Source organism: Pinus tabuliformis, chromosome 4_1 (assembly GCF_031772625.1).
Source record: "Pinus tabuliformis cultivar Carrire ecotype Pingquan chromosome 4_1, CPIR1, whole genome shotgun sequence".
Lineage (NCBI taxonomy): Eukaryota > Viridiplantae > Streptophyta > Pinopsida > Pinales > Pinaceae > Pinus > Pinus tabuliformis.
Window position 1 is genome coordinate 187,870,047 of NC_142303.1, and position 72,089 is coordinate 187,942,135.

Genomic DNA, 72,089 nt, shown 5'->3' on the forward strand with positions numbered 1-72,089 from the left:
TGAGATCAAACACCAAGGATGAACTCTTGGATCTTTGGGGTTTACTTTTGTTTGCAAATAGGATCCACATACATAACATAGCCATTTACGATGATTCAAAGACCGTTGTTGAGGATGTTAATGGTAGATATAATCTTTCTATACCCTCTCTATCCAATTTGCTGGATTAGATTTCAATCTTGAAATAATAATTTTTGGACATCTCATTCTCTCATGTCTACAAACACTAGAATCAAGTTGCAGACTTCTTATTGAAGAAAGGATTGTGTGTTGCCCCTGGAAACATCCATTATATGCAGACAGATGGGCGTGAGATCATTGAGGAAGGGGAGTTATTCGTCGATTGATTCTATACGTTGCATTTGATTTGCATACTTTGACATTTTGACAACACTTTTGTGTTTTTATTTCTGTTGAATTTTTGAAATATGGAGGAATGTTGTTTTCACTTTTGCATATTACCTTTATAGGTTGATGGTATGAAGCATTAATATATGGACAACATATCAGACAATTTCGATTTGATTTGGGGACTCACGTACTGGTTTTAGTTTCATAATAGAATCCCAACACTTTTTTCTTCTGAATGAAATATATATATATATATATATATATATATATATATATATATATAGATATATATATATACATATATACATATATGTATACATATATATATATATATATATACATATATACATATATACATATATACATATATATATATATATATATATATATATATATATATATATATATATATATATATATTGTTGTGTGTGGAGCATGATTGTTCTGAGGTCTTTTGTTTCAGCCGGATGTATACCCCAGGAAGTTTGTACACCCCTCCATGCGGGGAGGTGTAGGGGGGACTTGTCCCCCCCGCGGGGATCCGGGGGGGCCGATCCCCCCGGCTAGGGGGTCCGGGGCCAGCGGTCCCCCGGCAAGGGTTCGGGGGCAGCACCCCCGAAGCCAAAAATAGATGTAAAATTGCCTTGTAAAAGTATAGTAATTTCTAGTCAATCTGGGCTGTTCATTAGGCGAACGATCTTATGGTAGAACTTATGTTTAGTTTAGGGTTTTTTTCCCTAGAAGGCAACCCCTCTCTTTGTATGAGGGTATTGTATTTGAGGCTGAGATATATATGTGTATTCTCTGAGTGAGAAACAGAGAGGTGAGACTGTGAGAGAAATCAGAGGATATTACAGCGGATTTGCTGTAGGTTGTGTCTCTTCATTTTTCTGGATAATAGAAAGGAAGGACTGGCTGTTTGGGGTGGACGTAGCCCAAACTAGGTGAACGACGTATATCTATGTCTCTCTTGTTTTATGCGTTTTCTGTGTTTATATTTCTGCAATATTTTATGTGTTCCATTGCTTCGTAATATATAATTTTCTAACAACTGGTATCAGAGCCGAAGGTCTTTTTGGCTGATAAACATGCAGGAAAGAAGGGTTCCTCGTTCGAGTGGGAGCAATGGCGGAAGATGGTAAGTTTAGGGTCAAGAAATTTAATGGCGAAAACTTCTTGCTATGGAAGATGCAGATGGAAGATTATTTGTATTAGAAAGATCTGTACCTACCATTTAGCAGAAAAACAAAGAAGCTGATGGCTATGACAGATGAAGAATAGAACCTTCTCGATAGAAAGGCACTCGGAACAATACGGTTGTGCCTCGCTGCGTCAGTCGCCTTCAACATTCTGAAGGAAACAACGACAGAGGGTTTGATTCAGGCGTTGTCGAAACTATATGAAAAACCCTCGGCCTCAAACAATGTATTTCTTACGAAACGATTATTTAATATGAAGATGCCGGAAGGTGGATCTGTTGCAGATCATTTAAATGATTTTAATACAGTTACAAGTCAGTTAAGTTTTGTAGGGGTAAAATTTGAAGATGAAGTTAGAGCTCTGTTATTCTTGTGCTCATTCCCAGAAAGTTGGAATGGTTTAGTAATGGCCATTAGTAACTCGTCTCTAGATCTAGTACTTTAAAGTTTGATGATGTTGTCGGTGCTATCCTTAGCGAGGAAATGTGACGGAAAAGCTCTGTTGAGACATCGGGTAATGCTTTGAGTGCAGAGTCTAGGGGAAGAAAAATGGAAAGATGAAAGAGCTCAGGATATCGTAGTAAATCAAGGAAAGGCAGATCTAAGTCCAGATCAGGGATAGTGTGCTGGGAATGTGGAAAGAAAGGACACCTAAAGAAAGACTGTAGATCTTGAAAGGGAAAAGAAGTAGATGCACATCAAGAAAACAATCATGAAGCAAATGTGACAGGTGAGGTGTTACAAGATGCTTTGATTCTTTCTTTCGAAAATATTACTGATTCCTGGGTGGTAGATTTAGGGGCCTCATTCCATGCCACACCTAATAAGAAATACTTTTATGACTATGTTCAAGGAGATTTTGGACAAGTTCGTTTGGGTGATGACAAACCCTATAAAATTGTTGGAATGGGTAAGGTTCTTGTAAAACAGCAGAATGGAAACCAATGGCTAGTAAAGGAGGTAAGGCATGTTCCAGATCTAAAGAAAAATCTGATTTCAATAGGGCAGTTAGGAGGTGAAGGTTGTGTGTCAACTTTCACAGATAAAGCTTGGAAGGTCACCAAAGGAGCCCTGGTAATAGCAAAAGGCGAAAAGGTTGGTACATTTTATTTATGCAATGGTATTTATAACTCTGTTAATGCTTTAACTTCCAAAGGAGTAGATGTAGCATTATGGCATCATAGGCTTGGACACATGAATGAAAAGGGGATGAAGATTCTTCACTCAAAGAATTTGTTGCTGGGTTTGAAGAATGTTGATTTGGACTTTTGTGAGAATTGCATTTATGGAAAACAGAAGAGAGTCAGATTTCTCAGAGTTGGGAAAGAAAAGAAGAGCGAAAAATTAGAGGTTGTGCATACAGATGTATGGGGACCTGCTCAGGTATCATCTCTCAGTGGCTCTCATTATTATGTTACCTTTATTGATGATGCAACTAGAAAAAATTGGATTTATTGTATAAAGAATAAATCTGATGTATTTGATACTTTCAAGAAATGGAAAGATTTGGTTGAGATTGAGACAGGAAAGAAATTGAAGTGTCATATATCAGACAATGGAGGTGAATATTGCAACAAAGAGTTTGATAGGTATTGTTCAGAGCATGGAATTTGTAGAGAGAAGACAGTTCCAAGAACACCACAAGAAAATGGTGTGTCAGAAATGATGAACAGAACAATCATGGAGCGTGCAAGGTGCATGAGATTGCATGCAGGATTGCCTTTACAGTTTTGGGCAGATGCTGTAGATACTGCTGTTTATCTAATAAATAGAGGGCCTTCAAGTTCCTTGGATGGTGGTGTTCCAAAGGAAGCATGGATAGGTAAAAAGGTAAACTACTCCTTTTTAAAGCCTTTTGGTTGTGAGGCCTTTGTCCATATTGATAAAGAAAATAGAACAAAGCTTGAGCCAAAGTCAAAGAAATGTACCTTTATTAGCTATGGTGTTAATGATTTTGGTTATCGCTTATATGATTACGAAAATCACAAAATCATTAGGAGTAGAGATGTAATATTCAATGAAAAGGTCTTGTATAAGAATCAGTTGCAAGAAAAGAAGCAAGAAAAAGAAAACAAGGAATATGCAGTTCTTGACGAAATCACTGAAAAAGTAAAGGTGCCTGAAAATAATAATAATCAACAACCACAACAACAACAACCACCACAACAGCAACAGGCACCCCAAACACTTGAAAGTGTTGTTAGAAGATCTACCAGGATAAGTAGACCCCCTGAACGATACTCTCCTTGTTGACTGATTCTGGTGAACCTGAATGTTATGAAGAAGCAATGCAGGTTGAAAGCAGGAAGAAGTGGGAGGTAGCCATGGAAGAAGAGATGGAATCCTTAATGCATAACCAGACTTGGGACTTAGTCAGGTTTCCTGTAGGAAAAACTACATTGAAGAATAAATGGGTTTGCAGGCTGAAGGAAGAAGATGGAGGAAAACAGAGGTACAAAGCTAGACTTGTGGTGAAGGGGTTTGCACAGAAGAAAGGTATTGATTTTGATGAAATATTTTCTCCTGTTGTTAAAATGACTTCAATCAGAACTATTTTAAGTCTAGTAGCAGCTGAAGATTTGCATCTTGAGTAGTTATATGTAAATACAACCTTTCTCCATGGGGATTTGGAGGAAGAGATATATGTAGTAGCCACAAGGATATGAGGTGAAAGGGAAGGAGAAACTAGTGTGCAGGTTGAAGAAGAGCTTGTATGGCTTAAAACAGGCTCCAAGGCAGTGGTATCTAAAATTTGACAAGTTTATGTCTGAACAAGGTTATACTAGATGTCACTCTGATCATTGTGTTTATCTGAAGAAGCAAAATGATGGCAGCTATATTATATTTTTATTATATGTAGATGACATGCTTGTTGCAGGGTCTAACATGCAAGAAATAAATGTGCTCAAAAGAAAATTGGCAAATTCATTTGCAATGAAGGATTTGGGAGCTGCAAAACAAATCCTTGGTATGAGAATCACTATAGACAGGAAAAATCGCAAATTAACATTGTCTCAAAATGAGTACATACAAAAGGTGTTGAAAAGATTTAATATGCACAATACAAAACCAGTTAGTACACCTTTTGCTAGCCATTTCAAACTTAGTAAGGAAATGTGCCCAAAGACCCAAGAAGACATGGATTATATGTCTAAAGTTCCATACGCATCAGCAGTTGGAAGCTTAATGTATGCAATGGTCTGCACAAGGCCTGATATTGCACATGCAGTGGGAGTTGTAAGCAGGTACATGAACAATCCAGGAAAGGAACATTGGATGGCAGTGAAATTGATTCTCAGATATTTGAAAGGTACCACAAATCAAACATTATGCTTTGGTGGTACAAACATTTCTCTACAGGGATATGTTGATGCAGATATGGCAGGTGACAGAGATAACAGGAGGAGCACTACAGGATATGTATTTACCATTGGTGGAATAGCTGTTAGTTGGGTTTCAAAAATCCAAAGAGTTGTTGCGCTTTCAACAACAGAAGCAGCGTATGTTGCTGCTATAGAGGCTAGTAAAGAAATGATTTGGTTACAAAGGTTTATGGGTGAATTGGGTAAGTAGCATGATATGGGCACGTTATACAGTGATAGCCAAAGTGCCATTCATCTTGCAAAGAACTCAACATTTCATTCTAGGACTAAACACATGCAACTCAAGTTCCATTTCATACGATCAGTGTTGGAAGATGGAGAGTTGAAGCTAGAAAAGATACACACTAGCCAGAATCCTGCAGACATGCTAACAAAAGTTGTAACCAGGGAGAAAATGAGAACATGCTCAGTTTCAATTGGTCTTCAAGGATGACAATGAAGATGAGAAATAGCCAGGTCCAAAGAGGAGTCATTGTCCAGAAAATGAAGTAGCGGTGGAGTTGCTACAATCATTCTCCAAGTGGGAGATTGTTGTGTGTGGAGCATGATTGTTCTGAGGTCTTTTGCTTCAGTTGGATGTATACCCATGGAAGTTTGTACACCCCTCCACGTGGGGGGGTGCGGGGGGGACTTGTCCCCCCCGCGGGGATCCGGGGGGGCCGATCCCCCCTGGCTGGGGGGTCCGAGGGCCAGCGGTCCCAGCCAAAAATAGATGTAAAATTGCCTTGTAAAAGTATAGTAATTTCTAGTCAATCTGGACCGTTCATTAGGCGGATGATCTGACGATAGAACTTATGTTTAGTTTAGCGTCTTTTTCCCTAGAAGGCAACCCCTCTGTATGAGGGTATTGTATTTGAGACTGAGATATATATGTGTATTCTCTGAGCGAGAAACAAAGAGGTGAGACTGTGAGAGAAATCAGAGGATATTACAACGGATTTGCTGTAGGTTGTGTCTCTTCATTTTGCTGGATAATAGAAAGGAAGGACTGGCTGTTCGGGGTGGACGTAGCCCAAACTGGGTGAACCACGTATATATGTGTCTCTCTTGTTCTATGCGTTTTCTTTCTTTATATTTCTGCAATATTTTATGTGTTCCATTGCTCCGTAATATATAATTTTCTAACATATATATACATATAGATATATATATATATATATATATATATATAGATATAGATATATATATAGATATATATTAAATTTAACATGGTGTAAGCAACTTAATAAAATAATACTAATATTTTTCAAGATTAAAAATAAATATATTGATAAATTAAAAATGTGTGTTTGACAAATAACAAATTAAATTAAGAAATTAAATTTAATTTTTTAACAGGGTTGGTGATGATCTTACTCACAATGGTTTGTATAAGTTAACTGTTTTAGATTATTACATGTAAGATACGTTAAAAGAATTATTTATTTTTTTTAGTTTATCTATTTTACAAATTTATTTATTTTAAAAACTTTTTGGTTAAGTATAGTGTGTTTTTGAACCCCTTTTCTTGTTGATAAAGAACGATGAAGGTAAATGCAATAATCTTATATCTAGTGGTACGTTTTCTTGTACATGTAGTGATGATGATTTACTTGAGTTTGATGGTTTAGAATATGATGATCAATCAATTCAGTTTGATGTTTTGGAGAGAGGTGGAAATAACCTTTTTGCAGAGAAATCAGATTCAAAAGGTGAAGAGCCTTGCAATATTGCAACTCTAGAAGTGGAAATAAGAAGGCTCAAGGCTAAAAACAAAATCCAACAAAAGTTATTGCTAATACTTGATGAGAAGGAGTGCATTTACAGAGAATTAATCATCAAATTAAAAACCCAATTGGACAAAGCAAGGAAAATTGATGAAGGAATGAGAATGAAATATGAAGAAAAAGAAGATCAATGTGAAAGATTGAAAGCATAAGTGGTTGCATTGAGAAGTGATTTAACAGAGAAATCCACTCAACCTAATATTAGCCTGAAGTTTCCATATCCTAGCCTACACAAGGGAAAAATGACTTCCAAAATAAAATTTAAACAACCAGTATCAAAAGATGATGCTAGCAGTAGTAGAACACATCAACAAAACCAACAGTTGAAGCAGGCAAAATTTATGCCAGATAGATCATCCACTTCCTCAAGATCGCTAAGATGCTTTAGTTGTCATAGGCATGGGCATATTTCTACAAACTATAGAAACATGTATCAAAAGAAGCAGTTAGACAAAAGTACATACCAAGCAAGCTCATCCATGGTCAGGTATAATAGTTCATTTTATGGCTATTGTTTTTCATGTTATAATTTTGGGCATAGGGCTTTTGATTGCAGGAACTATGTGAAGAAGAAGAGTTTTTATGCTTTTCCTTTGTTTCTTTGATATATAAGCTGTTACTTTTGTGACAACATTAGCCATGAGGCCAAATACTACAAGATGCCCACATGTTACAAGGGATTCATTCAAAAGGCAAAGATTGCTCAAAACACATGAGACAAGAGGTCAAATAATTGAGTGCATGTCAACGATCAATATAATAGAGACTGGAAGAAAAAGGAGAAGTAAATGACTTCCACCAAAAACTGAGGCCTACATGGTCTCAAGGGGATTATATGGCCGCATTCTATTTTTGCAAGAAGATTTATTAAAATGCATCCATAGCAGGAGAATAGTACATTAATAAATCTACATGTGGGAGGTACTTGAACTCAGGGGAGTTTTATGAGGTTTGAAATCTTATTTGTTTATTATTTCTACTTGGATAAACTATATATGATTGAATGTAGTACTTGAAGCAAGGGATTGTTGAAATCATAATGATGACATGGAAGCTTAAGATGTGTATTCAAGGGTTAGATATTATGCAAGTTGGTGTTACCTTTGCATGTTTTCACTAATGCAGTTATTGTCATTGATGAGAAGTTGCGCAGTGGATATTTCCTTCGTGACAGTTGACAAAGAGATTGTGCACTATATTATTTTCCCAAACTAATAGTGGCATGACCTATCTACTAATTTTCTATTTTATATGGTCTATATGGATTTGTCTTTTTTTATTAAAATTCTACATGACTATTTCCTTATGCTTTCGTTGGCTCATTAATAGTTGTTAATGATTTTGCAAGAAATTATGTTGTTGTTATCTAGTGTTTAGATCAAATTTCTATTGGTCCTTCCATGATTCTTGGAAAGGATGATTGTTGTTGATCAACATATGGTTGCATGGACCCAGGGTTTCAGTTTTGTTGAAGAAGTTGTTGATGTAGTGAACCATTTGCCATTGATTTATTCGTTGTTTGAGGGATCCATATATCATGTTGCTACTAAAGATTGATCTCTTATTTCATTATGGAGACATGTACTTGTTGATGCTACATATAGTTACAACCATGGTGGTTGTTATGTTGTTTCTCATTGATGCAATGTCACCACTCTATCTCCATACTAGTTCACATGTTTTTGTTAGCTACTATTGATCATGAGTTACATTTGCTACTATTATTAACATTGTCGTTGCTAGAATGAGGTTATATTCTTTCTTATTGACTTATCTAACAATGAGTTGTCTTATTTGCTGCTAAAATTTTCCTTCATAGCCAAGGTGTTGAGGGTCATTTGAGTGATTCTTACCTTTCTATTGTTGCTTTATCTTGGATTGGTTGAGCATGAGGCTTGTGAAGATGTTGCTTTGATATATGCTAGTTGTTGTTTCCAAAAGGTTTAACAAATGGAAAAGAACTTCCATGACATATTATTCATTTGTTGCTACTATTTTGGGCTCTCGTTGAAATGTTGAAGAGTTTCAGGTTTATTGGTGTCATTTTTGCATTCATGACAGGCATATGTTTTTATTTCTCTCCATTAGAAGTTTTGGGGAAAGGTTGAAATGAAGATACGTATATGTGAAATTAGTATTATTGATACAACCTTATATCTCACAGTATACAATGGTGGTCTTGGTGCCTAGAAGGCATTGATGGGAGTGGGGTTTGTTCATAATGTCTCATAATAGCTATGTACTCTCAATGCTATAGTCATGCATTTTTCCTATAAATCCATGTAACCATTCTTATTCATATGGAATTTTATTTAGGTTAGGCATATATTGGAACAAGAGTCAATAGAGAGAGTCATGGGTCATGTCAAGAGTGTATTGATGTGCATGCGATGAGAGATAAGAATTGTTATATCCAGTTTGGGCTACTTGGTGTCATGTATTTCAATCTTGTATGATCTCTTGGAGTCCTTGAGTAGCCATGTACTATCACATCCTTCTTATGAGTGATGGTTGTGTCATGTGTGTGTCGTTCATACATGATAAACGAGTCATAGTTCAGTTAGTTATAGGAGTTATAAAGAATTGTATTATCATTCATATAGGCATGCATTATTCCCTATATCTTATTGTTTATCATTGGACCAAAGTTGGTCAAAGCATTGATATACGAGGAGAAACATTTTTTGAATATGAAAAAGAGGAACTAGTAGCAACAGAGGAAGCATGTTTGACAGTCCAAGATATTTTTTTGTAGCCGCTTTATATGTTAAGGGGGAGCTTGTTCATCCTAGCAGTAGTTCATTGGGTTGTATCAGCTTTGTATTGACATGATGTTGAGATTGATAGGGGGAGTGCTTCTTTCATTCCTCACATGTTGGCATTGTTGATTTGTCCCTCTGCCATTCAGGTCAAAGGGGAATAAAATGAGGAGTTCAGATCTTCAAGAAGGTGTTTGGATGGTTCAGATGGGGTTTTCCATCAATGCCAAAGGAGGAGATTGTTAGAATTGACGTTGTGATGAGGTGATGTTGGCATTGATGTAAACCTAGTAGTGTGTGAAGATTGATGAGTGTTGCAGTGATTAATGGTTGGCATTGATGTCAACCTGGGCTTGTGTTGTAGATGGTATGCATATGCTTGATTTCTTGATGGTATTGGCTTGTGCATGTTTGATATGGAATATACTTGTGTTGCAAGTGATTTAATGTTGCTTTGATGGCTTTGATGGTTGGTTGGCCAACTAGGTCTCCATATATATGATGCTTGAGGTATTTATTGAGATGTCCTTGATGCTCCTGATGAGGTATAAAAGAGTTGTCATGATGTTACAGAGTAAAGGGCAAGGTTGTCTCAGTGTATCAAGTATCCTCCTAAAGCAGGACTGCAAAACTTTTTGGAAATCATAGTTTTGAGAATTATGCATTGGTTTTGTGAAGGAAACTAGGGTACATAAGCCGGTCTTATGAAGGAAACCCATGTATACATCCTGAAATCTTTTTTCTCCAGATTCCTCACACATTTCATGTATTCTATTCGTTTTACTGGTTGTCTTTGTTTGGGATTTTCTATGTAAAGGTTAGAAAAGTTCAAGGAACCTCTAGAATTTGATCAAAGTTTAAAATATCAAAAGGCTAGTGGAGTAAGTGGCTTAATTTGGTCAAGAAGCCTATATAACTCAAATCTGAAGCATGTGAAAGGGTTTTGGGGCAAGCTCCATCATCTAGATAATTTATTGGTTTAATCATGTCCATAAATTACAAATATGAGAAGAAAGGTTTCTCATTTAGTTTGTTCTCAAGCAACGTGAGTGAGTGAGTGGAGAGAAAGTGCACAAGTTAGTGGTTGTAGAATACCATTCAAAAATTGCAGAAAGATAGAGTATGCAGAGCAGATATGTAGTGGACCATTTTTGTATGCAGGGTTCAATGGCTAACAACTTGTGATTGTAAGATTAATGGTGTATTGCATGGAAGATCTATATGTGGACGATATTTGTGATCATTGAAGGAAATTTTGTGTGTGCATGGCTACAGTATTACATGGTTTGAATTTTGTATTCAAAATTGATGTGTTGTTAATGGAATTGCATTGAGAGTATGCTTGCAGGAGATTGGAGGTTAATATTGCTACATAATTTTTGCATGTGCTAATAGTTACATCATGATGAGAGTTGCATGAGAGAAAGGACTTGTATGTTGAGATGACTAACTATTGTTGGTTGTATGAGAGTTCTTTGAGCATGTCATCAATGATGTATATCCTTGTGTAGCTGAGTGAGTGAGCCATAGATTATGTATGTTGTTAGTAGAATTCTTGAGATTTTATATGATGTTGATGTATTGGGGCTTTCTTATTGAGTTGGTGTTGATGTATTAAGATTTTATTAGAGAGAGATTTTTTTTGTTGTTTTGTGCAAGGGTTCAGCGTGAAACATTCTTAAATGTGGCCTTATATCATCAACATATCAAGATATCTTGGTGAAGAAGGAATGGGTGTTCCTTGCCAATGGTGGTCGGTAGCTTTAGTAGAGGAAGTAACATTCTCATAGTCCAATGGGTGTTGGGTGAGGCTTGTTGGGGGTAGAGGCTTCCAGTGGATGGGTGTTCAAAAAGTTGATTTTGTGAAAAAATTCCTTGATGGACATAGTCAGTTATGATGATGTAAAATGATTTGTTTGATTAATAAAATTTGAAGCAAAGAAACAACAACAAAAAAGGGTGGTTTTTGACTCGGAGGGGGTTTTCCACTAGATATCCTTGTGTCCATTGTGCATGAATGTGTGATTGTCTTGATTTTCTTTTGTTGAAGATAAATGTTTATTTACTGATGAATTAATGTGTTCTTGCATAAAGAATTGATATATGATTTCATTAATTAAATTTGTGAAAAAATATTGAAGAAGACATCACTACTGATTCCCCCCCCATCTCAGTAGTGATCTAATATCCAACACCAACCTATGCAAAATTAATCCCCTGTCCTGGTCAAAATCACCATGTAATCCCAAATGTTATAGTGGAGAAGGTGCTTCCTTCAAGCTTTGTGTGCATATATAAGACCAAGCCTTGTGCCCCTTAGCTACCAATTTTCTTTGGCCGAACTAAATGTTAGTTGGGGATTGGGGTCATCCTACCAATTTTCACACCAAAATGACCAAGAACTTGATCAGACAATTGGGCCCCACTTCTAGTTAAGGGTTGGGCATTCATCCCCTTTTTTTATTTATTTTTATTCAAATACGATTCAAAATGACCCCCAACCTTGTTTGAAGTTCAGACCTCAACCTCGGGCAGGCCCCATATAGTCTGACCCATATTGTGGATCAAATGATGGATAATAATAGTGGAGTACCCAAGAATGAACATATTTTTAATATTCTCTAGTTTTCAAAGATAAGCCTTGTAGAAGGCCATACTAGGCATTTGCTTGATTATTAGTTGTTTTGTCCAAATCCCCCCAAAAAATGGATTTCTAGTTGACCAACAGGGTGAAAAATCAACCCCTTTGGTTATTTGAATTACTAATTAATGAAATGAAATTAATTGATTGATTAGTTAGATATTTCATAATAATTTATTAATTTATAATTTTCTTAATAATAATTAGTAAATTATTAATATCTAAGAATTATTATTATTAACCATAATACTTATTAGAAATTACAAATATTACTAATTGGTTAATAAAGGAATAATAAACCCACGGAGGGCAACTCAATTGGCAATGATTGTGTTATGAAGTATTATGTAAATGATGAAATTCAAGGTTGAAATCCCCTGAAGTATTAAGACATGAATACTTGAAATATTTTCTTCTACAAATTTATATAAATTTGTGTTACATAGTTTATTATGATAATTTTATCAGAAAAGTAGTGAATATTATATAAATTTGTGTTACATAGTTTATCATAATAAATTTATCACAAAAATAGTGAATATATCCATTCAAAGTAGTGAATTAAGTGATTTTCAAGTTCCTTTTTGTTATAACCCTATTTTCCACTCCATTATAGTGAGAGAAACCGAATATCAACTTACCTCTATTTTTTTGGCTAAAATGCATCCCTTTTCATCTTTTCTTTTACTTATGTGAGATTTATCCCATGATAAAAGGGTGAAATTACATAATTGAGCAATTTCTCATAATTAATTTGCCAAAATATTATAATTATGAGATAATAATAATTTCATAATTGATATAATTGAGAAAAAGCTCATAATTGTGAAAAAGGTTTCTAGAGTTTTCCATTCCCAAGGAGATCAACTTGAGCCACTCGTGTATGAGTTGGTTAGGGGTCCATTATTGTATAATTTTCCTAACTTCTAAAGCCCCTAGGTGTTTGAATACATTCTCTTGAAGTATAGAATGAACCTATATAATCTCACCAAGAGGAAAGGGGAAACAAGAGGGGAGAGTATCCAAAGTATAGCATGAGAGATCTGTAGTATTGGGAGAGGAGACCATACTACAAGCTGGAGGAGAGGATCTTATTTTATGAAGATATATTGATGTAATTTCACTTATATGGTTAATAAAAATCTATGTTCCTTCCCCTTATATCAGTTTTGCAGTAATTTGTGTGTGTGATTTCTAGATGTTTTGAGTTGACGATCTTCAATGGAAGATCACTTTTCATCTCTATTTGGTTGTGTTTGTGTGTATGCTTTGGATTGTGAGTGGTTGAAATATATCACTTGATTGGAGTGCAAATATTTTGTATCAAACCCAAAACCCTTCACTAGCCTGCGAGGAGGCAAGGTACTTGCTCATACATTGTAGCATTAGAAATTGCATCTAAGTTGCATGCATGGCCATTTGGATTGGGGATCCATTCTCTTTTGTTGTTTGGTGATCTTAATTGAGTATGAGATCGTGAAGCAATAACTCCTTTCATAATTAAATGCAACAGAATTGGTGCTTTCAATGACAGGGTTTTTATTTTTCCCTCTTTGTTTTTGATCTCCTCCTCTTCTTTATGTTTTTTGGTTTTCTCTTGTTCCCATTGAGTTCTTTGTAGCTTTTTGGATTCATTTTTATCTCCATTGATTTTACTTGCTTCAGATCTAAGCTGATCTTAGATATGGAGTTTATTTTTGTTTTTCTATAGGAGAAGAACAAATCATGTGTTTAAAATAAAATTCTAGAATTTTATGTACATAATTTCATTGAATTGACCACATATCGGAATTCCTCTTACAATTTCATCTAAAAACAAAAACAAAATCATTGAAAACAGACTCTGTATGATGATTTTATGGTCGATTGAAGTTAGCTAGTCGAATTTTTTCCCTAGATGCTCCTAGAGGGAGTCATCCTTGCGTCCGGGAGACCCCAGATGCACTCTTATAGTTATTGTGTGGGCATCCTTGGATGTAGTGATCTAGGTGTTGTGCGAGCATCCAGACTTTTAGTCCTTTAAAAGCCACTGTTCATTTCTGAACTTTTTACCTATGTTCTTGCTCAGTCTAGGCCTCCTGATCATCTGTTAGATCTAGTCTAGATCTGTTGTTGTTTGCTTAATTTCCTTATATTGGTCACTTTTCATTTTTTGTCTTTGATTGGGCATAGACCCTCTCATCTTTCGTTGATCTATTGGAGATCTGTGTGCTTCATAGTTTGTTTTTTCTAATCAGTTGTTGTGTGTGTCTAATCTGATCTATTTTGATCAGTTTATCCAAGGTCTTCCATTGATTTTAATATTCAAATTGTTCATGAATTTTTGTTGGATGCTTTGGGTTGAGGTTTTATTTTTGCCTCTAGATATCATTTTCAGATTTGATTGGTTGTTTTTAGTGACTTTTTAGACCTAATCTACACCTTCTTTTCAGACTTCTTTCACTCTCACTCACTATTGTTGTCTCTTATTGAGTGATTTCTTTCCTCTTTGGGTCATTTTTGTCACATTTGGTGGTGATGTGACTCATTGTGTAGTTGTCATCTAGAGAATTTCTTTTGAGTGTGTTTGATTGTGTTGTATCACCCTCCTTTGATCTGGTTTAAGCCTTTCTACCTCTAAGGTCTGGTTGTGACCTTTGTAGAACATTGGCCTTTGTTGATACATTGTCGTACAACTCTAGCTTGTTGATATTGCCTTCCTTCTTTCACTTTTGGCTTTCGATTTGATCTCTTTGAGTGTGTTTCTTTGATTGGGATTTGTTTTCCTAGTTATGATGCTTTTGGAGTGATTTGTGTTCTTGCTTGGGAATTTTTGCTTTGGATTATTTTCTGTTGCTTCGGTTTTCCTGCTTGGTTTGTTTTGGTTCATTAATTCATAAAATATTGGGATAATTCAAATTTAAAAAGATTTAGTGAAAAGGTGCATCATAATAGGCATTTGTGTGTTAGAAGAATCTTACCCTCCTGTAGTTAGCATTCATCGAAATGAAAATAAAAAATTGCATATAGATGCATTAGGGTGACTAAATAAGTGTCATTCACACCATCTCAGTTTCACATTGTATCCCACTTATGTAAACAACAACCACTAAAATCAATGCGATAACAAAATTAACTAGATTCGCATCTTCATGGTTTTTGAAGTTATCATGGTTTCTTCTAGTAATATGTGGGGGAATTACAATTTGTTCCTTGTTAGCCCAGGGGAAACACTTCTTATAGTATGTCACGAACCTAGTACAATTCATTCTTTGGAGGGGTGCCACCTACCAGTACTTTTACTGGAGGGGCTAGTTTACCTGAGGGAAACCCCGCTGCCAGTATTGTTTCTCATATGGGTTTTTCTCCCTATTTTAATCCTACTACGCAGTGTGGTCCTTCTTCTATCCCTGGGTACAACCCCATCAAAAACCATGCTTTTGGAGGTCCTTTTCTCTTTCGCGGTACTTATCCCAAGGGGAAACATTCATTTACCAGTCATTCTGGCCTGCAACAGTCTTATGTCGGGGTGAACACTTTTCCTCACTAGCAGGTACATCATTCTACTAATTATATGGGGGAACCACACAGTTGGTTAGGGTTTTCTCCTGCCTTTGATCCATTTAGTCAACTCCATAATCCATTCCTATCCTCTCTTGATCTATCAGACTTGGCGAAATTGACTAATGACCCTATATGTCATGATCCCTAGTGGCCTCCTACACCCACCAAATTTCCATTTGATATTCCCAAGTTCAAAGGAAAGCGTGGGGAAAATTCATCCACTCACATTACGACCTATCACTTATGGTACTCATCTAATTATTTGGTGGATGATTCCATTAAACTTTTCTTATTCCAATGTACATTGACTAGGGATGCTGCAAAGTGGTACATCAAGTTAGATAATGCATCCTACGGTGACTTTGCCTCCCTAGCTCAAACATTTTTTACACACTTCTAGTTACCTAATTGGTATGACATCAACTCTAACCTCTTGTTTAATTTCAAGAAATATGATGCCACGTTAATTTATGATCATATTGGTGTCATCATAAGAGGTTAGTGAGAACCAAGTTACCTGATGAGATATTACGTAAGTGGTTCAACTGATCTCTTCAACCTAAGATTGCCAAGGATGTGTCTATGTTTCAATTTGTTACCAACGAACAAGCCATTTTTTCATCCCAACATTTGGATCTCATCTATTCACAGTCAGGTATGCTCTAAGAAGTGTTTCCTAATGTTCCTAGGCATTCTATTGACCCTCCCAAACTTGTTCTTGACCAACATGTCGATGGCGTGATCGGGTTTGTTTTCAATTCTATGAGCCAACTTACTGCCCAACCTGGGAAATTGATTGTTACATATCAAGCCCCAATAAGTGCGTCTGGCTCTGCTAAAGCACCTCCTCTTTATCATTCCACCAATTTTCTAATGGTGAAGTCCACTCAACCAAAGAACAACCAAGAATTTGGTGGTAAAAATAATAATAAGATAAAGAAACAAAAAAATCATAATGCTCAGGAGTACCAATCCAACCCTTAAAGTCACGGAGGGGGCACTAGCGAACATCGTCGTAAAGTCAAGTTCCCCTGTAAAATTTGTCAAGGTGACCACCTTACTCACGAATTCCCTTGAATGGATGAAGTCCATAGGCTTCTTTTACCACCATCTACTCACCAGCCTACCATTTTGACTCATCTGTTCCCTCCACAACCCTAGCAAAAAATGGTTTCTCAACCTCCTCGACCTTCGCAAGGGAGAAATGAGGGGTTATATTCTTCCCATCCTCCTCATAGTTCATCCGTATTCATGTGCAAGGAACATGTCAATGTGACTACACAAGCCAAATTTTATGATGTTCTTGAGTCGATTTCTCCCTTTAAGGACTCATGTCTTCACTACCTTCCACTGGACCTCTCACTTTGGATAAGCATGTGGAGCCTATTTATCTCCCTCCCAAGGGTGTTCTTTGGAAGATGACATGCAATCCTTCTGCTAGGGTTGCTGAACATCACTATATTGTTGAAGATCTTGCGCAGGCTCCTTGTGCCATGTCTGTCTTGGAGGTTTTACAAAGTTGTCCTTAGCAACACAAGGCCTTGTTGTTTTCCATTAGTGGAGTCGATCTCTTTGACTCTAGTCTCATTTCCTTTAACGTTGACAAATTTTCTCCTTGCCTTTCCCATCAAAATTCTTTTCAAATCATTGCGCAGATTTTCCACAATAATATTCATCGACACACTTTGGTGGATGAAGTCTCTTCCACGTGTGTCATGTCAGCATCATGCCGGAAGGCTATTGGATTTTCGATGCTCACCACGTTCAACATGACTCTCCAAGCCTTCGACGGTCATAAATTTTTACCAAAATAGGTTCTTCCAAATTTGTCCATTCAGTTACAAGAAAAAATTGTTTATGTAGTTGTTGAAGTTGTTGATGCTCCTTTGGACTATAACCTACCCCTTGGTTGTAGTTGATTCTATGCCATGATAGAAGTTGTCTCGTCTACGTTCCATGTACTTTTCTTTCCCCATGAAGGCAAGATTATAACCATTGACCAATTGGACTATTCTGTGCCATCCACCCAAATTTACACTACGGGGAACTCAATCCCACTTTTTAGAAATAACCCTGGTCAATATGAGAGTGTTGGCATAGACTTGTTTAAAATTTCATCTCTTATTGGGGTATTTCCATAATTACCACCACACGAAATTTCTTCCTCCTCTTATAAAGCTCTTATTCATATGATCTCTTCTAGCACTTGTGGACCCCATAGACCTCTTGATCCTTTGATGATGTCATCTAATTCTGTGGAAGTTTATCAAGCTAGTGAACATCCTTCGCCACCTGTAATTGATGATATTTCCTCTCTAGCGGTCCCGTTAGTGCCTCGTGACGTTGGTCAAAAACTCCATTATGATATGGAATATGACTAAGATCCTTTTCCCACATGGACCACCCCTCCGCTTGTTCCACATGACTCCCTTGATGACGAGACTCCTCGGTTAGTCATCTTGGAGTTTATGGATTCTCATATTGATCATCTTAGGGAGGTTACACCTCTTCATTCCCCTAGTCTCCCCAATGTGGAACAAGGAGAGCCTAGCACTTTAAATCTTGAATTGATTCAGGGGGCACCTTCCTAGTGTTACTTCGAATTGCCACCCATTGACTGAGTCAAGTCTTGGGATTCTAATGCTGAACTTGCCAATGAACCGTTAAACTCTTTACCACCTGTATAAGCATGTGGAACCTGTTTATCTCCCTCGCAAGGATGTTCTTTGGAAGGCGACATGCAATCCTTCTTTCGGGGCTTCTCAACATCACCATATTGTTGAAGATCTTGCACAGGCTCCTTGTGCCATGTTTGCCTTGGAGGTCTTTCAAAGTTTTCCTCATCAACGCAAGGCCTTATTGTCTACCATTGGTGGAGTTGATATTTCTGAATCTAGTCTCATTTCCTTTAACGCTGAAAAAGTTGCACCTTGCCTTTCCCATCAAATTTCTTTTCAAATCATTGTGCGGATTTTCCACAATAATATTCATTGCACTTTGGTGGATGAAGTCTCTTCCACGTGTGTCATGTCAGTATCACGCTAGAAGGCTATTGGCTCTTCGATGCAAACCATGTCCAACACGACTCTCCAAGCCTTTGACGATCATAAATTTGTACCAAAAGGGGCTCTTCCAAATTTTGCCATTCAATTAGGAGAAAAAAGTGTTTACGTCATTGTTGAAGTTGCTGACGCTCCTTTGGACTATAACCTACCCTTTGGTTGTAGTTGATTATATGCCATGACAGAAGTTGTCTCGTCTGTGTTCCATGTACTTTTCTTTCCTCATGAATGAAATATTATAACCATTGACCAATTGGACTATTGTGTGCCATCGACCCAATTTTCCACTACAGGGAACTCAGTCCCACTTGTTAGAAACAACCCTGGTCAATATGAGAGTGTTGGCATAGACTTGTTTAAAATCTCATCTCTTATTGGGGTATTTCCCTAATTACCACCGCCTAACATTTATTCCTCCTCTTCTAAAGCTCCTATGCATATGATGTCTTCTAGCACTTGTGGACCCCATATACCTCTTGATCCTTGGGTGATGTCATGTAATTATATGAAAGTTTATCAAGCTAGTGAACTTCCTCTGCCACCTGTAATGCAAGATATTTCCTCTCTAGTGGTCCTGTTAGTACCTCGTGACGTTGGTCAAAAACTCCATTACAATATGGAATATGACTAAGATCCTTTTCCCACATGGACCGTCCCTCCACTTTGTCAAGCTATAAAAAGGGTCTCTTTCACCTCTAATTACCTCACATTAGTTTGTCAATCCAGGAACATTTTGTTATTTCAAAGAGTGTCTCAGTCTGAGGCTATTATTTGCCAGAGTAATGCTAGTAGTACAGTGCTTAAAAATACAAGAGTAAACAGATTCTTGTTTACAGCAAACTACTTCAAAAGATTAAACCACACATTCAGAAAACTAAGCAATTTATTAGTCAAGGGTTCAGTAGCAGTAAATCATCCCTTTGTAAACTGATGGAACTAAAGTAAATCAGAGGACAAATCGTGGATCTGGGAGCCAGACAGTAAATATCAGTGCTCACTATAGCCTTCGATCGTTCTTCACACCAAAATAACAAATGACAGGAAATGGAACGACAGATAAGAAATGGGACATCAATTAAGGAATAGAACAGCAAATCTGAAATGGAACAGCAAACAGGAAACTGTAACAGCAACTAAGTCTAACAAGCAGTAACACCTTAGTCTACAAGATCAAATGCATGAATTGTGACCTACAGGAATCAAATGGCAATCCTTCACTCTTAAGGACGAATTGAACAACACACCAAAATGGAACAGCACTGATTAATGATTAATTATAGAACAGCACTTTGAAAACCATATATGTACATGGCACACCTTAATAGTAACCTGACCTTGGTAGACTAGTTATCAATCTCAGTTATAAAAGATTACGACCATGTTTCAGAATGGAACAACAATGTCTATAGATCAAACAATCGCAAAGAACATAATCGCTAAGATGAATTCCGTAATATCAATGAATAAGTGCATAGCACAGAGGCTCTGTAATTGAACAGAAACAATATTATGTTAAGACCGACAGTATTATATCAACACGTAAAAGAACAGTGATATGTTTCCAAGTTAATGCAATAGTTCTATCTTTAGAAACTTTAACAAATCAAACATAATAGAGCATGTGATGTAAACTAACAAAACATATCAGATTACCAAATAACGTTGATAAGAAAACCACGCATAAACCAAACGTAATAGTATAGGAGCAAGTGTCCTCCAGGGCTAGGCCCTTAGCCTCCAGGGGTACACCGCTTGAAGTTATTCCAGACTCAGAGATGAAATAGCAACCGAGTTTGTATTAATTCATAAGACGGAATTACAGTAGATCAGCTCTCAACGAGACTCGATGATCAAAGTTTCAATCTTAAGAGAAATTACATAAAACATAAGGACTCGACAGACCCCTTGAGCTAACAATGCTACCCCTTTTATAATGGTGAAGGCGGAGATGTCTAGGTGCAAAAAATAGTTAAAGCAGCGATCCCTCAGGATCCCTTGATCCTGAGGGATTTGCCGAACCGTTAGTCCTTAGTTATCTCTTTTCTTTCTTGCGCCGAGCCGATATCTCCACTTCCTTTCCAGGGCTGATTCACTTTGATTTTTTTTTCCTTGTTTGCATACGGTTCCCCGTCAAAGGGACAATGGTTAACCCATCCTTGTCCTCTCCTTTTGAATGACAACTTTTTGTTTTTCCTTCTTCCTGCATAAGAAAATGACAATTGTCAGTATTTTCATTTTGCACATTAATCTCACAAGTTTTATTACAATCCCTTATCATTTTCCTAGTTCATGATGCAAAAGGTTTGTAAGCTCTAATGAAAAGATGCTGAAATAATTACCAAAAACATGCCTTCTTTAGTACTCCACACACCCCCCTGCTTACCCTTTTTCATGCCCTCATGAAAACATTGTAGTTGACATGTAAGGCAGTGAGAGAGTAGGCTAGAGATGGAATCTCATGTGGAGGTCTATAGCCATGATGCATAACTAAGTGTTCAAAGAAATGGCCTGTCTGACCCTCAGGCATCTCATACAGGACTTGGTACCCAGGCGTAGGGTGCGAAATAATTGGACTCCAGAATCTATATCCTAACCAGGATGGCCCTGCCCTCAAAATGACTTCGCCATACAGGTGCAAGCGGTTGGAGGCTAACTTAAAATTTTCATACTTAAATGGCTCTCTGAGTTGGATATTTGGATTAGAGATCTGATATCGAAATTTAGCCGCATCAATGGCAAGGTCTTTAATAGTGAAAAAGTATTATATTCCTTGCTGATTGATTGCTGTGTGAATGGGTCCTAATGCTTCAATTACACCTGGAGTCTTCATGAGGTTCCTATGTTCTCTCCACAACTGTACTGGATTCCTAGGCTCAGCTCTTACCCACAAATATAATCCATTTTCTTGCCTTTGGAAAGCATTATAGGCTTTAAGCCATTTAATTTGATTAACCCCAAATGAAATAAATGCTTGTAATTGGATATCCCCAACAAAAGGGCCAAGGTTCAGCTCGGTCTCCTGGTCTAATAGAAGGTTATGTAAATAAAACTCACACAGTAGTCTTTGAACTTTTACCCCGTAGTGCTTATAGCAGTTTATAAAATCATCGATGGTATTAATTTGTATGCGAGCACCTTCTTTAACAGCCTTTATTTTCAATTGCAAATATCGTTCCATTAAAAACAAGGCATAATTCTTAGTAGGGGCTCTACATGCTAGGACGTCATTGTACAAAGAACATAAGGTATCCATCTGCTTGATAACTATATCTAACCTACGAGTTACCTTCGCGACCTTTTCTTCTTCCCTTCGCCACCCTTCAAAGGCTTGGCTTTCGGATAGATTGATGTTCCTAAGCTGTTGCTGTGGCTCTTCATACCTTTCTCAAGGGACCGTTTGCTCTATGATATTTTCTGCTGCTTGCTGAGCTTGCGTCAAGTCCTCTCGTAGGGTTACCGTTCTTGGATCTCTTTCCCATGCGGAGGTGGAGATAGGGAGTTTTACCTGAATTTTCCTATTGCGTTGTCTTGCGTTCATGGCCCTTATCACTCCCGAGGGTGGTGCCTCTATCTGAATTTCCTTATCGCAGATCAATATATCATGCTGTTCCTTTTTAATTTGAACAACAGTCTGCTTCTCAACAACATTTGGAATAGTAGCCCGCTTTTCGACAGGGTTTTGAACAGCAGGGTGGACTCCGGTCCTCTGATCCTTTGTCTTGAGGGTTTTTACTGGAGTGATTGCATATTTCCTTCCCGAAGTCCTTTTTACCCTTTTCCTTTCTTTCAAAATCCTGATTTGCTGTCGAAGCTGAACTATTACATTCAGTAGTCTTTGCAGTTCTTTCTATAATTTATTAATTTCCTCATTTTCCTTAGAGGGAACAGCAGACTGTTCGCTGCAGCCTGGACTATGACCTAGATTAATTTCCTGATTTTCTCTCTAGGGTGCTTCTTTGTTGCTCTGCTCTGGCTGCTCCGGGGCAAGAACCCTAGCTGGTTCTATTATTTGTTGGGTGACTTCCTTTTCTGCCCCCCCTTCTTTCGGAGTTTCCTCTGGTGTCATCTGGCTAGGAACGGATTGTTCCTGTTCTGCATATCCTGTCATGTTTTCATCATGAACAGGCTGACTCTCCTGTTCTACCTCCTCTGCATGTGATTCTTCAGGTGCGTTTCCCTCCTAAGCAGAGTGTTCTTTTGGTTCCTCTTTAGCATGGAAATCTGATGGGCTGGAAGATTGGCCATATTCGCCCATATTGGCCAAAAATTTGGCCAATTCATCTTATCTTAATGGATCCTGCACTAGGCTGCCTTCCTGCTGTTCCGTTTCCTCCTCCTACTCAGATTGCTTGGTTTCTTCCTCCATTTCTCCTTCCTCGTTTTTCTGCATTACTTTCTCATTGTCTTCTCCTTCTAATCGTGGGGGTTGCTCATCCCGTGTATCTTCTATCTCTACCGGTTGGCTAGTATTTCCTTGGGGCTTCTCCAGCCTCCCTCGCAGCTGTGCTAGTCGGACCGATTTCCTTCATTTTTCTGGACACTCAGGTGTACTGGTGGCATGTTTACGTTTTGGGGATGGTGTGGTCAATCCTCCATTTATCATGGAAATTAGCTCTTCCCAGCTGCTCTGCTGCTGGGTAAGGCTATGGCTGACTATTAACCGTATCAACCCATGATGACTAACAACTGATTCTACATGTTGTGCCTTTTTCATGCTCCGTGCAACATCATGAAGTAATGAATTCAAAAATGCAGGTAAATTTACAGAGCATTTTTTATTTAACACAGCTAAAAGTTTAAGGTGCCGTGGTCTTACCACGTCTTTTCTTTGTTCACACGTGATGTAGCTTTGAATGGTCTTTGCCAATTCCACCCACGGTTCTCCTAATGCTGCTGGCAGAACCCCCTTTCCTCTAATTGTCAGGCTCTGGCCTTCCTCCTGGAAGGTTTCTATAATCTTTTGCAATCTCTCCTTCTTTAGCGTCCATACAGGTCCAGTGGCTGGCAGTCCCGAGACCTCTGCGATTATGTCATCGGTGACTGCTATGTGTCTCCCCCTCACTGTGGAGTGATCCTCTTGTAAGTTTTGCAAGAATTCAATTGCTATAATCTCGTTGGATTCCTGTAAGCGATTGAGATAAGTTAGCCACCCAGCTCTTGCCAGGATTTCCCGTGCAGCATCAGAGACTGTTAACACCTGCGGTTCTCTCCGAATCGATCTCCCTCCCATGTTTATGGTTTTGCTGTAAAATCTCAGAATTTTGACAATGGAACGACAACTGTTCACGCTGTTAAAACACATAGAGGCTAACAGATGCAAGACTCGCTCAAAATCTAATGCTACAGAATATACAATGGAAATGGCTTAGGAACAACAAATCATGCAAAAAATAAAGAAAATAGTATACCGTTGAGCCGTGCTATTCCCAAGTACGCAGTTTCCTGAATAGCGGTATGACACGTCATCCAAGGAATGATGAGGTTAACCTCCCCCCCCCACAATGTGATAGGCCGTCCCGATCGTCAAATAAAGGAGCGACGTGCCATTCTGTTCTAAAGCAGAGTCATAAAGGAACAATGTATGGCAATATGCCATGTTTTCAAAAGTAGCAGATTACTGAAATCGAGGTGTCAAGTTGGATCGATTAATACGTAAGAGACTGCTGTGATATGATGCGAGGCTGGGAGGATAGGACATCTGCCGTACATACTGAGTCTCATGCGGTCATTGTCAATTGTTCTGTCATGATTAGTGATAATAGATTTACATGCGTTGTATGGTTCGGAAAATAATATACATTCGTCTTATGTGAGTGATTACTAAGGTATAAGAAACAGAAGGGTGCTAATAACTACCTATTGGTGTATATAATGTGACTTCAATACCATTAACAGTGCTCTACTGCCGACAGGTTTCCATAACCTTGGCAGAGTTGTTTATTTCACCCATGGAACCATGATCCTTTGTGTATGCTTAGGAAGTGTTGTGTTATGTCAAAATGTAGGCCATTATGCTGGCTTGGTGACCAGTTAGCCATAATGCCATTCACGAGGAAGGAGAGAAAGGTGGGCAGGCCGACTCGTGATGAGACCTCCTGTTCCAAGGGTTCTTTATTTGATATACCTTTTGGACCATATCCCTAGTGTGGTGGCCATAGTGGGAATGCCAATTCACTTTCTTCCTCATGATCATGGTAGGCTGGCTCTTGATGAGACCCCCTATCCTGGATTTGACATCTTTATATAAACAAGTCAGTTTGCTCTTTTTTTTCTTTCTTTTTCATAAAGTACTTTTCCATTTATACACAAAGGGTGGTTCAACACTCCTTAAGAGTAGGAATGGTGGAAGAATTCTTAACATCTCAATAGGAATATATAAACCCTTTGCTCCTATTCCTGAATAATAATCAAAGAGGATTTAAAAGGAACCAACATGATAAAGATAACCAATCAGAGCAGAGTTAGTGAAACAATGATAGCAAAAGATAATGGGTAAGTGTGTCCTTCCCTCTGTCCTTTTACCAATTCAGAGCAATTTCTTATAAAATAACGATTTTATAATTCACCTAATTTCAGTATGTTGTGATTTTGCATCCATTGCATAAGTGCATAGCTGTATTACAAAAGACTTGAAAGAACAGGAACAGTAAGCATCCTTACTTTAAAACAACAAGGGGAGCAAGCATAAGTAAAAGGAATACGAGGATGTTGCTGTTTCAAAGAGGAAGAGCAAAAGAATACAAGTGGTGTTTCGTTTGGAAAAAGGAACAACAAAGATAAAAAATGCCACACAAATGTCGTTCCTTTGGAAAAGGAACACCAAAAATAAAAAACATTGTTCCTTTGGAAAAGGAACAACAAAACACACAAATGTCGTTCCTTTGGAAAAGAAACAGCAAAAATCGAAAACGCTGTTCCTTTGGAAAAGGAAGGAACAACAAAACACACAAATGTTGTTCCTTTGGAAAAGGAACAGCAAAATGCAAAACACTCAAATGTCGTTTCTTTGGAAAAGGAACAGCAAAAATCGAAAATGTTGTTCCTTTGGAAAAGGAACAGCAAAACACACAAATGCCATTCCTTTGGAAAAGGAACAACAAAAATCGAAAGTGTTGTTCCTTTGGAAAAGGAACAACAAAACGCAAAAGTGTTGTTCCTTTGGAAAAGGAACAACACAAAGAAAAAATAAAGAAAAAGAGCAAAATGATGGCTGATACAAAAGGTGCTGTTCTTTTGAAAAAGGAATAGCAGAACGAAAATGCTATCCCTTTGAGAAAAGGAACAACAAAAATAATAACATTGCTGCTGCTTCGAAAAGTAACGACAAAGCGTTTGATTCAAAAATATGTACAAAAACAAAACAAAAGAAATTATGTACAAACTGTGAAAAGAGGTAAATTACTTAATGAATCACAGGTGAGGAAGACTTCTCTCCCTCCCCCAAAATTTCCATATCAGAGTCTTGGCATAGCTGCTGGCAGAAGGACTCCCGAGTGAGTGGTTTGCGATAAAGGCGAACTCGGTGGCCATTTGCCTTGAAGGCATATCTAGAACCGTCAATAGTGATTAGAGTAAGAGTACCATTGTCATGTACCTTCTGGATTTCGTATGGTCCCAACCAACGAGTTTGGAGTTTCCCGGGAAAGTCCTGAAACCTGGAGTCATACAAAAGTGCCCATTCTCCTTCGTGGAAGACTTTATTTTTAATGAGAGCATCATGCCATTTAGCTCACTGCTGTTGGATAAGTGCAGTGTTTTGGAGTGCAGAGAGCCTGATTTCATCGAGCTCATTGATCTGCTGTAATCGATTAATCTGTGCCTCAGTTAAATCTAAGACAACTTCCTGTGCTGTTCGTAGTGTTTGGATTTCAAATTCTATGGGAAAAATGGGTTGCTTGCCAAACACTAATTGATAAGGTGAGTAACCAGTGGTACTTCTTCATGTTCTTCTGTAAGCCCACAGTGTCTCTGGTAGTCTGGCAACCCAATCACGTCTATGTGACGCAATTGTTTTTGTTAGGATTGCTTCTATTATTTTATTGCTGCTTTCTACCTGACCATTTGCCTGTGGGTGGTATGGAGTAGTGATTTTATGCTGGACATGATAGTTTTTGAGTGTTGCAACTATTTTGTTCCCAGCAAACTGTGGTCCACCGTCTATAATTATATCTCTTGGAAGGCCATAACACACAAATATATGGAACAAGAACTGTATGACAGAATCTTCTGTAGCTCTCGGCAACGTCTCTACCTCAACCCATTTGGTGACATATTCTGTTGCCACTAGAATATATGTTTTTTGGTTTGAGGATGGATTAATTGGTCCGACGAAATCAAGGGCCATCGTTCGAATGGTTCAATGACTAATTGTGGGTTCAAGGGCATCTCATCGGACTGACAAGGACGTCCTGCTCTCTGGCAACTGTCACAAGCTTGGACAAATTTCTTTGCATCTTTGAAAATTGTAGGCCAATAATACCCTGTTTGCAACACCTTATGTCCAGTTCTGCGATCGGCGAAATGTCCACCACATGGTCCGTCATGGCAAGCTCTTAAAATGTCGAAGATTTCATCCTCTTGAACGCATCTTCTGATATGAATATCTGCCCCTGTGTGGAACAAGTATCCTCCAACCCACGAGAATCGAGCACTCCTCTGAACAATCTGTTTCCGCTCATTAGGGGTTAGATGTTTCGGTAGTTTACCTACTGCTAGGTAATTGGCAACATTACCATACTAGGGTGTTTGAACAGCCACAACAAACAAATGCTCATCCGGAAATTGATCTTCCACTGCTGCTGCATCGATTGGCTTTGGAATTCTTGAGAGAAAATCGGCTACAGGATTTTCTTTTCTAGGTCGATCCTTGATTGTAATATCAAATTCCTACAATAAAATTAGCCATCTAGTTATTCTTCCATTTGTGATAGGCTTGTTTGCTAAATATTTGATGGCAGAATGATTTGTATACAAGATAACAGGATATCCAGTATTGTAATATCTAAACTTATTGACAGCATATATTACAGCTAGAAATTCTTTCTCAGTAATAGTGTAATTTAATTCAGCAGGGGATAAATTTTTGCTAATATAATAAATTGCATATGGTTTTTTATCCTCTTCTTGCCCAAGGACTGCTCCAATGGCTGTATCTGAGGCATCAGATGATATCTGAAATGACAAATCCCAATTTGTTCCTCGAAGGACTGGGGTTGTGGACACAAGCTTCTTCAGATCCTAGAAAGCATGTTCACATTTTTCTGTCCAAAGAAAATCAACGTTACCAATTAGTGCATATAGAGGTGCAGCAATATGCAAAAAATGTTCTATAAACCTCCTATAATAACCAGAAAATCCAAGAAAACTACGTACCTCTGTTTGAGTGGTAGGAGTGGGAATAAGAAAAATTATTTGGATTTTGGCTGGGTCTACCTGAATGCCAGCTGCTGAAATATAGTGTCCTAGAATAAGTCCTTCAGTCATCATCATATAGCATTTTTCATGGCTTAAACAAAGCCTGGTAGCAATGCAGCGTTGTAGGAATTTTTCCAGTGTATCCAATGCTGGATCGAAATCATCTCCATACGGTGTAAAGTCATCCATGTATACTTCAAGTCCTTCATTTATTAAGTCTACAAAAATGCTGAGGATAGCCCTTTGGAATGTATCCAAAGGGTCTAATACTTGGTCGACAAAAGGGAGAGGGAAGTGGTCTTTTTGTGTTGCTTTATTTAGTTCTCTGTAGTCCACACAAATTCTCCATTTCCCATTCTTTTTTGGTACCACCACAAGCGGAGAGACCCATTTACTATCGGAGATAGGATATATGAAATTGACATCTAAAAGTTTTTGAAGTTCAGCTTTTACCACATATTTTAGATGAGGATTAAGTCTCCTCTGAGGCTGGCGAACAAGTCTCGCATCTTTTTCTATGTAAATGTGGTGGGTGCATAATTGGGGGTAAATTCCTTTCATATCAGGGTAGTCCCATGCAAATGCTTCTTTATATTTCCTCAACAAATGGATGAGCTTCGTTTATTGTTCAGAGGTGAGGTTGGCATTAATGTTTAAGGTTTTTCCCGGTTCGATTTCCACAATTTTACTATTTGTAACAGAGGTAACAGGTATTGTTTGATCATGTGGATCTTTAAGAGGATCTTCTTCTACTTTGTTATCGAATGCTGCCTCTATCATGTGACACTATGTGCGGGATCTGAATTCAGTTTGACTAATAAATTTATTAATGGCATCGTCCTCTGTCTGGTCTTTAAAATCAAGTGCCTCTTGTATAGTTAATGGAGATCTAATGTTGTTAGTAAGGTATGATACAGGGTGCTTATTAGTTTTGATCATTGTGACACTTGGCTGTGCTGGAGGATATAAGGCTAAGTTGTTGATATACGCTCCCCTCGTTATGGTCATATTGCCTTGTCAGCAGCCAATATAGGCATCCGTAGTTGCAAGCCAAGGTCTACCTAAAATCAATGGGTGTCTATCAAGTCAACTTTTGGGATTTATTATCAGAAAATCGGTCGGATATTCCCAGGAGTCAACAGATACCATGACATCATGTATTGTGCCCTCTGGCCGAACCACAGATCGGTCAGCCAGCTCTAAAAAGGTAGAGGTGGTTTCTACAGATGTAATGCCTAGCTTTTGGCAAGTATTAGTTGTTAAGATGTTGATTGCAGCTCCTAGATCAACTAAGGCATTAGGGAAGGTTTGACCATAAATTTGTATGGTGACTATTGGATTTCCTGGGTCTTCATATTTAATGGGTGTTTCTTTTCCTGATAATAAGTCAGATAGAGTGCCAACTACTTGGACTCTTGGATTATTTTCTGCATTCCTCCTTGGTTTCTTTACACACAATTCTTTGATAGTCTTTGCATATATCGGGATATCTTGAATAGCTTGGAGGAATGGAATCTTTATGTACAAATTTTGTAATTCTCCCAAAATGTCAAAATTAGGATTTTGTGTAGGTCGAGGTATGATTAATCGTTCTGGGAACGAGGGAGAGGATGTGGTTGCTTGGTTATAAGTTTGCTATTTGTTCACATCCTCTTCTTGTGACAGGTGTTCTCTGGGTAACTAATTTTCAGCATGGGCTGTCTTATCTCCCTCAGTCTCAATAGTACACCTAGATCTTAGCTGAAGATCATTACACTCCCTCAGATCAGCTCCTATTTCTGATGTTTCTACTATTTGGATAGATTGGACTGGTCTATTATTTGGATTGGGATCGGGTTGGGCTGGGAGTTGCAGTCTCAGATTAGACTGGGGATTTTGTTGTAAGGTTGGCAGTTTAGGTTGAGGGAGCGGCATGGTTCGTACTGGCTGATGCATCGATCTTTGCCAGTTTGTCTGCCAGACTGAACTTTGTGAGGTAGGGGGAGTCCATTGTGGTGGGTATGCGTTACTTTTCCAATATGGAGGGGTATAGGGAAGATTCGACCAACCAGATTGGCTTGCCTGATTCAGCCACGAGGTTGATGAAGGAAACGACTGTGGTAACCAGTTTGGAAACAGGGGTTGGGATTGACTTTGCCACATATTATATTGTTGAGCATTATACTGCGAAGACTGAAAAGAATAGGTTGGGTCCAAAAACATACCAGATTGTCGTGGCTGCCACTGACGGCACTAGTTGAGCAAATATACCGATTCTGGCTCTTCTTCTGCTTCCTTAGATACTGCTTTTAATCCGGGAAGTGAGGGAAAACTTTCTGTAAGGTGATCTTTTGTGCAGATAACGCATGTTCGGACTGCATCTAGTGGACACTCCTTATGGCTATGTTTCTTCCTACATCGGGGACAGAAGATTGCCAAATTCTGTTCTACCTCCATTTGCTTCTGCTTGGCCTGCATAACATCAAGTTGTGTAGTTAGCGTCCCTAGTATATCAGTTTTAAAATTTTCCAATAGATTTCCAATTTCTGCACGCATTACTCCTTCTGTCAAAATTTTATTATCTCTTACAAACCGATCATGTTCTGCCGGTTTTAATCTTGTGCTGCCTCTCGAGCTCCTGATACATAAGTTAATAATGTCAGCAAAATTTTCCTGATAAATATCTCCTTTTCCATAATGTTTAATGTTTCAATCCATTGTTCCTTCATGCCCCTAATCAATGTTGTTTTTAACACATTATCAGGTAAAGGTAGTGATGCATAAGGAGATCTTTGAAGATTATACTGAAAACGTTCCACATACTCCTCTAATGTTTCATTTGGTCTAGCTACCATCTAGAATATTTCGTCCTTCAGTTCTCTAGACCTGCAATAGTCCTGATATTTTTTTAGAAAAGATTCTTTCATTTGATCCCAGTTATTTATAACCCTGCCACCTAATCCCATAAACCATCTTAAGGCAGCCCCTTTTAATGTACAGGGAAATAATTTTAGTTTCTGGGGGTCGGTGGTGTAATCATATCCCCTACACAGCACATCGAACTCAAATAGAAATGCATCCGAATCTTCTGATGTAAGACCGTGGAATGTAGGGATATGTTGAAGAGGGATTACTTTCATGGGCGCATTTGCTGCAGTATCCACTATGGGGTATTGCAATGTAGAGGTTTGGGTGTTTGGCTGGTTTTGAGCCATTTGGTCGAATATAAGCCAATAACCTTTTGGGATATCTAGGAGGGTATTCCTAGGTTGAGAAGGAATGGCTTTAACAGGAATGGTTTTAATAGCACTTCCTCTGTTTGGGATAATGAGAGTGCCTAATGTCTGAGGAGATTGAGTTTCTTCAACAGTGATTTTTGCAGCACTTCCCTTGTCTAGGTTGTTCAATGGCTGAGTTGTCCCAAGAGGAGACCTCGGTTCCTCAGTTTCCCCTGTCTCTCCTCCTCCTTCACAAAGATTGCTGAAATTACCTTCTTGCAATAGTTCTGGAGTAGAATTTTCAATTTCGTGAAAGTCCTACTCTTCAGTTTGACTATGCACCTCAGCAAAGGCTACAGATGGTGATCCTGTGGCCTGAAGGGAACTAGTAGGCTGTCTAGAAATAACTTTTCTGGGTCCTACTGAAGGCTGAGATTCTACTTTCTTGAAGATTTCGTTTATGAAGGTTGATCGGCCAAGGGTCACCGACCCCTTGGCTTTTTCTGGCTTGGGTAGAGGTTTGGGATTCTTTTCTGGCTTTTTCTACTTAATCATGCACACAAATCAACTGCTAGATTCTACCCAAACAAAACAACAACAAATATGTAGGAAAGCGGGCAGAGGAGCAGGGTTGTTACATGCTCCACACGTAGGTTCTTACCTTCCATTTTTAAAACCCAATTCTTCCCTAACAGGTTCTCACACTACTCTGAAAAAGAACAAATGGCTACACTCTTTCCCCAGCAACGACGCCAAACTGTCGAGCTATAAAAAGGGTCTCTTTCACCTCTAATTACCTCAGATTAGTTTATCAATCCAGGAACGTTTTGTTATTTCAAAGAGTGTCTCAGTCTGAGGCTATCATTTGCCAGAGTAATGCTAGTAGTACAGTGCTTAAAAATACAAGAGTAAACGAATGCTTGTTTATAGCAAACTACTTCAAAAGATTAAACCACACATTCAGAAAACTAAGCAATTTATCATTCAATGGTTCAGTAGCAGTAACTCATCCCTTTGTAAACTAATGGAACTAAAGTGAATCAGAGAACATATCGGGGATCTGGGAGCCGGACAGTAAATATCAGTGCTCACTATAGCCTTGGATCGTTCTTCACTCCAAAATAACAAATGATGGGAAATGGAACGACAGATAAGAAATGGGACAACAATTAAGGAATAGAACAACAAATCTGAAATGGAACAGCAAACAGGAAACTGTAACAACAACTAAGTCTAACAAGCAGTAACACCTTAGTCTACAAGATCAAATGCACGAATCGTGACCTACAGGAATCAAATGGCAATCCTTCACTCTTAAGGACGAATTGAACAACACACCAAAATGGAACAACACTGATTAATGATGAATTATAGAACAACGCTTTGAAAACCATATATGCACACGACACACCTTAATAGTAACCTGACCTTGGTAGACTAGTTATCAATCTCAGTTATAAAAGATTACGACCGTGTTTCAGAATGGAACAACAATGTCTATAGATCCAACAATCACAAAGAACATAATCGCTAAGATGAATTTCGTAATGTCAATGAATAAGTGCACAGCACAGAGGCTCTGTAATTGAACAACAACAATATTCTGTGAATACTGACAATATTATATCAACACTTAAAAGAACAGTGATATGTTGCCAAGTTAATGCAAAAGTTATGTCTTTAGAAACTTTAACAAATCAAACATAACAGAGCATGTGATGTAAACTAACAAAACATATCAGATTACCAAATAACGCTGATAAGAAAACCATGCATAAACCAAACGTAATAGTACAAGAGCAAGTGTCCTCCAGGGCTAGGCCCTTAGCCTCCAAGGTTACACCGCTTGAAGTTATTCCAGACTCAGAGATGAAATAGCAACCGAGTTTGTATTAATGCATAATACGAAATTATAGTAAATCAGCACTCAACAAGACTCGATGATCAAAGTTTCAATCTTAAGAGAAATTACATAAAACATAAGGACTCGAGAGACCCCTTGAGCTAACAGTGTTGTCCCTTTTATAATGGTGAAGGCGGAGATGTCTAGGTGAAAAAAATAGTTAAAGCAGCGATCCCTCAGGATCAAGGGATCCTGAGGGATTCGTCGAACCGTTAGTCCTTAGTTATCCCTTTTCTTTCTTGCACCGAGCCATCTCGACTTCCTTTCCAGGGCTGATTCGCTTTGATTTGTTTTTCCTTGTTTGCATACGGTTCCCCGTCAAAGGGACAGCGGTTAACCCATCCTTGTCCTCTCCTTTGGAATGGCAGCTTTTCATTTTTCCTTCTTCCTGCATAAGAAAATGACAATTGTTAGTATTTTCATTTTGCACATTAATCTCACAAGTTTTATTACAATCCCTTATCATTTTCCTAGTTCCTGATGCAAAAGGTTTGTAAGCTCTAATGAAAAGATGTTGAAATAAGTACCACAAGCATACCTTCTTTAGTACTCCACACACTTGTTCCACATGAATCCCTTGATGACAATCCTCCTCGGTTAGTCATCTTGGAGTTTATGAATTTAGATATTGATCATCTTAGGGAGGTTACACCTCTTCATGCCCCTAATCTCCCCAATGCGGACCATGTAGACCCTGGAACTTTAAATCTTGAATCGACTCAGGGGGCACCTTCCTGGTGTTCCTTCGAATTGCCACCCATTGACTGAGTCAAGTCTTGGGATTCTAATGTTGAACTTGCCAATGAATCGTCGAACTCCTTACCACATGTATAAGCATGTGGAACCTGTTTATCTCCCTCCCGAGGATTTTCTTTGGAAGACGACATGCAATCCTTCTTCCAGGGCTGCTCAACATCACCATATTGTTGAAGATCTTTCACAGGCTCCTTGTGCCATGTCTGCCTTTGATGACTTGCAAAGTTGTCCTCAGAAACGCAAGGCCTTATTGTCTGCCATTGGTGGAGTTGGTATTTTTGACTCTAGTCTCATTTCCTTAAACACTGATAAAGTTGCTCCTCACCTCTTCTATCAAATTTCTTTTCAAATCATTGTGCGGATTTTCCATAATAATATTCATCACACTTTGGTGGATGAAGTGTCTTCCACGTGTGTCATGTTTGTATCATGCTGGAAGGCTATTGGCTCTTCGATGCTCACCACGTTCAACATGACTCTCCAAGCCTTTGATGGTCATAAATTTGTACCAAAATGGGTTCTTCCAAATTTTGTCATTCAGTTAGGAGAAAAAATTGTTTATGTCGTTGTTGAAGTTGTTGATGCTCCTTTGGACTATAACCTACCCCTTGGTTGTAGTTGATTCTATGCCATGACAGAAGTTGTCTCGTCTGTGTTCCATGTACTTTTCTTTCCTCATGAAGGAAATATTATAACCATTGACCAATTGGACTATTGTGTGCCATCGACCCAAATTTCGATTACGAGGAACTCAGTCCCACTTGTTAGAAATAACTCTGGTCAATGTGAGAGTGTTGGCACAAACTTGTTTAAAATCTCATCTCTTATTTGGGTATTTCCCCAATACCACCACCCGACATTTATTCCTCCTTTTCTAAAGCTCCTATGCATATGATCTCTTCTAGCAGTTGTGGACCCCATAGACCTCTTGATCCTTGGGTGATGTCATCTAATTCTTTGGAATTTTATCAAGCTAGTGAACATCCTCTGCCACATGTAATTGAATACATTTCCTCTCTAGCGGTCTCATTAGTACCTCGTGTCATTGGTAAAAAACTCCATTACAATATGGAATATGACTAAGATCCTTTTCCCACATGGACTGCCCGTCCGCTTGTTCCACATGACTCCCTTGATGATGAGCCTCCTTGGTTAGTCATCTTGGAGTTTATGGATTCACATATTGATCATATTAGGGAGGTTACGCCTCTTCATGCCCCTAATCTCCCCAATGTGGACCAAGTAGAGCCTGGCACTTTAAATCTTGAATCGACTCAGGGGGCATCTTCCTGCTGTTCCTTTGAATTGCCACCCATGCACTAAGTCAAGTCTTAGGATTCTAATGATAAACTTTCCAATGAACCATCAAACTCCTTACCAAAAACAACGAACAAGTGTATTGTGCCCCCTTTTATGTCTTGATCCTCCCTTATGTCCTCAAGTTGATTCCGAGAGCGTGACTTTATTATAATTTCCCTGGAATGGTCAACCTTTTCGGCTTGGGTAGTTTGAAATCCTTTGGCATGGCCCCACAGTGGTTAGCCATATGGCCCCTTTTACCCTCCATGAGTTCACATATAGAAACCCTTGGCATGTGCCTGACTGTGATATTGGATTGTGTTGCGCTTGTACATTTTGTACATAGAAGTGTGACGCTTTATATTTTCTTTGGTTTGGTGTGTGAAGTGAGTATTTTTCATGCCTGATTTTTTCCAAAAATCCAAAAAATTATAAAACTCAAATATATATATATATATATATATATGGTCTTGTTTTTACCTCCTCCATGTTTATTTCTTTCATTATGTGAGTTAAGTGTAACACCCTCCTCCCAAATCTACCCAAGTAACTGGCCAACCGAGGTAAACATGTGACGAGAGGCTACTATGATTGGATTCAACCTCCTATGTGACCTTAAGGAAAAGAAATCGATGGAAACACAATATATAAACTTTCCACATCAGCTACAGGACCCTTGAGAACCATCCCAACACTTCAGGAAGCTTGTACCTGGTTCCCACTAAAGTTTCTAATCACTTGACCTCTGGAAACTCTCATGCTATGGTCACGCCAGCGTCCAGGGACCTCTAGATACTCTCACAAGACTGCAAGCTAGCATCGAGGGACCATTTTTTCCAGTCTTGTGCCTACGTCCCCGAGATTTGAGACAATTTCTAGGCCTAGAGCCCAAGTCACTGCCCAGAATGGAATGGCATCTTCAAAGTAGTAAAATAACAGGGAAAAAATAATGCAAAAGAAATTAGATGAACAAGCCCTTAACCAGACCCCTACTAGCCATGACAGGCATTTCTTCAAAGATATCACAAGCATGTAATCTAGAGGTGTAAACAACAGTTTTAAGCATAGGGATCTCATACTTAACTGAGAATCTATAAGAACCATTGTTCCCTCGTGTCATTTGCTTCATTATCATCTATTAGGTCATAGATACATTGTCCATTCGTTTACAAGTAAAAACATGATGAGATCCATACATAGATTTTGTCATAAAACATATACATAACCAACATAATAAAAAAAAAATATCATAAATACATTAACCATAAAGTCCACATATAAACCAATACATTCACACACGAAAACCAAGGGAATGAATTTCTCATTAATGAATGTAGGAACCAACTTGAGATGGGACTACCACATTCCACCCGACCATAGATTGGATGAGCCAAATCTCTCCTAAGCCAATCACCGTCATACCATATTCCAGTCATGAATGTGGGACTCACAACCAACCGAAAAGAACTAAAAAAACATGGATGCTACCAGAGTTGTCCACCTACATGGTGAGGAATATGAGTGCCTCCTAGTCTCTCAAGCTTTACCGTAATCCACAATCTGATCCTGTGGTAACTAGGCCCTACACCGAGACCCACTCTTCAGGATTTACCGTACATCCTATCCTGGGAATACTAGGCCCAACAGAGAGAATTCCACTTCTTAGCTTTACCATATATCCCACCATTTATCGGAAAGGATTCTTAGACCCGCCAAGGCACACAATCCTGGTTTTACTGCAACCCACAATCTGGCTCAAGGGTTACTAGGCCAGTGGCCTTACCATGATCCACAGTTTAGTTCAAGGACCACTAGCACATGTGTTATTCATTTTGGAGATCCACCCCACTCTGTTTCGAATCTATCCAGCAATCCATCTCAACCAAAGTATGAGAACCCATATCATCAAGGTTATAAGGAAGTAGGAAGGCTAGGCTGAAAACACTGTCACACCAGGAAAAACCCATGCCATGACAAAAAAAAAACCACATGCAACACCATGCATGCCAAATATAGTAAGGGAAATACACATGAAAATCGATAACTGCAAAGAATCCTATTGCAGCTTCTTGACTATGCCTTCCCCTTCTTGATATTTTCTTCCTCTTACCTACTTTTCCTTTCTTGATCCAATGCCAAAGTACTCCAATAAAACTCTAAGTATCTGAGAGTGAGAGAGAGAGAGAGAGAGAATAATGAGAAATCTCCAGAATTGAACTGACAAAAGGTTACCCACTGATCCACAGAAGCCTTTTTATTAATGAGGCCTCTATTTTCTTCATTTTCCATGATTTTCCTTCATTTTCCTCCTCACATGAAACTTCTGACATTTCACCTCCTTTTTCTCCTAATTTCCATTATTTTCATAAATAAATTTGCCAAAAACGCCATTTTGCCTTTCCAAAGCCATAGTCATTTCCTTTTCCAATTTCCTTAGCCATAATAAACCAAATGAACACCCACACTAGGATGTCTTGCCCAACATTCAGCTTGGAATAAGTGTCCCATCAATCGTCGTTATTATTTTTTCCTTTATTAACTTTTATTACATGGAATTTTCACCAGGGTTGTTACTTAACCCTCCCCCTTGGGGGATATTGCCCTCAGTGTTAAACCACACCTATACCTTAGAAAAACAGTTGAAAATAAAAATATTTCGCATGGAGCTTTATAACATAGCTCAATGTTGTATTTACAATGATCACCCTGTTGAATGCCAACCCACATGACTTCATAACAACATGATAACATAATAACATGATAACATAGTAAAATGACAACATGACAATCATAATGACATGACACCCATACCTTTTATTGGAGCTTTATAACATAGCTCATGGCGGTATTTACATCCATATAATTATGTACATACACCAAAACATCATCAAAACATGTAAAAAAAAATATACCAAGGACATGTACCAAAACACCATACCAAAACTGCTTTGCCTCAACCAAAAAACAAGGAAGGATACATAGCCCACATCTGATCCACCATCTCCCATGTAGATTCATCAGGCCCAAAGTGCTTCCATTGCACTTTAACTTGCTCGATTGCTTGGTCCTGGAGCATGACCACCATTTTCTACAGTATACACTGAGGCTCTGACATGAATTCTCCATCTGGTTCCACCTATAATACAGACTAGTCATTCACATGATCATCATCCTTAACATACTTCTTAAGCAATGATACATGGAAAAAATCATGGACTTTCACTGTCGGAGGCAGTGCAATTTGATAGGAAACTCACCCAATCCTCTCAACAATACTGAAGGGTCCAAAAAAATGTGGTGCCATCTTGGCACATGATCCAATCCGTAAGGATCTATTCTTTGGTTTGATGTGCAAGTACACATGTTCCCCAACCTGGAACACCTTGAACAACCTGTTCCCATCTGCATAGCTCTTCTATCTATCTTGTGATACCTTTATCTTTTTCTTGATTACCTGAATTTCATATTCCATGTCTACCAACATATCTGGTCCAAAAAGTACCCTATTCACTAGATCACTCCAACTGATGGGAGTATTACAACTCTGCCCATACAATGCCTCGAATGAACTCATCCTCAAAGATTCCTGATATCCATTGTTGTATGCGAACTCTACCAGTGGAAGGTACTCTTCCCACTTTCGTTATTAATGCATCACATGCATCCTCAACATGTCCCCCAATATCCCGTTGATCCTCTTCGTCTATCCATCTATCTACAAGTGATAAGTTGTACTGAATGTAACAGCCCTGGTTAAAACTCCATGTAAAAATATATAAGACCACTATTGATGGGACATGTCTTCCAACCTAAATGCTAGACAAGATATTCTATGGGTGTTCATTTGGTTGTTTATGACTAAGGAAAATGGAAAAGGCAATGGCTGAGGCTTTGGAAAGGATAAATGGCATTTTTGGCACATTTATTTATGAAAATAATGGAAATTAGGAGAAAAGCAAGGTGAAAGGTCATAGGTTGCATGTGAGGAGAAAATTGAAGGAAAAAAATGGAAAATGAAGAAAATAGAGGCCTCATTAATAAAAAGGCTCTTGAGGATTAGTGGGGGGGCCTTGGTCAGTTTAGTTTTGGAGCTCTCTCATTATTCTCTCTCTCTCTCTCACTCTTGGACACTTAGAGTTTTCTTGGAGCACTTTCGCATTGGATCATGAAAGGAAAAGAAGGTAAGAGGAAGCAAAGATCAAGAAAGGAAAGCCAGGATCAAGTAGCTATAGTAGGATTCATCACAGGTATCGATTTGCATGTGTATTTTCCCTGCTAGATTTGGCATGTATGGTGTTGCATGTGGGTTTTTTCTTTCATGGTGTTGGTGGGAAATGTTCCCCTAGGGCTTTTTGGGTTGAAACCCTAGCAGACTGAAAGTTATCTATTCAAAGAAACACACATTCACACAGCCATTATGCTATTATAAGCAAATTATATTGTAAAGGGGACGTACCTTAGGTCCTACGTTTGAGAAGGCCCTTAGGGTCCAAACCCTTCTTGGAGTTCCCTTCTTCTCTTTTGTCCTGCAAAACAACCAATTCCAAAGAACACAACAGTATATGGACAAAACCTTATAAAGAAACCATCTTCATGTTATAAATAAAGGTAGTTAGTTATGAAATCCAAACAACAATTTACATATGAATTCTAAACATGAATATCATAAACATAAAGAAGATTTATATCGGGAACCAAGACATGTGTTTCTTTTATTATAGACAAATAATGTACATAAAAAGGAATAATTTCACCTAAGTCACCTTCAGCAGGCTCCAAGCAAAGCTTCCTTCCGGATCCGTTCCAGCCTCAAGCCTTTAACAAACTCCTTCCATGACTCACTCCATGATGTCATAAATGGTGGATGAAGATCAACACACAAGGAAACAAGGGTTTCCTGTACAAATGGGGGAAGTGCAGAAGGCACAAGGGACTTCAAACCTGGTCAGGGGAAAAATCTCAACATAATAACCTTTCTCTCTCTCCTCTCCTCCTTTAGGCCTTCCCTTTGAGGTCTTTTTATACCTCTCCCAAAGTATTTTTTTAGTTGGGAGTTGGTTGGGAACAGTTGGGCCACGGGCACTAACAGGTGATCAGTAGGTAAAACCCGTGATCTCCGCCCGAAAATAAGGAGTTTTATATTTTTTTAAGTGTTTTAATACATATACGTGGGTTGGGTATACACAGACCCACGTATACATGCGTTTAACTCAGGGCAATGTCGCATATAAGGGATAAAACACTGTTTTTTAAATTTTAGGACTGGGTCTGGAAGGAGGGGTTGCCCTAGGCCATAAGTGCAGCATCACAAACCATAAGAGTGAGATTTGGAGCTATAACAGATGCCCCCTAATATATGAGGTCATAAAGGGTACATGATGGCCGAAATGTATTATGTAAGTACATGGAAAGGAAATCCGTCCAAAACTGAGGAGGACTTCAACAGAATTCAGCCTGCCAAGCCACCAAAGGAGATCAGAAAGAAACACTGTCTGAGGTGGGCATACCCATGCTGAGAAAAAGTAAAGCATGTCCGCATATCAAGTACAAGCGGATCCACTAAGTATACAAGTATAAATGACTGGAAAATACATAATGGATCATCTGATCATGATGAACAAGTACATGTCTAAATATCACATATAAGACTGCCAATGATGCTAAAAGATGCAATGGATCACTGATATCAAAGACTGATCTGAAAAGGTACCAAACGAACATGATGGAATAGGATGGTACTACACTGCAAACTCAGGTGCCAGCATATAGAATGTCACCATGACTGACTGCAACATATAAGGTGGAGTGGTATCAACTAGCAGCAACAGAAGCAACTGTCAAGTGAACCAATGAATGCTGATACAACCTGAGGTCTTCACCAACCGCCGTGGTACATTTCTACACCATGGGAATAAATGATCTGAAGTCGACCATGTGAGAAATCATTTGATTACCGGTCATTGATGTATACCATTAACAAACGCGAGACTACTCACCGATAATGATAATGAGCGTCAAGGTACCCAGTACAATCTAACAAGTGTGAATAGATGAGCTGGAGTCGAACACCTGTAAGAATCTATCGATCAGGAGACAATGATGGTTTCCCACTGTCGATAGCGAAGGATCTGCCACTAATGACTGCAAACCCCAAGGTACTGCCAAATGGACTCTAGATCTTTTCCCCAGAGCAATGAGTCAGAGTTGATAGGGAAAGATCCGCTAGAAGGAAGGCATTAAGGCATCCTTCATCAATCTAGCGTGAGTGTAACCCGTAGGCCAATAATGTGGAAGGAATCAGACGAAAGAGATGTAGTAACCGAACCGAAGTATGTTTCCGGCGTACACAAGATATGGTTAGCGCACGACAGAAAGCCTCTGAACCAACCAATAATGAAAGTTGACACAGAGGCGAGGTATCCACCAATAGGGTCAAATGGAAACCAAGGTACTGCACGAATCCCAATGTGTGATAATGTAAGCTGATGTCGAACACAATGGAAACCACTCAGTCAAAGACCCATGATACTAATCAATGCTGAGCACGAGGTGACCTATCAATAATGAAAATAGGGCCAGGGTGCAGCTCTAGGCCTGTCCTCAGAGCAAGGTGTCGTCGTCGATAAGGACAAGACCCGCCAGCAAGAAGTCAATGGGGACCTTCTCAAACTGGCACGAGTAAAGGACCAATATAGCTGATGTGATGATAGACATGATACTGACAACCAGGGATGGCCGACTGAAAAATGAGTCAAGAGACACCGCAGAAAGGTCAACTCAGGCTAACTTCCCTTGAACAAAAGCATGACTCAATGTGACTATGTGGCAGCATATGATGACTTTGTATAAGTTCGTCATGCAGGAGGCACGAACGAACCCTCCATATGATTGGAAGAGATAACCAATCGAGGGAGAATTGACTCAATAACAAGGTTAAGGCATACCTAAGTCGAACTAAATCCCGCCCAAATGGAGGAGACTTTGTTTTGAGTTCTTTGTTCAAGGGTGACACGACTGACTCTAGCTACCAACAATAAATGGAAATAATGTCCCGTTCCCGCTCTTTTTTGGAATATTTAATTTTTTGTCTTTTTCTATTAAGCTTGAAAAAGAATAAAAGAATGCTATGGTATAGTGGAAAGAACGAGTGTCGGTGAAACAAATGATCTAGTTCCTCGGAATGGAACATTCCTATGCTCAATGCAGGGAGGTGAAAACTGGTCAGTGACACTCAAAGGTGTGTTCCTTCCACGGGTAAAGGTGTGTCAATTTGTAGAAGTCAAAGGTATGCAAGGTTGATTTTGCAGTCGTCATGGTCAAAAGTTGGCTTAAACACGAGTCCAAGTGAAGTCGGCTCTAGGCCAAAAGGTGCAAGTGGTCAATATGCAATGCAGTAGTACAACTCAACACAAAGGAGCCTCTAGGGTATAAGGCCAGAACGAAGCGAAGAAGCAAAGAGGAATGAGTCTTCAATGCATAAGTCATGGCGGGGCTACAGAGGACTCCCGAGCCTACTCAAATCGGAGCAGCATGGGCAACAAATGTCAGTGAGGTGCTAACTACGATGCCCATGTAAAGGATGGTTCTACCATCATGTCATGATTTAAAGAATTGGCGAGTGAAGATGGCTTATGAACCATAACATGATGGGGTCGACCCTATGGTAGATGTATCGGCAAATGGAGGCTAGTATGCATAATGCACGGAAAAAATGGTGTCCCTAACCTATATGCCAGTGAGAAAACGATACCTGCCATGATGGGTCAGCAGTCATGGAATCGTCTCGAAACTGAAAAACGTCCAAAATGTCCTGAAAAAAAAACCAATCTCGACATTCCAAGCTCCCAAGTTAAAAGTCACATGAGGCCAAACAAAATAAAATTTTGAAAAAATTTTGCATTTTCAAAACTTATAAAAGAGATTTTGGACTCACCATTTTTACCATTTGAGTTTGAGAGCAAAGGATTTGGAGCAAAAGGAGCAAACTTCCCATAGCCAGATTCAACCATTCAAATTCGTCAAAAACCTCCAAGTAACTCTTATACTTAGCTTGCAATTGATTGTGACTGGTTTTAAGATTTTTGATTAATGTTTCACCGTTGAATTTTTTGCCCAAAATTTCTCCGCGGCGTATACGCGGGTTGGTAATATGAAACCCGCGTACACACGGGCCCTATACGCGACTGTGTGCACAGGGACCCACGTATATGCCGCAAACAATTTTTAAACAAAAACTAACGGTTACAAATCATTTTTTTCTCAGAATGCCTGTCACGTGGCGTGAAAGAGAGCACGCAGCGGTGGATAATGAAGTTATGAACAATCCAGAAGCTTTAGATGCCCTACGGGGATGCGGTTTGCTTAAATTTTTCAAACTGCCGAATATGAAAGCAAACACACGTCTGCTTGAGATGCTCATTGATTATTGGGACGTCAAGGAGGAAGCCTTTATGATCGATCAGATGCCACTTAAGGTAGAAGTGGAGGATATCTATTTCATCACAGGCCTTTCCCGAAGGGGAGAGGTAGTACATTCCCGGGGCAGGACACGGAGTAGTCTCACGATAGAGGACTATGTACAGATATATTGCCCGGGACATCCCAAGAAGGTTGGGAGCCAGATTTCCATCACACATGTGGCGAGTTTATCGCTGAGGATAATCCTGTTCACCATAGCTCGAGTGAATGGATCGTCCTCTCTGCATCAGGCATCACGGCTGACCATGAGCGTGGCAGTTGACTGTCTCACTACTGTGTTTGACTGGTGTACTCCTCTTCTGGCCAACATGAAGAGCCAACTCACTTCTATCAGGAGGGGACAGACCAAAAAATTTGGATATGGGACTATCCTGTGTACTTTCTTTTTCGAGAAGGTTCCCGCACTCCACCCCAGGGTAGTAGTTTCCATCAGCACCTGACGCGATCCACGCATGGGCCAGTGGGCTAATCTGATAAAAGTCTGGGGGGTGGGGAGGTCCCAAGGACTACCTTAAACGATGTCTTCTTCACCTGGTGGGATCAGCAGATCATCACCGTGGATGACTACCCCTATGCTGGGCTGGATTTTCGAGGAGATCTTGATCTAGCGTTACCACCGAACGCAGCATGGGGCAAGATTGGTAAGAATTTTTTAATTTTATGATTTTTTTGGATTTTTCAAATATAATGATAAATTTTGAAAAATATTTTTGATGAGATTCAAATGACTGATATGATGATCATGTTCCAGACATTGGGCCGGTACGACCAGATGGGTTCCCGTGGCATGGACGGCGTGACCGAGGAGCCGAAGAGGCAGCTGCTGATACAGAATGGACTCTAAGTAACGTCTAGCGACACTTGGCGAGACTGAGTTGCTGAGTACAGATGGCTGCCATAGAGGACCTTCCTGAGGATATGCAGTGTCATGTGGTTGGCATGCCACGTGACTGGGTTCGCACTTTTCGGCGTGTGGCCAATGTGATAGTTACATACTTAGCCGCTCATCCTGAGCCGGGGCATTAGATATGCCGGACATGATTATGGGCATTTGAGTCCCAATTTTGTATATTTTTGGACACACATATGTACACTCGAGATGCTTTATGATATATATATATATATATATATATATATATATATACAATTTGAATTTTTGATGCTTGATTTTATTGTGATGAATGATTGATGTGCCAGTCTAATGCTTGATTAGCGATAGAATCAGCTAACCAATTATGAGATCTTGGAATGTGCAAATAATTAATATAAGTAAATGACCTTTGCAACAACCTCACCCTTAAATACTGGTGATATAAAGATGGATCCCTTACCCGATAAATTTAAATGTTATTTAATTGAGACACTATCAATTGAGAATCAAGATACACTACCAACGAGTCGATCCCATGAGAGATTGCCTCGGATAATAAATTGATAATGGCAGTATACTCAACCATATTATTTGAAGCATGACCGATGCATATGCCTCTTGATAACATCAATTGACCAGTTGGATAATAGAGTACCCAAGCTGCAGAAGCGAGATTCCGAGTGTGCCGACTAGCACCATCGGCGAACCCAAAATAGACCAAGTCATCCATCAACACTTTCCATAGCAGACCAAAAAGTGCTGATATCAAAAAACTCTCGATGATATATGTATAAATATACATAAAGTACAAAGAAGCCATTGCCTGGCGAAAACTAAGCAAAGTACTTCTTTAAGTAGAGTCCGTTTCAGGGCTCCGCCAGCTTGTTTCCCTCAAAATCGATTAACTCATATGACCCTTTTCCTAAAACTCGTTTAATAATGAAAGGACCGTACCACATAGGCTTAAACTTGCCTGCCCCCAAGGTGTCTTTATCTTGGTCATAGACTAGGACAAGGTCACCTTCAGAAAAGACTCGAGGACGGACAGATTTATCATACTGTGTTTAACCCTTTTCTTATGAGCCTCATTCACCGTGGCGGCATCTCGATGCTGCTCATCGAGATGTTCCAAGTGAAGTAGGCGCTCTTCGAGACTCAAAGTCTCTAGAAGGAGCTCAACAGCTAATTTAAGAGATGGAATTTCACATTCAACCAGAAAGATAGATTCCATCCCATCAACCAACTTAAAAGGTGTAAAACCAGTAGCCGTTTTCACGGAGGTTCGGTATGCCCAAAGAGCCAAATACAACATAACGTGCCAATTGGATCGATTTTTGTCGATTGTCCATTGGAGAATTGTCTTAAGAGTTTTATTGACTACCTCGACCTGTCCATTGGCCTGAGGATCATAAGGAGACGAATGTTCCTGCCGGAAACCTAATTTGAGAGCCAATTTAGACATCAGTTGATTCGGGAAATGACTGCCATGATCAGTGACAATCTCTCTCGGGATACCGAATCTTGAGATAACCTAATTGAAAAGAAACACTGCTGCCGTGTCACTATCGTTCTTATAAGTAGGCATGGCCTCAGCCCACTTCGTAAAGTAGTCTACAACCACGATAATGTACCTGTGATTCTCCGTTGAAGGCGGATTACAAGTCGTAAAATCAATACCCCACTTAGTAAAGGGACCGATGGTGACAACGGGAAAAAGAGGAGCTGGATGCATGCGCATATTCCGAGTAAACATTTGACACGGGTGATAGCGTTTGACCGCTTCCACACAGTCTTTAAAGAGTGAAGGCCAAAAATAGCTGGCACGTAAGATGCACTGGGCTGTAGCAAGCCCTGATAGATGACCACCACAAGCTCCATTGTGGCAGTCATTGAGCAATGACTCTGCTTCCTATAAGGTTAAACACCATCGAAGGATTGAATCAACCCCTCAATGGTATAATGTGTCACCAATGATAACATAGTTTTTAGCCAGGTGACGTAATTTTCGACGTTCATCCTTGGAGAAAGTAGACAAAAACTTAGAAGTTTGGAGATAGACAATGATATCTCCATACCAAGGGTCGAGTGAAGAGATGAGGAATAAATGTTCGTCGGGAAAACTTTCCTCATAAACAGTATCCTCTCCAGAAGGTAGCTCAAAAATTAGCTCCGTGAAAACCATGGATTTCTTAGACTTTGCAGACAAGAACTCGAGATCAAATTCTTGCAAAATGACTATCCATCGATTATATTTGCCCACAATCACTCGCCTACTGAGGACAAATTGAAATGGATTAACTACTGCTAAGACAAAAGTTTTGCCTAGCAGGATATAATGACGGAGCCGCTGGACAGCATGGACAGCTGCCAAGGCCAACTTCTCAACCGGAGAATAGCGAAGTTCAGGACCTATTAAGCCTCGGCTCAAATAATAAATCACATGCTCGGTGAGAGCATCGTCCTCCTGAACTAGAACCATACCAATGGTTGATTCTGCTACAGCGAGATATAAAAGGAAGTCTCTACCATAATCCGGTAGACTCAAAAGCAGGGCAGAGACTAATGCCTTTTTCAAAGCATCAAACGATCGCTACGCAAATGTAACTCCTTTCCGTAGCAAACGCATGAACCCTTTAGTGATCTCAGCATAGTTTGCTATAAACCATCTTAAGGAATTAGCCTTCCCTTGAAGACTTTGAAGTTGTCGAATCGAGGACGGGGGAGGCAACTGAACTATTGCCTCAACCTTGAAGGGATCAACCCGAATCCCTTCATTGGACACGATGAACCCTAACAACCGACCGGACGTAACCGCGAAAATGCACTTGTTGGGATTCAACTGGATTTTATAAAAATGACATCGCTCGAAAACCAATTGAAGATGACTAGGGTGATCAGTTCTCTTTCGAGAACAAGCAACGAGATCATCCAAGTATGCCTCGATGACATGTTTGATGTCGTGGAAATCATATGACATGGCCCGCTGAAAAGTGGCTCTAGCATTTTTAAGACCAAAAGGCATCTTTCTATATGCAAAGGTACCCCAGGGACATATAAAGGTTGTCTTGTGTTGATCTTCGGGACGGATAGAAATCTGATTATAACCCGAAAAACCATCCATGAAGGAAAAAATCTCATTACCCGCACACTCATCGATAATCTGATCAGTGAATGGCGTGGGGTAATTATCTTTCGGACAAGCCTTGTTTAAGTCCCTAAAATCGATGCATACTCGGATTGTTCCTTTCTTTTTATCCACAGGGGCTGGATTAGAAACCCAATCATTAAGAGGAACAGGGTATATGAAACCCGCCTTTAGCAGCTTCTCAACTTCAGCTTTGATAGCTGCTGCTTTCCTAGGGTTAACCGGCCGAAGCCTTTTACGAACCGGTTTGGCATTCTCATACGTCTTGATCTCATGTTGAACTATAGAAGGATCAATGCCAGGCATTTCCTCATAAGACCAAGCAAATGCATCTCGAAATTCGTTAAACAGGTCGGTGTAAATTTGAATTTCTTTAGGGGAACATTCAATTCCGATGAAGAGATTCTCGATCACGTTAGGGTCCCTAGAGATGTTTATAGGTATCGTTTTTGAAATCACCAACATATTACCTTCGACACGAACGTGTGCTGGAGCCAAAGGATTTGACACCGTACAAACATCACTAGTACAGAGCTCGGAGAATCTAGATTCTACTTCCTGCAATGGAGGAAGAAAGTATGAACGATGGTGTAAGTCTTCCCAAGGTCGATCTATACCCATCATTGCTTCGAGGATTGCTTCTTCAGAAGGTAAAACTGAATCTAAGTAGTCCAAGGCAGAGGTAGAATCAAGGCTTCAAGCCGGGGCCACATCACCATCTAACTCCTCTTCGGAAAAAGGAGCAGAGTGGTTGTCTGCAGAGTCTACGATAGACTGATATCTAAGCTCAGCTGTAGATATAGGGAACGCCATTCCATTTACTTGTCCTTCAACTAATGTGGTCGTAGGTGAAGGCAAGGTACAAGGGTCTGAAAAATAATGAGTTCGGAAGAACTCTTCCCGAGGAGACTCCTTAGATGATGAAATGGCATTGATTTTAGCGAAAGGAGAGGGAAGATCAAAGGTACCCATCAAGGAGGAATACATTCCCACTCCTAAATTCTCAGTAGGCGGGTGAGGGTTATCCACTAAAGGAACAGTAGAGTCAGAGCTTTCTTGAGGATCGACTAGACAATAATCCATTTGATCAACCTTAATAATTTTCCCCTCATGAGGAAAGCAAATGACACGAAATAGAGTCGAAACAACGGCATCCATTTCGTATACCTAGTTCCTTCCTAATAGGAGATTATAGTCTAGGTTAGCATCTATGACTTCAACTTCAATATTGACGACCTTCCCCCCAACACATATAGGAAAGGCTGGGATAATCCCATGCGACTTATGAGAATGACCATCAAATGCAGTCAAAACGGTGGGTGAAGGAACAGCCGAAGGCGATCCAATAGCCTTCCAGCATGACATTGACATGACGCACGTGGAAGCTCCTTCATCTATAACGGTACGAAAAATGTTGATTTTCCAGTATGTAGACTTTATTTGGAAAGCCATATGATGAGGGAGTCACTTTTTGACATTTAACATGTCAAAAGTGAGCACTAAAGAATTAGTTGGATCGACTGCTCCAATCACGGAAAGTAAAGCACTTCGCTGAGCCAGACACGACTGGAGAACCTCTAAAGCGGACATGGTGCATGGAATCTGAGCCAGATCCTCCACAATGGAGTAATTTTGGGCGGCCCTGGCATTAGGATTAATAGTCGCGCATTTAGCGGAACCTTTCGGTATCCGTGGTATAGTCTCAACAGGGGGTCGCTCAATATGAAGGTCGGTATTTCCAGGAACAGTCTTGTCCTTGGAAGTTTCGGCTTCACCATAATCACGTGACCGAGTAGTCACATGGACGTTAGAACCCATCATGAAAAGATTGGATGATTTTTCCCCTTGTTGGTTGCCCCCTGCAGAGGTACCAGGATTTGAACTCGCGCCAGCAAGAAGTTGCTGCCCTTGGGGAAAAGGGTTTGTTAACATAGCCTGAGAACTAGAAGTCCATTGATGTCCTAACAAGCGCTGAGCATCTTCAATATTAGGGCAGAGATGAGTTAAATGGTCTCCACTGCACAAATTGCATGGAAACTTGGCTTTCTTTCTAGACTCATTTCTACCACCACCAGCGTTGTTGCCAGACTTATTTGCATCAGGCTTCCCATCCTGGTTCCTTTTCTTACCTCGTCCTTTCTTTTTCCCATTGGAATTTTGATTTCCTTTGGGGTTATTAGATTGGACGGAATTAATTGAAGAAGTTTGGGAAGCCAGGGGATTAGATGATGTGACTTGGTTGTTAGAAGCAGTTTGTAAGGACAACTGCTATAATTGGTTCAACAAGTTCACGGTAGTTGTGTCTACTGACCCAACGATACCATCCACGTGGGGACCTGGCTTCGACTTAGCTATGTCAACCTTAGACCTAGGAGCATCTGGCAAGTATTTTTGTAGGATCCCAAACTGAGAGTAGATCAGTTCTAATTGTTGGGCCCTAAAAATGGCTTGCTCCTCACAATAGACTCCAGACATGGAGACATCCTTAGAGATCTCGGGTTGTAAAGATTTCAAAAACCATTCGAGACGGTACTCTGGAGGGATTTCGGTTTTAATGAGCCTCTTTCTCCATCTCCATTCCTGAATATGGTCAGAAATGTGAGTTGCCTTATCCTGACGAAAAGTAGCCAGAAGTTCAGTTCTAGCATCATAACGGACAGGCAACTGGAAATGATTTAAGAAAATATTGGCTAAGTCAGCGAAAGATGTAAAGCTACCCCCTGGCAACTCTATATACCATTTGGCCGCATTACCAGTCAAGGTGCGTTGAAAAAGTCTCAACCTGATCGAGTCATCGATAAGGGAGTTAGATGAGCACCACAAATGGAATGTGGTTACATGGTCGCCTGGGTCCTCACCACTCTGACCTTCGAATTTTGGAATGTCCGAAGGGAGTTTGGTTGGGACCAGAGGCCAGGCTATATTGTACTTGATTGGATCGTTTGTTAACTTAGTGAGATCTGGCAAGTTCAACGTTGCCAGAAACAGAAGCCTATGAGGACCTTGGGGATTCCACCCAGACTGGGCGGAACTCCCAAAGTTCTGAAAAGATTGGCCTGGATTTTGGAAGGCACCAGGTTGCCTGAAGTAACGAGTAGAACCGGCTGAACCAAAAGGCAAGCCTTGTGATCCAGCAAAATTTGAAGTTTGACCAACTCCGGCCGCAAAGCCTCCATAACCAGCAAAGTTTCCTCCTAAAGGATTATAAGGAGTTAATAACCCCTGATATGGATTCCAAGCCGAAGCTAAGGGAGGAATACTTTGAAATGAACTAACCGTGGAGTACGGCCTATTCCCTTGTTGGCCGATAAATGAATTCCCAGTTCCCATGCCACTAACCCTAGGGTTAGTCCAACCTTGGAAAGGATTACTGCTTTGTCCTATAGAATAAAAAGGCATGGATCCTATCGTCGAGTTGGAATGTGGTATATGACCACTTCCGAAAGGAAAACCCTAGAATGAAGCCGATCCGCCCATCATGGACATAGTGGCACTAAAGGGAACCGATGGAATACCTTGTGAGTGGGTGCCAAATGGGAAGAATCCAGTACCAAAAGCATTGGTTTGGGCATTTCCACTCGTTGACGGAATGGAGGTATACCCAACTAAAGATGTGCTAGCAAAAGATCCAAACAAGGAAGCAAAGGAGATGGAAATCGTTCCTCGCCCTTGCACCGATGTTGGAGTTTGCATAGTTGTAGCACTTGTAGAAGCCATGCTTCTAGTAGTGGTAATCGATGGTAAGCGCGTAGCGTAACCTGGACTTGACGGTCTATGCGTCGGAGTCCCAACGTATTGTAATACGTCTGGATGACTAGATGGTAGTGGATAATTCGGAGCCGCTAACGACTCTGAGATTTCTTCTACCTCTATGTTATTCTCTGCTTGAAAGAGAACTCGAGAAAGGACTGGAGTGTCCCTTTCTTGTTCAGAAGTGCCAGGCCTTGCTTGAACACTAATGCCCCCGAGAGAAGGATCAATCCCCGATGCGTCAACTACCGTGGGACGAAACCCACCAGTAGTATTACCTCTGTGCCTTCTAAAAGAAGGCTCTAAACTTGGTGGTGAAAGACCACAAAGTCTTCGAGACCGTCTGGGAGATCGGTCAGCCACTTTGAATTTTTTGTTATGATCTAACTAAAGACTCAAAAAATTGAAAGCTAGGCCAACTAAGAGCACAGAGCACACACTATAAAGTCCCTAAATATAACAGCCAGTCAAACAACTTCCAAGTATTTCTGCTTCGGGTGATTAGGACTGGACACCAAAATACAAGAAAGTGAATTAAGGGGCCTTCTGAAGATAGTCTGGGATGATGAGGGCCCAGTCCTATCAGCAAAGGTATCAGAGGAAGTTACGCAGACCTCTTAACAATAGCCTGCGCCGGTGCAAGCCCCCAAGCTTCGCAAGGGTGCCCTCCAGTAGTACTGTCGAGAGTGATGCAATGTCGACCTCAGGTGCGATGGGATTCCCCTCCGCAGCCACCTATGTAGATCCCTAAGAGTAGAAACTACGGATACCAACTCGTCGCAGAAGCCAGGTGGAACAGTCGTGAGGTAAGTTTGGACAAGTAAGAGAGGGGGTATCTCTCTTCCCTGTCTTCACAGACCCTTGTGCTTAACTCCCAGATCCGGAGCTTTCCTGGTCTTCCTAACGCTATTGGATTTTCTCTTGTTATTCAGACTCCGTTTGATGTTTAAATGGCCTAGGAGAGTTAACTCTCCACTCGCCTAATCCAAGGCCCTAAAATCCTACACTTGTTGTGTAACTGACTTAAACAAAAATTTCTAGTGAATTTTAGTTAGCGCTTGATTTTAAAATAGGTTGTTCTTTAAGTCACAAGGTAACGGAAGTGAAACTAGTGGTGTTTTTTGACGCAAAAGAAATTAATAAAAACTTAACTACATGCACATGCACTTTTTCATTTTTTTGAAGAAAATCAATTTCTATAGGGTTCAGAGGAACTTCTAATAAAACAAAATTTTCTTTTCTTTTCGTTAATTCACGCTTCACACTCACAAAAGCTAACAAATCTATGGATGCCTAAAAAGGTATGCAAATCTATCCTAATGCAACAAATATATGCCGATGCAAGATTCAAAAGTACTCTAAAACAAAAAATGAAAGTTGCTTGCTTGTCAATCTTTATCTTGCCACTTAAAATGTCTAGATGGAATATGAGATGCTACCATTCATTTCATCTAAACACTAAAAACAAGTTCTAAGACAAACATAAAGAACTTTCATTCACTAAAAGGAAACCAAATGAAAATCAAGATCAAGAAAGAAAAACTAAGTTTTTCAAAACGATTTTCTTCAAAAGTAACAACAAAAGAGTCTTTTCAAATATGCTCTCAACAAGATTGAAACTTTGTGATTGAAGAATAGGCAACAAACACTTTTTCAAGTTGACACCACTCAATGGATGAAAACTCAACAAAAATAAATGTGTTTAAGGATGCTATTAACAATAAAAAACAACAATGAAAGCTTTGGCAACAATAACCAAAAAGATCAAAAAGACAAATTTCAAGAAAGTGTCAATCAACAACTTTCATGAAACAAAGAAGCGGATGGTCACAAAAGTGGTTTTGTCAAGCAAACAAAAAGTCACCAAAAGCAAGATTTGACACGAAGATTGAGATCAATCTCCCTACCCTGATGAATCAGAGCAACCAAGATTCCAAACAAGAAATCTTGCGTGCTTGAACAAGAAAAGATGACGCTTGCAATAAAAAAAAACATGACCAATACTCCTTATAATTAGAGAGAATTCGGAACAAGATGCTCGCTGTAAAAAGAACAACTGATACTGGAAAATGACTGTTTCAGACTGACTCAAACTACCAGACAAACCTTTAGAGGCAAAAAGATTTACCAATCTTGAAAATTGCAAGATATACGTGACTGTAGTTATGTACAGATTGCGTGTATACGCTACTGTAACTGAGGAAACATGTGTATACGCGGGTTCACTTAAAGAAACATGCGTACATACGCCTTTGTAACTAAGAAAAACAACGTATATAAAAGGTTTCAAGAAATATAAAAAACAGACTGAAGAAATTGGCAAAACTTCAAATTCAAGAACAGACCAGAAATTAATAGCAAGCAGACAAGGCAGCTGAGCCCTGACTGGCTTGAAAACACCCAAACTACGAACAACAAGAGTGTTGTCCCCAGCGGAGTCGCCAATTCTGTTGGAGGAAAATGTTCCCCTAGGGCTTTTTGGGTTGAAACCCTAGCAGACTGAAAGTTATCTATTCAAAGAAACACACATTCACACAGCCATTATGCTATTATAATCAAATTATATTGTAAAGGGGACGTACCTTAGGTCCTATGTTTGAGAAGGCCCTTAGGGTCCAAACCCTTCTTAGAGTTCCCTTCTTCTCTTTTGTCCTGCAAAACAACCAATTCCAAAGAACACAGCAGTATATGGACAAAACCTTATAAAGAAACCGTCTTCATGTTGTAAATAAAGGTAGTTAGTTATGAAATCCAAACAACCATTTGCATATGAATTCTAAACATGAATATCATAAACATAAAGAAGATTTATATCGGGAACCAAGACATGTATTTCTTTTATTATAGACAAATAAAGTACATAAAAAGGAATAATTTCACCTGAGTCACCTTAAGCAGGCTCCAAGCAAAGCTTCCTTCTGGATCCATTCCAGCCTCAAGCCTTTAACAAAATCCTTCCATGACTCACTCCATGATGTCATAAATGGTGGATGAACATCAACACACAAGGAAACAAGGGTTTCCTGTACAAATGGGGGAAGTGCAGAAGGCACAAGGGACTTCAGACCTGGTCAGGGGAAAAATCTCAACATAATAACCTTTCTCTCTCTCCTCTCCTCCTTTAGGCCTTCCCTTTGAGGTCTTTTTATACCTCTCCCAAAGTAGTTTTTTAGTTGGGAGTTGGTTGGGAGCAATTGGGCCACGGGCACTAACAGGTGATTAGCAGGTAAAACCCGCGATCTCCGCCCCAAAATAAGGAGTTTTATATTTTTTTAAGTGTTTTAATACATATATGCGGGTTGGGTATACACAGACCCACGTATGCACGTGTTTAACTCAGGTCAATGTCGCGTATAAGGGATAAAACACTGTTTTTTAAATTTTAGGACCAGGTCTGGAAGGAGGGGTTGCCCTAGGCCATGAGTGCAACATCACAAACCATAAGAGTGATATTTGGAGCTATAACACATGGCATGGGTTTTTCCATATGGGACAGTGTTCTTCAGCCTAGCCTTGCCATTTCCTTATAGCCTTGATGAGATGGGTTCTCATACTTTGATTGATCTAGATTACCAGGTGGATTTTAAGTTGAATGGGGTGGATCTCCGAAATGAAAAACACATGGCCTAGTGGTCCTTGAACCAGACTGTGGATCATGGTAAAGCCACTAGCCTAGTAACCCCTGAGCCAGACTATGGGTTGCAGTAAAGGCAGGATTGTGTGCCTCAATGGGCCTAAGAATCCTTGTTGGTGAATGGTGGGATATACTGTAAATCCAAGAGGTGGATTGCTTTCCATTGGGCGTAGTAGTCCCAGGATGGGATGTATGGTAAAGCCTAGAGAGTGGGTCTTGGTGTAGGGCTTAGTGATCCATGGATCAGACTATGGATTACAGTAAATCCTGAGAGACTAAGAGGCACTCAAATTCCTCATGGTCTAGGTGGAGAAATTTGGTGGCATCCATGCTGGTTTGGCTCTTTTTGGTTGGTCATGAGTCCCACATTCACGCTTGGAATATGGCTCAGGCGTGATTGGCTGAAGAGAGATTTTTCTTAGCCAATATATGGTTGGGTGGAACGTGGTAGTCCCATCTCCGGTTGGTTTTTGTATTCATTAATGAGCAATTCATTCCCTTGGTTTTCATGTGTAAATGTATTGGTTTATTTGTAGATTTTATGGTTGATATGTTTATGGTTTTTCTGATGTTACTATGCTGGTTATAGGTATGTTTTATGACAATAGCTATGTGTGGCTCTCAATATGTTTTTACTTGTAAATGAATGTATAATGTATCTATGACCTAATAGATGATAATGAAACAAAATACATGAGGGAAAAATGGTTCTTAATGATTCTCAGATAAGTATGAGATCCCTATGCTTAATTCTGTTGTTTAAACATGTAGATTACATGTTTGTGATATGTTTGATGAAATGCATGTGATGGCTAGTAGGGGTCTTGTTAAGGGCTTGTTTATATAATTTCTTCTACTTCATTGCTTCCCTATTATTTTACTGCACTTAATATATCATTCCATTCTGGGAAGTGACCTGGGCTCTAGGCCAGAAAAAGTGGCTCAAATCTAGGGGACATTAGCACAGAACTTGACAAATTTGTCCCTGGATGTTGGCATGCAGTCCTGCGAGAGTATTCATAGGTCCTTGGATGCTGTCATGCCCATAACATGAGAGCTACTTGGGGTTAATTTGTCCTAAAGTTCAGTGGGACCCAAAGGCAAGCTTCTTGAAGTGTTGGATTGGTTCTTGAGAGTCCTAAGGCTAATGTTAAAGGTATTTATGGTGTGTTTCCATCGGTTTCACTTCCTTAATGTGACTTAGGAGGTCAAATCATATCATAGTGGCCTCTCATCACATGTTTACCACGATTTGACGGTTGCTTGGGTAGATGTCGGAGGAGAGTGTTACACTGAAGGCCAACATTGTGCCCAAACTTGCAAATAACTCCTTCCAAAACTTGGAAGTGAACTTTTCATCCTTATCTGACACACTATTCTTTGGAACACCATGAAATATTACCATATATATGATGAATACCTATGCTACATCACTGGCTAAGAATGTAGACCTCACTGGAATGAAGTGTGCAACCTTTGTCAACCTGTCAACAACAACCATGATGGAATCGTGTTGCCTCACTGTGATCGACAACCCTATGATGAATTTAATGGAAATTACCTCCCATTTACACTCTGGAATTGCAATTGTTTGTAGCAGTCCACCTGGATGTTTACACTATGCCTTCACTCACTAACAATCAAAACACCTAGCCACAAAATCTGCTACATCCCTCTTCAGATTCAGCCAATAATAAAATTTACTGTAGTCAGTGTCTTCTAATAACCTGGGTGACCTTAATAAGGTTTCGCATAAAAATATGTCGAGATCACCTTCTTGAGCTCACTTCTATCTGGTACATATAATCTATCTCTAAATCTAACCAATCCATCTATTGTAAGACAATAGTCCATATCTTGTGCACCTGCACCTGTACCTGTACCATCACCTGTAACTGTACATGCACTATCACATGTACCTGTACCTGTACTACCACTTGTATTTGTACCAGTACTCTACTATAACATGTGCACAATATCCATATACCTGACATTCTATTGACCTGCCTGCATGATCCTATCCTGTAAGTCTTTCCCATAACAACTCATAGCTGCTAAGTGATTTACCTATATTCGCTTGCTGAGCGCATCTGCCACCATGTTCTCATTTCCTTTCATGTACCTGATCTTGAAATCAAACTCACTGATCATATCCAACCACCTTGTTATAGACATTTTTGTGCCTTACAGCATTGAGCATGAAATGTCCATAATCTAAGGGATCCAAAGTCCCTAAACATGTTGTTCCTACCCCTAGAGGAACAAGGCTAGCAAACTACAGCAATTCACAGAAGTTCTCCACTGAAAAACACTCAAAAACAAGGCAATTCTGGATCATGTCAACTCCTCCACTGAGCATCTGCGCTGAATGTCAACTGCTCCACTGTCTACCTGCGCTGAATGTCAACTGCAAAGAGGGCTACCTGCGCTGAGCGTAACTGGACAAGTGGCAGGCTCGTTTCTCAATGAGTCAATGCTCAGGAAGCTTCCAAAATGACACTTGCATCAAGGAATTCGACTGGTGATGAGTAAGAGGTTCCAAATCTCCAAGTGGAAGCAAGAACCTCCAAGTGGACTCAAGAACTGAAGTGGGAGAGGACACTAGTCAGCTTCATGCCAGCCTCAAGCTGACTCATCCTTTCTCCAAAACTCCTATATATAGAGCTCTCTCATGAGGTCTAAGGAGGCTGGAATGTGGTGAATGCAAAGAATTGCTGCTAGTTTGAGATTTGAATCATTGGGTGCTTAATGCTTTGAAAGGGGGTGAAGATAGGAATTTCATTTGCTGGGAAGAGGCGCTGGATTGGAGCCCACTGGGTTGTAACTCTTCTCAAACCCTTATTATTCATCAATAAAGCTATCTTGTTTTCTCCTATATGCTGATGTTCTCTTGATGTATGATTGCATTAGTGTATTTGATTTATCTAATCCTGAATCATTTATGAATATGAATATCTATCTTTGAGCTGTGTTCTTGTCGTTGTTCTCTTGTGATCTCGCAGGTATCAAGTAGCTGTTATCTTGAAGCTGGGCAAGCGAGGAGGCAAGTAGCTGCAAACACCCAAAGAGGAAGAGGATCTAGATCGAGGGACAAACGGAAGACATCGGTAAGTCCATTGATCTCTCCTCTCTTTCAATTCATAAAGGAAGAAATACTTAGATAGCTGTCTCTGTTTGTTGCTAAGGCACTGTCACACCTTAGGTGGATAGGATCGTCCTGCATAGGCATTTTTCCCCACAACAAAATGGCAACTCCGCTGGGGACGAATTTGTTTTAGTCAGTTCATTCTGTGTCTCCATTATTTGTTTATTTTATAGACTCAACAGCAACAATCGAACTGCATCTGTTTCACGGATTGCAAAGTAGATAGTGCTGCCTTGATCCAGTCTTTGGATGAGTCTATGATCTGAACAATAGACTCACAAATGAGTTGATGATCCTTGTGATAGATCTTAGTACCCCCCCTCAAAGCATCCCTTTGATATTTCCTTGCTTGTGTTTTTGATTTGGCCTGAAACAGTGAATTTTTGAGCAAACTGTGACCCAGAACTTGAGGGAAACGAGAGTTTCTCCTCTCAGCGCAGACCCAGTGAAGCCAGTCTGCATTTCAACGCAGTTCCCGAAGGGAGTACCTACGCTGAATGTCAAACTGACTGTGTTGTACCTGTACTGAACCAGTTTGGCCTAATGCCACTGAAGTTCTCTGCCTTTTGTTGCCCTGTTTTGCTCTCTGTTTTTGCAGCCATTAACCAGCATTAGGAATGATCTGAAAACTCCTTTTCTTGCTTGCATTCCACCTCATTTTTGTACAAAAATATTATGAATTTTTTTATGTGTTTGTGACTTCATTCATAGTTTTCCTTTGCATGAGCGAAATAGTCATCCTGTAGCCTTGATTCAGATCTGATTGATTGATTGATTGTGATCTTAGAAGAGAGTTCATTGGCTGTTTGCAGTTTGATTATCATTTTCTTTTGCTTATTGGTTTGAATTTGTCACTTTTAAGTGTCAAAAACGAGTATTTCTTTCGAAAAGTCGCAAAGTGATTGTAATCTCTTCTACCCTTGCTGATTTTGGAAAAAGAAAACTTGTTTATTTTCAGTCATTTAAAAGCAAATTCGAAGTTGTGCAAAAAGCTTTCTTTGTAGGCATTTATACTAAGAAAGTGAAAACAAACACCTGCATTGTGCATTTTGCATTTTGATAAGATTGCATGTTGGATCTAGGAAGAGTGCATTAGAGTGTGCTGATTGCTCTTTGAGAAAAGATAGTCGCTCTCTTTTCCCTTAGTAGCTAGGATTTTCAAAGTTGAAAGATTATAAAGCTTGCTTATCATCTTAGACTGCATTTAGGAATTTGTACCAATACATCTCGTGGTGATCCTGAAAGACAAACTTTAAAAAGATCAACTTAAAATATATTGAATGAACCTAACAACGCTTTGCAACATAACGCTCACAGTAGAGGTCTAGGTAGAGACATGTTCCGGCATCGTTAAACGTAGTGACTGTCGATCTCTAAGAAGGTGGGTGATTCCTCCTGAGGGACGATAGCACTAATACGGACTTGTGCTCCCACATACCATCGGGTATATATTGGGAGACCCCTATAGGCATATATCCTTTATCCTTAGGAAGCCGTGTCGGCCGCCCTACTGATCGCAATGCAGTGAACACAACATTCACGAAGATTGACCACCCGTACCGTAAAAAGTATTCTGTGGTTTTGCGAAAAGTTTGGCACACCCTCTGCCTAGATCTCCAGAGCAGTTCCTTTTGGCCTTTTTTAGACTCTATAACAGAAAAAGTCCATCCAAGCATTTGTCACTTCGAGCTCGTTAAAAAATCGAAGGAGACTAGAGTCATCTTTAGCTTTTTCTCGACTCTTTAAAACTGAAAAAGCAAGTTGTGTCTAAAGCGTCGTTAACAATTTATTTTAAACGGAACAATCACCCTTATTCCTGCGTTGATCTTTAGGTTGAAAAGATGGAGCACACCAAACATGGAGTTCCCCTCGAGGGAAATCCTAGTCCTTTCTCCTCTTGGGGAGATGTCGGTGCACCCCACATGGCCACATTGTCACTTCCAGGACTGACAATTGGCCTACCTGTATGGCTCTTTTCAACCAATGTCGTTCAGAATACCACCATTCCTGAACAGTCCAGTCAACAGTTAGATCAGACAAGAGTTGCCCACCAGCCTTCTACTTCATCTCCTCTCCTCCTTCCTCTTCGCTTGACGGAACTGGTCGGTCAAAGAACCGGGTTCCTAAGGAGAAAAAGGAGAAGAAGAAGAAGGAAAAGAAGCAGAAGGAGCCTAAGGCGACTAGGGGCAAACAATCGTCATCTAACAAAAATCCACACACAGCACTCGTAAGGCCTAAATCGCCATGCATCATATGCAGGGGAGACCATTTCCATAGAGATTGTCCATGTATCCCCCGGATACTAAGAGACTGGTCCCCCCGTCTGCACAATTCGGTAGCATCGACCTCTGATAGCCATGTCGATTGTTCACCGTCAACTAGTGGGAGTGAAGCTCCAAGACAGAGCGGGAAAGCAAAATTTCCCTGCAGACTGTGTGAAGGCGATCACGCCATCCACCGTTGTCCCTTCTTAGATGAGGCGAAAAGAGTTCTGGAAGATCGCCCGATGTTACGAGCGAATCTTCCTCCTGGATATCAAAAACTCTTGCCAAGTCCCTCGATAGTTGAGAATCCGATTGACCCGCCCAAGTGGTCAGCCGAAGCACCTGTCATTGAAGATGAACCGTCTGGATCCATGCCTGACGAAAGTCAAAAGGTTGATACGGCAGTTGACCCGGTTTTGCCTTCAGAAGCCCCATCTTCGAATGACACCATCACAGAGGAGAATCAAGACGACACCGTCCAGATTCTCTTCATCAGCACTGACTCTGATGATCAAGGGGGCAATGCCACCATTCCTTTATCACAGGAAGGAAGTTCATCAGAGCGCCATCCGGTCGTCTACTCGGTCCCACCACCAAGCAACCTGGTTGTGTCCTTTGATTGGAACCAACTAGGCAGACCCCGGTTGCCAGCTAGTATACCATTCAGAATTATTTGTCAAATATACAGAATGATAATGGCTGGCACTATCATTGATGAGGGGGCATCTGTGAGTATCCTTTCCTCTATTGCTTGGAAAGCGCTTGGTTCGCCTGCGCTTTTGCCTGAGATGAGAAATCTATCAGGTTTTGATAAAGGAACCAGTCGACCTTTAGGGATCCTCCCCAATGTGCCAATAACACTGAAAGAGAAGACCGTTCAAATGAACGTGATGGTCGTTCAAGGACCCTTGGATTATAGCCTACTCCTTGGACGAGACTATATATATTGCATGGGAGCAATAGTCTCCTCACTCTTTAGAGTAATGTGTTTTCCACACGAAGGAAGAGTGGTCAAGCTCGTAGACCAACTTTCATTTCCGGGATCACGCATCGCAAATAGTCAAATACCAACCCTAAATGGTCTATTCACTCAAGAAATGTCTCCACCCCCAGTTCTTCTTCCCGATGAGTGCGAGTGATTCGGAAAGATGTAACTGGAACCCACGGGGCATGCATCCTGGTCTGCTTTGGGCAGAGAAAACCTTGGATATAGAGTAGATTTCCGCGGGAGAATATGACTAGTCCGTACCCCGTCCGTCTAGGAAGAGGGGTTGTTCTGGAATAAGATTATTTTGTCAAAGTTATGTGAGTGAAATAATCTGCTTTTCACCCACCTTTGTCTATTTCAGTAGACATCGCCGAGGAAGTGTTTTGTTTAGCGAGACAATCTTTAGGTAACCTAGAAAAGGTAGGCCAAGGAAGTGTTTGGTTTAAAACAAGACAATCTTTGGGTAACCTGAAAGAGGCAAGCCTCACCCATTAAAACAAATGTTTTGACGGATAAGTAGGGGCAGCCTTGAAATTGTACTTTATACCTGGGGGCATGCAAACCTTTTGGAGTGCAAGCAAAGAGCAGTTATTTATCTGTTTTTGGGATTAGTCGTTTCCTAACTTGCATAAAGAAAGGATGTGGGGCAAAGGTCAAAATTTGCCAAATGAGGAGCATAGCTTCGTGAGATAAAGCTCCATAAAAAATAGCTATCTCACAGGAGACATTCTTATCTTATGACTGGTATTTCGAGCAGTTTTTAGTGAAATCGTTCATGCTCGTTAAAAAATAAACATATGGGTCGAGCAGTTTTACCGCGGAATTTATGCTCGTTAAAAAATAGAAAAGAAAGATTGAGCAGTTTTAGCGGCACATTCAAGCTCATTAAAAAATAAACCCATCCCGGTAAATAACCTTTGAAGTATGTAACCTGATCAACCATATAAAGACCTTGGTCGTGTTTGTACATCGTCACCTCCACCGTTCATTTGGCCGATTGTTTACCTCCATATGATTGTTTACCCATTTTGAGGAACAGCTGCGAAGAGTGATTTCACTATGCCATCCTTGTGACACTGCCGTGATTGGAATATTCCAAACTGTACCTGGAATCTGCTGCTGCCCTGTTCATCACTCGTTCCTCAAAAGACGAGTCTTCTTTAAGCTCTTTTCAACTGACTCGTAAAATATGAAAAGATTGCCGAGTTTTGGCCTACCAGCTCGTTAAACGACCGGAAGAGCTATCCCTCCTCTAGATTTTAATCTTTTTGGACCTGAGGGATTATTGCACAAAAAGATCGAGCGCTTGTTTAGTTCGGCTCGTTAAAACTATCGAAAATTCATCTCTTCTGTATTGTTTTATACTTTTTCGAACTTAAGGGATTAGATGACGAAAAAGGAATTTTGGAGTTAACTTTATGTACCTCTTCAGACTCTCTAAAAATGAAAAGGGCCGAGTTTTCCTTGTCGTTAGACTCGTTAAAATCACTAAATAGCGACAAACTTGTCTTTAGACGAGAACGAGTTTCCCTATCGCTAGGCTCGTTAAAACATAGCGATGGGCTTGCCCGAAGGGCAGGTTATAGAACAAGCATATGTTATCCTCCTCAAGCTTGACAAAAATAAAGAGGTACTGGTCAGAAATGAATGGGGAAAAATTGGGAGAAACAAGAAAAACTTTGATGGTAGCAAGTCGCTCTTGAACATGACACTTTTCCTCCGTACCACATCGGGTTGGGTTGTTTCATTCACCGGTCACATCACCATGGTCTTTGCCACACCATCCATACTTGGGGTAATGCTACCAATCCATCACATCAGTGTCGCCATATGTTCAAGAGAAGTCGTTCTAAAAGAGTCAATCGTGTCCCATCCACTGCCATACATTATCCTTCATCCATTCATGACCGCCACCCTGAATCATATTTCACAGATCGTTTTCACCTCATCAAAATCATTAGCTCCGTTCCGTGTCACTGATGTGGGATTCATTAAGGCCCTCCTTTGACAGATCGCTCCTTGTCGACATCAGCTCATTATCCAAGGAGTTGATCTAGGAACAAACCCCTTCAGTACTTTGAAGCTTGCATGCCTCAATGGCAAGTTTCTCACTTCCGGCGACAAGTATACATCAATGACCTTCGACCAGAAGATTTTGCGTGGTATTCGACGCCAAGTCCTTTATTCACACCACGTGAATTGTACTGCAGTACCTTGAGGGTCATTATCATTATTGGTGATTCCTCTCGCGCTTGTTAACGGTTTACATTATTGACCGATAATCAAGCGATGTCTTTCCATGTTCGACTCCAGCGCAATTCTCACATGGATCGACTTGTACTTAGAGTGAAGATCGAACGAGTTTGAAGACCCCGGATCTAGTTTCATCCATCCGGGCTGCGATATATATTCAGGAAAATAAAGACATTTGACTTGTACATCATTGCAGCAGATGATCATCCTTCTCAAAGGATGATAGTTTCGCCAGAACTATCAGTCTACCATCAGACAATCGTCTGTTCTATGTACCAAAATGTATTTATAAAGCTGAGCATGGGGATGCCCGCCTCAGCTAGATCATGAAATCAGAATGAATCATAATGTATTGTATTGTATCTTATTACAGGTCTCCTCCCGGCAATGAATGAACTTCGGATCCCCCTAATAAAGCATTTCGCCCGATAAACAGCCTCATACTTTAGGGGGCAACTGTTATAGACATTTTTGTGCCTTACAGCATTGAGCATGAAATGTCCATAATCTAAGGGATCCAAAGTCCCTAAACATGTTGTTCCTACCCCTAGAGGAACAAGGCTAGCAAACTACAGCAATTCACAGAAGTTCTCCACTGAAAAACACTCAAAAACAAGGCAATTCTGGATCATGTCAACTCCTCCATTGAGCATCTGCGCTGAATGTCAACTGCTCCACTGTCTACCTGCGCTGAATGTCAACTGCAAAGAGGGCTACCTGCGCTGAGCGTAACTGGACAAGTGGCAGGCTCGTTTCTCAATGAGTCAATGCTCAGGAAGCTTCCAAAATGACACTTGCATCAAGGAATTCGACTGGTGATGAGTAAGAGGTTCCAAATCTCCAAGTGGAAGCAAGAACCTCCAAGTGGACTCAAGAACTGAAGTGGGAGAGGACACTAGTTAGCTTCATGCCAGCCTCAAGCTGACTCATCCTTTCTCCAAAACTCCTATATATAGAGCTCTCTCATGAGGTCTAAGGAGGCTGGAATGTGGTGAATGCAAAGAATTGCTGCTAGTTTGAGATTTGAATCATTGGGTGCTTAATGCTTTGAAAGGGGGTGAAGATAGGAATTTCATTTGCTGGGAAGAGGTGCTGGATTGGAGCCCACTGGGTTGTAACTCTTCTCAAACCCTTGTTATTCATCAATAAAGCTATCTTGTTTTCTCCTATATGCTGATGTTCTCTTGATGTATGATTGCATTAGTGTATTTGATTTATCTAATCCTGAATCATTTATGAATATGAATATCTATCTTTGAGCTGTGTTCTTGTAGTTGTTCTCTTGTGATCTCGCATGTATCAAGTAGCTGTTCTCTTGAAGCTGGGCAAGCGAGGAGGCAAGTAGCTGCAAACACCCAAAGAGGAAGAGGATCTAGATCGAGGGACAAACGGAAGACATCGGTAAGTCCATTGATCTCTCCTCTCTTTCAATTCATAAAGGAAGAAATACTTAGATAGCTGTCTCTGTTTGTTGCTAAGGCACTGTCACACCTTAGGTGGATAGGATCGTCCTGCATAGGCATTTTTCCCCACAACACACCTAGCCTACATGGCATTCCAATTCCTCTGGTCAAACAAATACCTCGACCCAATATGATCAGTTATCAGTACAAACCTCTTTCCAAGAAGATAGTGCCTCCACATCTTCAATGCATGTATGATTTCTTATAACTCAAGATAATGCAGTGAGTAGTTCTACTCGTGCTCATTTAGTTTTTGTGACTCATAGCACACCACCTATCTATCCTGGATAAGGACCCCACCAAGTCCTGTCTTGCAAGCATTTGTGCATACTATAAATTCCTTGTCTAGATCTGCAATCTGTAATAGTGGTGCATGTGTCAACAATTTCTTAAGCTGCTAAAAACTAGCCTCACACTCCTTTTTCCATTCAAAATTCTTACCTTTCCTTTTCAATGATGTAATAGGATAAGAAATATGTCAGAAGTTCTTGATGAACCTCCTATAATAACCTGCCAACCCCATGAAATATCTCACCTCATCCACATTCTTAGGAGCTACCGACTCCATGATGGCCCTTATCTTCTATGTATCTATTGTAATTCCCTATTTGGAGACAACTGGCCCCAAGTAATGTACCTTTATCTAAAAGAAACTATACTTGTTGAGCTTAGCATACAAATAATGCTCTCTCAACAACCTATACAATGCTACTAAATTCTCGGCATGCTCTTCCTCATTTTTAGAATATACCAATATGTCATCAATGAACACAATAAAAGCCTTATCCAAGCATGGCCACAACACACTATTCATCAAGCACATAAATGTAGCTGGAGGACTATTCAAACCGAATGGAGCTACAACAAACTCATAATGCCCATACCTGGTGCGGAAAGTTGTCTTGGAAATGTCCTCCTCTTTTATGCATACCTGATGATATCCGGACCTCAAATCGATCTTCGAGAACACTACTGCTCCCTTCATCTGATCGAATAAGTCATCAATCCTCGGTAACATGTACCTATTATTGATGGTCACCTTTTTCAACTTCCTGTAATCAATGCATAATCTGACAGTACCATATTTCTTATTAACAAACAGTATCGATGTGCCCCCAAGGTGATACACTTGGACTAATGTATCCCTTGTCCAACATCTCCTTCAGCTGTAACTTTCACTCTACCAACTCAAGTGTGATCATCCTGTAAGATGATTTTGATGCTGGAGCTTCCCCTGACACTAAATCAATAGAAAAGTATAACTCACTGTCTGGTGAAAAATATTTAATGTCATCAGGAAATACATCCTGAAACTGTAGTAGAACTGGGTACCTTCTCAACACATCTGCATCATCAACTTCCCTATCCTTGTCACTAGAAATGTGTACTGCAAATAAGATACACCCTTTTCCGTGACTATTTTTTTCCTGGATAGTTTTCACCATTCTAACTGATGTAGCTTTCTTCTTACCCTGCAATACTCTTGGTTCTCCATTGCCAACAACACACTCATTGGATTTTCCATAACAATCTACCTTGGTTCTATGAATATACAACCAATCCATGCCCAACAACATATTGTATGATCCCAATGGTAATACATTCAAATGTGTTGTGGTAGGCATACCATTTAAATCAAATGCACAAGTTCTTACCCAGCGATGAAATCACTTCTTTGTACCTATAGTCAACTGCGCTAACCAAGATTTTGCATGCAGTTCCTTACACAAGCCACACTTATCCACCAATTTAGGACTAACATATATATAATTAAATCTAGGTGATGGGTGTCCAAATTAGACATAAATTAAGGTCCATCTGACCATTCTTCAGCACATTAAACCTCTATTTTTTGATTAGATAATGTATTTACTTTAATATGTTCATTACGAAGGTTTATGGATAATTGCATATTTGTGCCTAATATTATTTATTTTTGTGGAATATTGTGAGAATATTGAGTAGATTATGAAGATTTGGAGGAGGATATAATTTAGGGGTTTTCTCCCTACTACTGGAGGATCAATATTCAATAATAAATCAACAATATATCATGAAATCATGCACAAAATCTAGAGCTCCAATGATTGATAAAATCTAGGAATGTGTTCCCTGTCGTGTAATGCAGATTCTTAGCGTTGGGAACCAGATCCACTATTTGGGGAATTTTGGAGGGGAAATATTCCTTATTTCATGTGGATTCTTTATAATCATTTTGTATAAGTACCAAGTCAAATTTTCCTCTATGGGTGGGTTTTGCTTAGTCTTCTTGTTGAGAGAACTCGTATTTTTGCAGCTCCACTTTCATTTCTTGCAAGGATGTAATTGTATTTATGGAAATAATGAAGAATTGTGCCATGTTCAGCTTGTAAATCTTGGTATCCCTCATAGGACTCTGATTTTCCTTGGGCTTGGCCATCCTAGGAGCCTCAGAGTCCTTTTTTATAATTTACTTTTCTTATTCACATGCATCTCTTGTTCTTGTTTTCTTCTATTTCTACATTTAGTATTGATAATTTCTTGTTGTAGGATTTGGTTAAATGGTTTAAGTAAGTTCTATTGAAGGATAAAAAGAATTATTTCATCCTTGGAACATCTTTGGAAGTTCTTAGTAATTATTGAGCTACTTGGATTAGTTTACTTATTCCCAAATCTAAATTTCTAGAAGTCCCTTGTGGCAAATAGTAGTAATTTTTTGATATTTTTTAGAACATGTTAATGAGCTTCAATTGAGTTGATTCCAATTGAATTAGATCATAACAACATTTAGGTTAATGAAAGAAACTATCCAATTTCATTTACACTTGATTATATTAGGCATTGGATAGATTAACTAGCTCACTAGTTCTCAAATTTCTAGATTTTAGACTAGTATTTTTCTATTATTTTTTAGCATGTGTTAACATAGGTATTTTTGAGTGATTCCAATTGGAATAGAGACCTAATACATTATATTAAATAAAAAAATTTGTCCCATCCAATTTTTATTTGATTTACTTTGAAATTCGATGAATTATATCTTCCTGTAGAAATCTGTAACTTCTTGTAGCACTCTTCCAACATGTATATACTTGCCTAGATTTTCTCAAAAAACATTGTTTTTGTCCCTTAGGGTTGAATCATCACTCCTAGACTCTAAATAAATTATTAGGGAAGAATAAATACCACTTAAGACTTGCCTTTTACCCCTACAAAACATCTCAACAATTTGGGTTAATGGACATATTTATGAAATGGATAATATAATGATGATTTTCTTGTTTGCCACATCCAATGAACTCTGTCAATGGATCTAAACTCTTTGAAATGTAATGATTGGTCTTTAGTTCATGATATTTTCTTTATGAAATTAGAATAGGTTTTATTTCCTGGTATTTTCTTTCCTACAATAGGTTAAGGCTTCCATTTCAAACATTTTCATTTCTGCAATTACTTTAAGATTTTATTTCATTACATTCACTCCATTACATCATGATAGTGAAGGAAGGACACATTGTATGCTTCACATATAGTGTCGATACCTCTTCAGTTTGTACGAACCCCAGGTTGATAATTAAATTTGGTATCCTTGGGAGTTACAACTTTCCTGTTAAAATAATGGGGCTCATCATTTTTTGGCGTCGTTGTCGAGGAGTTGTCAAAGTATGCATTGTTTTCTTCCCTGGTTTATTCATTTCTCTTACTTTCTACAAAAACAAAAAAATTTCATTGGGCATATTTCATTTCAAAAACAAAAAATTACATTTCATTAGCATTCTTATTAAAAAAAAATACTTCTCCAACATCAACCCCCCCATTTGATCACGTGGTGCAGTAAGAGCCACATCACCATTGATTTTTGTAGGTAGAAGAAGAAGAGGGGTGAGAGAATGTAGGAGAAATGGATGGAGATGATGACAATGAAGAAGATCCTCTTGGATGTCTCATTCAAGATATTGATGTCAGTGTGCATATGAAGAAAATCCCTCCATCTTTCCTTCCCAATTTCCATGGTATGAGGTCAAAGGATCCGAAAACCTTTCTCTTTGAATTTGAAATTGTTTGTAGATCTTATGGTTACTTATTAAAAACTCAAAAAGTTGAGATTGCTTCTGGAAACATTGAAGGATAGAGCTCTTAAATGGTTTATGATTTTAGAGACTAATTCAATAATATCATGGAATGATATGCAAACGATATTTCTATAAAAATATAAAGACCATGATCTTAAGGAAGATATCTTTAGAATGTATCAAAGAGAAGATGACAGCCTTGAGGATCTAATAGAGAGGCTTGTTTATAATGTTAAGAGGGGAAGATCACATCATTTAGGATCTAATGCACTAAAAACCCTCTTACTTAAAACAATTAGAGATGAGTGGATGATATCCTTGATCTCATGAGTAGAGGTGATGTATACCAATTATCATTTTAAGAGATTTGTGAAACATGCAAACACATATCAAGAGGAAGGGAAAGAGTAAGACAATCAGCATCAAGATCAGTAAGTCAAGTTGAACTCAGAAATTTTCTTGATAACTTTAAAACAAAAATTCTTAGTAATCTAAGTGAACAAGTAGAAAAGTTAAGTATACAAAATGAGAAAAAAAAATACATTGATATTTGTGTTGTCCATGCAAAATCACATGATGTTAAATATTTCCCCTCATTACCAAGGTTGAAGGAATTTTACCAAGAGGACAATGGAGAAAGTCAATTTCCAATGCAACTATGTTATGTAGCTCCAAAAGGACCATGGCAGCCTATTTAGCCTAATTTGATGCAAGATCTTAATTGAGAATTTCAATCTTATGCACATCCATCTCAAAGTAATTGGAACACAACCTTTCCTTGGAAACCTTGGCCATCTCAACCCCAAAACCAATATTGGAAACAAGGTTGGCAAGTAACTTATGGGAGCCATCCACAATATCCTCAACATTTTCCTCAATATCCTCCATACCCAACTCCATGTTATCCCTACCATCCACCTCCACCACAACGGCAACCCCAACCACATCCATCTATAATAGTCACTCCCATTCAACTACCTGTACCACGATTTCCAAACCCACACAAGGAAGTAGCTCAACCCACTTACAATGTTGAAGCACAACACTTCCAAATATCTCCTCTTGATCTAAATGGTATTCATCTTATATCAGGAAGAGTATTGCAAAAACGAGATTCTCTTGATGTCATTGGAGGACAACATGTAGAAAAATAAGATTCAAATGAGAAGACCAAAGAATCACGAGCTTCACTTGACAAAGAGGAGACATTAGAACCAGAGATTGGGAAAGTGTCCTCATGTTTACCATCAGATCTTCCATGTGTTTGTTGGGTGCGGTATCCCCCCAGGGAATTTTTGGGGCTTAGAGCCCATATTTTGGTCTGATTTTGTAATTGCAATGTAAAAACTCTGCATTTTGTGGGTGCGGAGTGTGTAGATGTTAAAGAGTCATAGGGTTGTCTGCCCTTATTTTGACAATGTAATGTCAGCTGTAAAAGATCCACCCATGGTCAGTGGACCATGGGATTGCATAAAAAGAGCGAGGGTCTAAGTAGTCAAAGGCATCTAATAATGCATAGATGAGGATATTATGTATGCGAGATAGCTCTGAAGTGTAAGTCTAAGTTTTGGGTCATAGTGTAGGTAGAGGCTTTGCAGTTGAGTGTGCAGAGGCCTAGTAGTCCGCAGCTGAGTGCACGGACCCCTGCAGCTGAGTGTGTAGGGCGAGTCGAGTCTGTAATCATCTGGAAGTATTAATAAAGAGAAGTTTCTATCATTTTTGCATCTTTATTTCCTGTTTATGCATCTGTTATATTGGGTATGAATTTCACTTCTAATGCTTATATGATGCATGAATGAGTATAACTGTATTGGTTAAGTGAACGCAAGTTAGAATATCTGGTTACGCGAAGATAATTAAGATATGTAATAAGATAAGTATGACACGTACTGTAGTTTGGGGAAATATTACAGTTCACTACCATAGCAGTGCGAAAGTATCTCAGCCCCTGGTTAGGGCTGCGTGAAGGTTGATTGTAACACTTCGCGAAGGTACTGAAGGGTGGAACAGAGTGCGAAGCAACCTGCACGAAGGAAGGTATAGTTGGAATAAATCAACATCACAACCATATCAAGGGTGCAGAAACTTGGTTTCAACATCTCCCCATAATGCTTTAGGTGAGACTTCAGTCCACGCTCCATGGGCTGATGCCGAAAGGGCCAGTAGTGTAGGGATTTGTTTGGCTAACTAACTCTGAACCTGGGTCAGGCCACCATAAGCCAACAAATGGTTTCGTTGTCGGGACCAGAATCTGCATGAGAGATGTGTGATGTCGTATTATTGGAATCCAACTAAGAAATAAATCGAAGGCTGGTTGGATAGAAGAATTCTTGAGTTCGCAACACAGGAGAATAGAAACCCACGACTATCAAAAGAAGAGTGGCTAGACAGCTACCTATATATGGAGATCCACGAAATCTTTTTTCGCATCCTTCCCTACTGATCTATACGAGTGGATCCCAAAGTTAGCAGATAGCCAAGGAAGGTGGAAGCTTGATGGTCCTATTGTGTTGACCCCAGAGCTAGTGCGAAGGTTGGAAGCATCGAAGTATAAGATCGTGCGCGCCGTTAATCATTGGCGCGATCGCATTATAGGAGGAATTGTTACTGAGTTTGAGGTTGACACATCAGTCAGCTACAGCGAGGCAGAGTGATGCTTTCTCAAAGGACCAAGAGGTAAGTATGTAAATTCTTTGAATACTTGGATTAAAATGTTGTTGTGTGAAAAGAAGGTTATGCAGTTACCTTGATGTTCGAAGCTACACGAGGCGGA